This window comes from Tiliqua scincoides, chromosome 2 (genome assembly GCF_035046505.1).
Source record: "Tiliqua scincoides isolate rTilSci1 chromosome 2, rTilSci1.hap2, whole genome shotgun sequence".
NCBI lineage: Eukaryota > Metazoa > Chordata > Lepidosauria > Squamata > Scincidae > Tiliqua > Tiliqua scincoides.
In genome coordinates this window covers 187,982,078-188,054,166 of record NC_089822.1, presented here as the reverse complement: position 1 = coordinate 188,054,166, position 72,089 = coordinate 187,982,078, and the positions used below count along the sequence as shown (strand labels likewise).

Below are 72,089 nucleotides of genomic sequence, written 5' to 3'. Positions count from 1 at the left end.
TCACAAGAATAATATACCTCAAATTCATTTCTTCAGTGACCCATGGCAATCCCAGGATCAAAAGGATTACTCATGACTCATAACTTACCTTAACTAAATGTAAATACAAGGCTTTAGGTTAAATAAGCTAACCTTTAAACCAATAAAATTTGTAATGCGGCAGTCCCAAAATGGCTGGTAAGGCAGTATCTAAATTTGCTGTATACACCATTAATATTTGGTATCACTTATCTTGGTCTATTCCCCATTGATTCCTTTCTGCTTGTCAAAAAGAGATCTATGAAAGGCAAACAGCCCATTCACACCTCACCTGAACTTGCAAGTTATACACATTGGCTCACATACACTTATACAGTGTACACATAGGATCTAATGGTTACACACATCAATGTACAGGTGTTTTTGCTTTTGGAGAACTGGTGGGTGGGGAATCGGGACAGGGCTTTCTCTATTAAGGTTGCTAACTGTAGATCATCCTAGCTAAACATGGTCATTTGTCATTAATCTTTTCATTCCTTAACTTCATGTGAAAACTGTTCCTTTCCCCCTTCCAAACCTTTATTTACTGAGTGATGCTATGATGATCTGTAGTCCACAACTGTAGCTCGTCTCCATCTCTCTTGTGCATGAGTTCTTGGTACTTTTTTATCATGAACAATAAGCTGCCTGTATAATAAGGCAGGACACAAACATTTTAAACAAAGAAACAAAAACAGATAAACAAACAGACATAGAGACCCTGATTGCTCTATCCACCTCCTACACAGCCAGTCATATATAAACCAACAATTACTCTACTTTCTATGCTTAACACGTATTTCAGGAACTTTTCAGTATTATAGCCACTACATGTGGTCATTTCTGAGACGAAAGTAGACATTTGAGTACTTCAGTGGAACTTTGGCACATCTAATGTTCAACGTACCCTATCTGGCACACAAAGTCTTCTCCATTGCTCTGGGTCCTATGGTTTGTTAACATGAAAACAAAATCTTAAGAGGTACCTCTTTGGTCCATCCTTGGAAATGACACTTTCCTGCAAGATTGTCTTGCAGCCTTGCTTAAGTCCCTGGTTGTTAAAATATAAATGTGTTTTTGGGAGCTTATAGACTTGCATCACAATTATATAAAGTCTATTTGATGTGCGTATAATCCGGACTAAAAGTTATAATCTCTCAAATGTTGTTTCACAATTTCAGCTACCGAAAGAGCTTAATTTTAGGCTATTAGGAGCTTAGGAAGAAGTTTGAACGGTGCCTGAGGGGGTAAATTCATGGACTTCAAACACCTTTTACAAAACAGATTCTCAGTTTTTTAAATCATTTTGAAAAAGTAGTGATGGCCTAAAAAGTTTCCTAAGGCACTGTTCTATGTTTTTTGAAGTGTCAAAAAATCTCTTGTATAAACAGTTTTGTTTGCAATATTTACTTCATGTTGGAGTGGTATTAGCAATAAGTATACTGTTTGGCAGGGGGTCCAGTTACCTAATACTGTGTTTTCTACATCAGTGTCCAGAGAATAGTCTGAGGGCTAGCTGCTAAAGCAGTCTGGCCTGTGCATTTCCTGGACAGGAGATTGCCTGAGAACCAGAGGTGACATCTGAGCAAGGGAGGGTGAGTGGTTTATTTTGCTTTCTTTTTAAAAAATTTTTTGAGTCATCTGGACTTATTTGTTCTGCACTCACCTTTTTTGCTATTTGGCTCATCTCTGCATGTGTAATCTAGACCAGGGGTGTCCAAAGTTTTTGGCAGGAGGGCACATAATCTCTCTGACACTGTGTCAGGGGCCAGGGAAAAAGAATTAATTTACATTTAAAATTTGAATAAATTTACATACGTTTACACAAATGAATATATTAAAGATGAACTTATATGAATGAATGAAGGTGTTGCAATAGCTTAAGGCCTATAAAAGTCCTTGCACAAAACAAGGCTGGCCTTTCCTGGAGGGAGCCCTTACCCCACAGCTCACGTGAGAGGGCAAACTGTCACCCTCATACTGAGAGCAGTTGTGTTGGGCCAGTGTGGGCTTCAGCAGGTTTCCAGAGGGCCAGAGGCTCATTGGAGACTGGGGCTCCCTGAGGGCCACATTGGGAGTCCTCGAGGGCCACAAGTGGCCCCAGGGCCAGGGTTTGGGCACCCCTGATCTAGACCATACTGCTTGAACTGAGGGTGGGTAGCCCTGCCATTTAGCAGGCACCAAGGCCAAACTAGCTCTGAAGGTAGTAACCACAAGTTATGTTTATCCCATTCTCAAATGGGGGGGGGGCAAATTTGGGAACCAATTTGAGCTTGTTTCCAATATTAGGATAAAGAGAAAAGTGCCTGAAATGCCAGAGTGTGCACCCTAGTCCTCATTTAATACATGAATAGGGGTAGATCTGTGAAGAGCAAACATGGCTGCCTTTATCATGGATAGCTTGGTCCTCAGATGATGTGCCATTTTGGTTTCATATAATGCAATATTTTTGTTAACTGATGGCTTTAGAACTGATAATTTTGGAACTAGAATCCTTTGCCATGCTGAGATAAAGATCAGAATTCCAGAGGAAGTCTTGCCTTTTTTTTTTTTTTTTTTTTTTTTGCAGTCGCTCTATGAGATTTCACCAGTGTTCCCTCTAAGCTGTGTGACTGCACAACCTGAAACCTAACTCAGCACAGCTTGGAGGTTGGCTTTCCCAGAACTCCAGTAATGATGTATGACATCTGGTGTGGACCCCTTATAGGGAACACCGGATGTCACCCTTTGAGATTAGTAGATAGCTCTCATACCTCTCATATCTTTTATTCAGTCAGTGTGAAACTGAAACTCTGACTTACAAGTGCTTCATTTTAATATTCAAGATAAGGATGTGCTAGTGTGACTTGCAAAACAGAACTCCATTTGTGTTCGCTCCGCACTCTCAACCACCATAATGGGATTAACACTCTAATCCAGCCATTTTCAACCACTGTGCCGTGGCACACTGGTGTGCCGCGAGTGGTCCACAGGTATGCCATAGGAATTTGGGGGAAGGTCATTTATTAATAGGGCCAATGGGAGATGTGAGCACCCCACTAGCAGCATGGTGTGCCTTGTCAGTTGTCAAAAACCTGATGGTGTGCCTTGACGATTTAAGTGCCTTGTCAGTGTGCTATGAGATGAAAAAGGTTGAAAATCACTGCTGTGATCCTTTAGAAAAGCATGCCCCATTTTTGCTTGTTCTCTAATAAGAGAAATGGCATCACACACAGTGAACCCTCAATTTAAGAGGAGAAGACTGCACTAGTGAGAGATGACTTGGGCACCCACTAGCATTTTCACTGATGGAGCAGAAAGGGAGGCCCTCAGTTTATGGGATGCCCCTCAGAATGAAATAGTGTACCCTTACTTTGATGTGGGAGGGAGTTAATGCAAAAAGACAATTTAATTCAGGCACTCTTTCCCCCCCCCCCCGTTAGTTTGCTAAACGCCTTCCTTAGAAACCCTCCTTCAACGCTGCTGTGGTCCAGCAAGGTGCTTAAGACTGAATCTCCATTCCTAGAGTCATCTGACAGAGAGAGGAGGGGTGGCACCAACAGGTAAGGAAGTGTAGAAGGAGGCTCAGGAGCAGGCTTACCTATCTTCCAGGACTCCCTCAGCACTGGCACTCTCCTTTCTATCTTTGAGCAGGGTGCTCTAGGAATGGAGAGTTGACCAATTTATGGTCATTTACAGCTGCCTCTGGGAAAAGAACCATGTGGCCACTCTGGTTTGTGCTTTGGTAAAGCTCAGGCCGGAGTATGCATTATGTAGGGCTGCCTTCCATTCCTGCAAAATGTGCTGATGAAAAACTGTTCATATATTTTATACCTACTAAAACTATGGGAAAAAAACATTTCAAAAATAAACAGTATTTTTAAGCAGAAAGTATTTGTCATACGTCACGGCAGGTTTCCCTGACAAAGTTGGATTTTTTAACAGCACGATTTTAAGCCTTTGACACCATCATGGTCTTCTTACCCAGATATGATTAACTGTTGGATTATCCATCATAGTTTACTTTAGAAAATGAAGTAGCTAAAAATATGAAATTAAGGGCGCAATCCTAACCCCTTATGTCAGGGTTTAACCTAATCCTAACCCCTTTCCAGCACTGACTTAAGGGCAATGCAGCTCTGAAGTAAGGGAACAAACATTTCCTTACTTTGAGGAGGCCTCCGTGAGTGACACCCAACTGTAGGATGCAACACACGTCCCATTAGCACTGCTATGCTGGAAAGTACTGACATAAGGGGTTAAGGTTGCACCCTTAGTTCATTAACTTGCATTTTAATACTGTTTTGATGCAATCTTTCCTTATTTTTGAGGCAGAAAAACCACTGTGGAGTGACTTTAAAAATCAATATCCACACGGCTTAATGGGCTTATTTACACACATGATCGGCAGCCAAAATGGCACGTTTGTACATTACTGTGTTCTGACAAATATTTTATCTAGGATTTTTAATTTTGAAAATGTGAAATGTGTAGCAAATTCAGGGCTCATCTCCAGGATAAACAATTCTCTTCTAAGAACGGAAATAATTGAGAACTTTCACCGAAAGAGTTTTTGTACAATATGAGTGAAATTTCACAGGCCATTTCTGCACATTCCTGAAACAGAAGTTCATTTTCTGTGGATCAAAGTCAAGAGCACCCCCTCCACTTTCCTCCAGAAAGGGCATCAATGACAAATGCCCGGGGGAGGGGTGTGGGCGGGTCATAGGAATCATGGCTGCTGCAACTAAGGGAAAGGTGGCTCAGGTCTCCCATTGTGCTTGAATCTTTTTTATGCCCTTGAGATCTTGTATTAATTTTCAATGCAGGCATATTTTCTCAATTGTTTCTGATTAAGCTTCGTCTGGCCTGCAAGACTGCCAAACTCAAAGTATTAAATACGTGCAGAGCGTTCCCTCCAAACCTTTGCTCCGCACTCACAGCCCCATAATACAGTGTTTCTTCATGGAGTTAGAGGGTTCCTGTCCAAACCTGCTTGTGAGAATTTATGACACCTGCCCTTCTGTGCCTCCCTATGAACGTCTTTGAGAGCACGACTGTAGCACTAATAATTTCTTTGCAGTGAAACTCATGAGGGGCTGTAACACGATGCTTGGGCTAACCCATTATGCTCTTAATTGAAAAGTAGGTTTTATGTGTTGTTAGAGAAATGTTACTGTCCCTCTTATTATTCTTTAATGCTGTATGAATAGCTAAAGCCTTTTAATGACCTGGTAATTTATTTTCCCTATAGTTATAGCATTAAGCTACAAGTCACCTAATACTTACAAACATTGTAAACCTCAATTACAGCTACGCCCGTGATCCTTCTGTCAACTGAGCTCAAAATGACCAAATGATAAGCTTAAGAACTGCACCATAGTAACTGACTTATCTTGGGCTGTATACCTGAGCCACAGGGAAAAAAAAGCCCAAATAAAGCATGATTCCATTTTATTGCTCCTTTGCCTTCAAATGAAACTGCAGCTGATGTAATTAGATGCAAGAATGCTGGTGGGAGGCTATGATTTCACCTACATTTTGTGAAGTCATTACCTTGACTAATTACCCATGCGAGGTTGTACATTCTCAAGGAGCTAACAGATTGCATAACAAGCAAATTCCTTTCTATGTTCCATCACAGTCTCTAAAATAAATGAAGAATTCTCTCATCTTGATAATGCCTATGGAGAAGTGGTTGCCCAACAGCTACGAAAAGTCTTCATCCTAGGGGTCAACCATAGTTTGGCTAAGAACATTTGCTGAGTCAAGGTGAGGATGGTGAGCATTTGGCAGCACTTGTGTAGATTATCATGCAAAAATGCTTATATCGGCATGTCTTGCTTTCGATTATGCTTCTGCTAATCAAGTTGAAGTCAGTTTTCATGTATAAGCTGAAACATCCTTTTGCTAACTCACAGGAGTCCTAAGGCATTTTGTTATCAGAGATCTGGTACACTGAGTGGAGAAACAGTAGGAATCTACTGGCTACCCACACACGCATTCTTTTTTTAATGTCTACGCAGGGCAAAACTGCATAATGGGCCAGAAAATCTACGTATAATCCATCTCCCAATTGTGATAGTGTTGAGAGGGAGGGCCGAGTCAGGTGCATACCAAGAGTCTACAGCTTTTCAGGGGCCCCAGCAGGGATAATTCATCCCAACATTTGATGCCACTCAATTTGCAGCAGCCAAGCTGGTGAGTACGAAAATCTAGAGTGCCACAATCACCTGACAGAATAGATTAGTGCCCAAGACCTGGAGCACATTGGCACCACTCCTGTTCCAAAACCTTTTTTACTAAACAAAGATGAAGGACCACAAATCTGATCAGGAGAGGGTGCAGGAGATGTGTGTGAACCCTTTCCTCCACTTGGTTGTTCCAATCCAAAATATGCTTCTCAAGCAACAATTTTCTCTGTTTGGGGGGGGGGGGGAGTACAGGACTTGAAGCACTCTCTGAAGACTTTTTGTTCTGCTCCATTTTTAATGGCTTAACTTAGATTTTACTGCTGTGGTGTGTGGGTGTTTTGTTTTTTTAAACTGGCTACTGGTGTTTTTAGCTGTTGGTGTTTTGCTTAATCTTTCTCTTTTAAATGATTATTTAAATCATTATTATTTTGTTTGTATGTATTATGTATGTATTAATGTTTGCAATCCTGTTTACAACTTTGTGAAAATGTATTTTAAAAAGCAATCTAAAAATATGTTTTTAAAAGTAGAAACAGATTTTTTGCCAATGGAGCAAATCACTGCTTGAGAATAAAGACAATTGACAGGTCAATCCTGCACCGGTTCACAGTGTCACAAAAGTGCCATAAGGCATGTTTGAGGCTACATGAGAGCCACCTAGGCTGGCGCACACATTGGCTCAGCAGCACTGCATCCCATCCCTATGCCAGCCAGAACAAGTAAGATTATGCTGGGCAGCAAGGAGAAGGGAGAGGGTGGGTGGAGGACATGTTGAAAGCAGGGAAGGAATGTTTTTGGATGGGGGAGGGCAAAATGAAGGGAGGTTCGGGCACAGGAAGAGGATGGGATCAGCCACATCCAAACCGCCTGCCCGGGCTGGGGCTTCCCAGATCTGAGCCAGCGATATAGCTTGCTTGGATTTGGGAAGTCTCATAGGAATGGCTGGGATTTTCCCCTCGGAAAGGGGAAAATATATTCCCTCAATGCAAGGAGACATCTAGTTGCCTCCTGACCTGCACTGGCAACCTCTTGGGGTTAGCAAAACCAGAATCCTAATCATAGATCTCCAACGTCACTTCTAGTTTGGCCCCAAGTTCATTTACGTGAACATCCAAAAATGCCCTGCGATGGAATCCGGGATCTTCTGCATGCAAAGCAGTTTCTTTGCCTCTGAACCACAGCCTGTCCCCACATTTTACCATTCTTTGAAGTTCTCATAAGGCTAGAGTCAATTCGTCATAAACTAAAGAAGTGTCACAAATGGATGATCTTATACAGGAATTTGCAGATAGGACACAGAGGTTTTCGTGCTCACATGAGAAAAGAATAAAAAGTTTCACTCCAGATGAAACCAAAGTGATGAGTATCTTTGGCAGCACCCAGTTCTGGGTGGTTCTTAGAAACTGACAAACAACAGGAGGAGGAGCCAACAGAGGATGAAGAGACAAACTGCAGGTCTGAAAAGGATCTGAAGATCTTTATCAGGAGAGATAAGATCTTTCCATCGTGCAGGTACCAGAGATTTTGAAAGTCCAACCCGGGGAGGGGGTGCTTTTTTCTCAGAAACCTAACTGTCAGGGACAGTATTGGGGGAGGTGCAGTGTCTGCAATCAAGCTGCTGGCTCCGTGCTAAGATACCATATGGAAGAAAAAGCATGAAGCGTAAAGTTTAAGTTGGAAATTTAAAATAAGTATATGTTAATATTGTCCCCGGCTTTGATTGACTGATTTGGCTAAAAGCCCTGGATACACTGAAGGCATTAATGAGAAATTTTTTAAGGATGTTGAAAGTGCTCTTTATCTTTGTAGTGGAATAAATCGGTTGTGGATTATAACTATAAATATAATTTGGTGCGTGGACTAAAATCCAGAATTATTTGTGGACATAATTTTTATTAGACTTGAAAGAGTTTTGTCTCCTTGAGACTGTTTCTTTTGTTTTGTTTTTCTCCATTAATCACACTGTTATCTATAAGAAAAATTCAAAAAATGCCTGACTGAAAAAACATGTGGTGGAAGTAAGGAGAATAATATGCTGTGGACATCTTGTGGATCAGAGAGAAATTGCAAGATGGAGCCTGTTGCAGATATTTGGACTCAAATGATCCTCAAAAATTTGGAAAAATTGGTCACAATGAGAACACAGCAGTTGAGTTGGTCCTTGCAGTTTCATGCCAGTTTAAAGACTCTCTCTCAACAGATAGATGTGTGCAAGGAGCAATTGGAAGATGTGAAGAAAAGAGAAGATAAACAGAAGGAGAAAGCAGAAAAGATGATGGTGAGGGATGGATATAGAAATTAGAAGAGTGGAAGTTAGAAGAGTGGAAAATCAACAGGATCTAGAGGGGATGCTGATGGAGATTGAAATAGAGAAGACGGACAGAGTAACATGGGCGCACAAAATACAAAATTTGTTGGAACAAGAAGAAGAAAACATATCCCAGTTAATTGGAAGAATGAACATACCTTATACAAGAAGGTGTGGGCTTATTGGATTCTGTTATGAAGATAAATTATTAAAGATATTATAGGAGAAAAAATGGAAAGAAAGAAAGAAAGAAAGAAAAGGAAACCTGAGGGTTAACCTGAGGGTTAAAGAAAATTGGAGGATTTTATTTAGTTAATAACTGGTTTAAATTTACTTAAAAAATAAATATATACGAAATTGATATATATGAATTAGAAAAAATAGCGGGAAATGTTAGCGTGTGGATGAATTGTTTTATAAGTGGTTATTACTTTAAAGAAAAAAATGTAATCAGATTGGAGAATTAGATTGGAGAATGGTAAAGAACATATTATAAGAGATTGTTGGTTTTATTATAATTTGGAAATTAGATTATTTTTATTTGATATTAATGAGTAATTGAACTAGTTGAGATGATAAAAAGTGAATATTTAGAAAAGATATTATAGGGAATTAGGAAAAATCTATTATATTTGATATAAGAAATATATAAATGAGTAGAAGAGTTAGAAGTAGATGGAAGAATTGTTTTATATGTTGTTATACTTTGGTAATTAGATTATTTTGTTTTAATATTAATGAGTAATTGAAGTAAGTTTATGTTTGATAGAAAGTGAAAATTTAGAAAATATAGTACAGGGTATTAGGGAAAATTTAGTGTATATTATATAAATAAATGGATAAACTAATAAGAGGCAGAAGTAGATGAGTAGTAGATTAGGAGATATAGTATGATTAATGAGTAATGATATATGGTATTTAGCACTCCTAAATGTATGTTATATGTTTGTATGTCTGTGTGTGTTAATTCTAAATAAATAAATAAATAAACTGACAAACAACTGAAGATACTAAAATACCAACAGCCAAGGCTGTTGATCTAGCAGAAAGATATCTCTGAAGCACATCCTTGCCTTTCCACTGATTTCTGCCAATAGCTTTCAGCTCACAAAATGGCCATTCTCTAGTAAATAACAACCAAACAAATGTTGTCAAACATCAGGTCAGTGTTCCACTTTTCATATGCAGGCCGCTGCATCACTCTATACCAGGGGTGTCAAAATTACTTCATATAGCGGGCTGAATAGCATGCATGAGGCCTGCTGAGGCCAGAAGTGATATCACTAAGCAGGAAGTGACATTATTAAGCAGCTGATGACCAGAAATTAGCATCATTTTCTCACTTAGGAACTCATTAGCTGCAATGACAGAAGAGAAAATACACAAATCTTGATCATATTTTCAAGATATGGGAGAGCCAGTGGCAGTCCTGGGGAGGTCAGAAGGGGCAAAAGCACCAGGCACCACACCTTTGGGCCCTGTGGGGGTAGCACTGCTGCAGCAGCGCCACCGCCACCACCTGCTGTGCCACCATTGCTGCCACCACCCACCCTCCACAGCTATTCTGGAGGTAGGCAAAGCCCCGCGCTGCATCCATGGACATGCTGAAAGCCTTCTGAGGCCTCCAAAGCACCCTTAAACAGTACCGCTGGTTTTCATAGGAAAACCGGAAGTACTATTTAATGTTAGTACTATTTACTATTTCAGAGTGCCCAGGAACATCGTGCGAGGTTCCATATGGAACTGGGTAAGTATCCCCTGGAGGGGCGATGTGTTGCTAGGGGGGTGGCATGTTGCAGTCCTGTGCCCAGGGGCAGTACAGAGGCCAGGCCCGCAACTGGGGAGAGCCCAATTTTAATGCAGGCTGCCCTTTCAGCAGTGACACCTCAGCACAGCTCGGCAGCCGATGGTGGTGCTGGGAGAGACTGAGGGCCAAATAAATAGCTTCCGTGGGTCACATCTGGCTCCCAGTTCTTATATTTGACACCTCTGCTCTATATCATGGCATTTGTTCCTTTTATCTATCTACTTGGAGACAAAATTTATACTTATACATGTTCCCTCGCTAATGCATTTTTGAAACATTATTTGCACAGTGAGAAAGATCACATTTCTTAGGCTGGAGTTTAAGTCCTGGATGAGAATCCCAGCACCTTTGTGAAACATAAAGTGGGGATGAGGAGTCCTAGATAAGTTAGCCTAAATATGTCTCTTCTTTTCTTTTATTCTTGGAATGTTGTCAGACCTTATTTTGGTAGCCTAAACATGCTATAATTTTTAAAGAGCTTTAGCTGACTCCACAGTCCCTGTACCTTGATAAGGAACTTTCTTGAGCACCTCATAAACAGCACTATCAAAGACTCTCGAGACTCTGATATGTAATGACATATCGGTATTACAAGACTGGCCTTTCAAAGTTTTCTTTGGTCTTGCCTGCAATTGCCAGACCATGTTCTGCTTGATCACCATCTCATCTACTGTTGATGTGTTGGAGGGGGGTGGGGAGGTGTTCTTGGTAATGCAATTACCATTTATAAGAACTAAAGAAATTATAACATGAATAGCAGCAAAGCACTGTCAAAGGGAAAGTTGTATTAATTCAATAGCATTTTCTCCAGAATGACTATTGGGAAATAATATTTATCATAGTCTTTGTTGCCAACTATTCTTCCACCAATCAATATCCTGGATAAACCTTTTTAGGGCAATTGCTGACAGGCAGATGGGGCTAAAGCAATGATTTTGCCATAGGTTCATTTATACAGGCTAAACACAATCACTGGGAACTAAGTGCCAGGTAAGGCACAAGAGTTTAGCATCTGGGCGAGGAGAAGGCAAGGAGACCTCTGAGTTTTGGAGAAGGAGAGGAGGAGGAGCAGGAGGAGGAGGTAAGTGTACTCATTCTAACGCTTTGTCTTTCTAACTCCCTGTCTTCTAACCTTAATCTTACCTTTAAAGCAACCTTAAATCAAAATTGAAAGTTAGCACCTAAGGGAGGTACATAGGGCTACTCGTGAGCAGGAGCAGAGTCCTACTCGTGAGTAAGAGCCCAAGGGTCAGGCATTTAAATCAAAGTTGAAAGTTAGCTGCACCTAAGGTAGCACTTAATCGAAGGAAGGGAGGAGGATAAAGTGGAAAGCAGGTTTTTCTACTTGTTTAAATTAAACCTATACTTAACCCAGGTTAAACCTAATCTAAGTTAGAACATAACCTAAACAGGTCAGTAAATTGGGACACAGGATCTAGAGAGCAATAAATAATTAAACAAACCCAAATAAAAACTAGCTTGAGGTTACAAAAACAGTCCAGCCTAAGAGAACAGAACTAGGAGGGGAAGGGCCAATTCCCAACCCATTAAGAGCCCCATTAGGCTAATCCAAGCAGTCCATTCAGGAGCCTGCAGAGTAGGTCACGCCCATCAGCAGCCATTTGCCTTCCTGAGCTTTTGTAAACCCACCTGGGAAGGCCAGCCCCCTTTCAATCAGGAAGGAAGGAGGGGGGAGGAGCCAGCCAGGAGTATAAAGCTAGGCGGGCCATCGCGTGAGGCTCTCTGCAGACGCGTGTGGCCTCTGGGAACCCAGTGCCTCTGGGAACTAAGTGCCAGGTAAGGCACAAGAGTTTAGCATCTGGGCGAGTTCAGCAGCAGGGCGAGGAGGCCAGGGCCCCATACACTGTCCTTCCTCTTCCCTTGAGAAGACGGCTGCTATCCAGTGTACGGTTTTTAAAAGGACCCATAAATAAAACAACAACAACAACAACAACAACAAAAAAGCTATGCAGTCAGACAGCCAGCAGCAGGGTGGGGGCTATCCAGTGTTCTGCATCGAGTGCCACATGTATGATTATATGCCTCTTGGGCATAAGTCATGGGTGTGTCCTCGGCGCAAGGAGCTCCAGGCTCTCAGGGAACGCGTCCGCTCCCTTGAAGCCTTGGTGGCCAACCTGGAGAAGCGCAGGCAGCCAGAGGAGGACCGTGGGGAGACTTCCGGGGACGATCAGGCTTCGTCCCAACCTCAGGCGTGCAGCTCCTCGGCTGCCCGGGTGGGAAGTCTCGGGACTGGAGGACGTCATCCTGGAGAGGAGGGAAACAATCCCCTAGGGGGGACCCCTTCTCCAGGGGATGGGCCCGTATCCGAGCGCACTCGGGATACTCCTCGGTGGGAGGGGGGTCGGGGGCTTCTTGTAGTGGGGGATTCGATTATTAGAAACATAGAGAGGGGGGTTTGCGACGGATGTTAGGACCGCATGGTGACTTGCCTGCCTGGTGCGAAGGTTGCGGACATCACTTCTCGTCTAGACAGGCTAGTAGACAGTGCTGGGGGAGAGGTAGCGGCTGTGGTGCATGTCGGCACCAACAACGTGGGCAAGTGTAGCTGGGAGGTCCTGGAGGCCAAATTTAGGCTTTTAGGCAGGAAGCTGAAAGCCAGGACCTCAAAGGTAGCGTTCTCTGAAGTGCTACCTGTTCCACGCGCAGGGCCAGCTAGGCAGGCGGAGATCAGGGGTCTCAATGCGTGGATGAGACGGTGGTGTAGGGAGGAGGGGTTTAGATTCGTTAGGCACTGGGGAACGTTTTGGGACAAGCGGGGCCTGTACAAGAGGGACGGGCTCCATTTGAACCAGAATGGAACCAGACTGCTGGCGCATAACATTAAAAAGGTGGCAGAGCAGCTTTTAAACTGATCCCTGGGGGAAGGCCGACAGGAGCCGAGGGGCATCCGGTTCGGGACTCCTCATCCCTATGGGATGAGGATGGGGAGGTTAGAGAACAACAAGACAAAGGCAGGGTAGGAGAAGAAATTGGGAAAGGTAGGGTGATGGGATGTGATAAACGGTTTGGCACAATGAGAGGATGCGGGGACAAAGGAGCGAATAAGCAGCCCATCCTGGGGCATTCCGTGTATAAATGCTTTTATGCGAATGCCCGAAGTCTATGAGCAAAGGTGGGAGAACTGGAATGTCTGGTGACAAGGGAAAATATTGACATAGTGGGCATAACGGAAACCTGGTGGAATGCGGAGAATCAGTGGGATACCGCAATCCCGGGCTATAAACTCTACAGGAGGGACAGGCAGGGGCGTGTTGGAGGTGGGGTGGCCCTTTATGTTAAGGAAGGGATAGAATCCAGCAAAGTAGAGATTGAAGGTGGGTCCGACTCCACCGTAGAATCTCTGTGGGTTAAATTACCAGGCTTGTGCAGCGATGTAATACTGGGGGTGTGCTATCGTCCTCCAGACCAGAAATCTGATGGGGACCTTGAAATGAGGAAACAGATCAGGGAGGTGACAAGGAAGGACAGGGTTGTAATCATGGGGGACTTCAATTATCCTCATATTGACTGGGTCAATTTGTGTTCTGGTCACGATAAGGAAACCGGATTTCTTGACGTGCTAAATGACTGTGGCTTAGAGCAGCTAGTCACGGAGCCCACCAGAGGACAGGTGACTCTAGATTTAATATTGTGTGGTATGCAGGACCTGGTTAGAGATGTAAACGTTACTGAGCCATTGGGGAACAGTGATCATGCTGCGATCCGTTTTGACATGCACGTTGGGGGAAGAATACCAGGCAAATCTCTAACAAAAACCCTTGACTTCCGACGGGCAGACTTCCCCCAAATGAGGAAGCTGGTTAGAAGGAGGTTGAAAGGGAGGGTAAAAAGAGTCCAGTCTCTCCAGAGTGCATGGAGGCTGCTTAAAACAACAGTAATAGAGGCCCAGCAGAGGTGTATACCGCAAAGAAAGAAGGGTTCCACTAAATCCAGGAGAGTGCCCGCATGGCTAACCAGCCAAGTTAGAGAGGCTGTGAAGGGCAAGGAAGCTTCCTTCCATAAATGGAAGTCTTGCCCTAATGAGGAGAATAAAAAGGAACATAAACTGTGGCAAAAGAAATGTAAGAAGGTGATAGGGGAGGCCAAGCGAGACTATGAGGAATGCATGGCCAGCAACATTAAGGGGAATAATAAAAGCTTCTTCAAATATGTTAGAAGCAGGAAACCCGCCAGAGAAGCGGTTGGCCCTCTGGATGGTGAGGGAGGGAAAGGGGAGATAAAAGGAGACTTAGAGATGGCAGAGAAATTAAATGAGTTCTTTGCATCTGTCTTCACGGCAGAAGACCTCAGGCAGATACCGCTGCCCGAACGGCCCCTCCTAACCGAGGAGTTAAGTCAGATAGAGGTTAAAAGAGAAGATGTTTCAGACCTCATTGATAAATTAAAGATCAATAAGTCACCGGGCCCTGATGGCATCCACCCAAGGGTTATTAAAGAATTGAAGAATGAAGTTGCAGATCTCTTGACTAAGGTATGCAACTTGTCCCTCAAAACGGCCACAGTACCAGAAGATTGGAGGATAGCAAATGTCACGCCTATTTTTAAAAAGGGAAAGAGGGGGGACCCGGGAAACTATAGGCCGGTCAGCCTAACATCCATACCGGGTAAGATGGTGGAATGCCTCATCAAAGATAGGATCTCAAAACACATAGACGAACAGGCCTTGCTGAGGGAGAGTCAGCATGGCTTCTGTAAGGGTAAGTCTTGCCTCACCAACCTTATAGAATTCTTTGAAAAGGTCAACAGGCATGTGGATGCGGGAGAACCCGTGGACATTATATATCTGGACTTTCAGAAGGCATTTGACACGGTCCCTCACCAAAGGCTACTGAAAAAACTGCACAGTCAGGGAATTAGAGGACAGGTCCTCTCGTGGATTGAGAACTGGTTGGAGGCCAGGAAGCAGAGAGTGGGTGTCAATGGGCAATTTTCACAATGGAGAGAGGTGAAAAGCGGTGTGCCCCAAGGATCTGTCCTGGGACCGGTGCTTTTCAACCTCTTCATAAATGACCTGGAGACAGGGTTGAGCAGTGAAGTGGCTAAGTTTGCAGACGACACCAAACTTTTCCGAGTGGTAAAGACCAGAAGTGATTGTGAGGAGCTCCAGAAGGATCTCTCCAGACTGGCAGAATGGGCAGCAAAATGGAAGATGCGCTTCAACGTCAGTAAGTGTAAAGTCATGCACATTGGGGCAAAAAATCAAAACTTTAGATATAGGCTGATGGGTTCTGAGCTGTCTGTGACAGATCAGGAGAGAGATCTTGGGGTGGTGGTGAACAGGTCGATGAAAGTGTCGACCCAATGTGCGGCGGCAGTGAAGAAGGCCAATTCTATGCTTGGGATCATTAGGAAGGGTATTGAGAACAAAACGGCTAATATTATAATGCCGTTGTACAAATCGATGGTAAGGCCACACCTGGAGTATTGTGTCCAGTTCTGGTTGCCGCATCTCAAAAAAGACATAGTGGAAATGGAAAAGGTGCAAAAGAGAGCGACTAAGCTGATTACGGGGCTGGGGCACCTTCCTTATGAGGAAAGGCTACGGCGTTTGGGCCTCTTCAGCCTAGAAAAGAGACACTTGAGGGGGGACATGATTGAGACATACAAAATTATGCAGGGGATGGACAGAGTGGATAGGGAGATGCTCTTTACACTCTCACATAATACCAGAACCAGGGGACATCCACTAAAATTGAGTGTTGGGCGGGTTAGGACAGACAAAAGAAAATATTTCTTTACTCAGCGCGTGGTCAGTCTGTGGAACTCCTTGCCACAGGATGTGGTGCTGGCGTCTAGCCTAGACGCCTTTAAAAGGGGATTGGACGAGTTTCTGGAAGAAAAATCCATTATGGGGTACAAGCCATGATGTGTATGCGCAACCTCCTGATTTTAGGAATGGGTTAAGTCAGAATGCCAGATGTAGGGGAGAGCACCAGGACGAGGTCTCTTGTTATCTGGTGTGCTCCCTGGGGCATTTGGTGGGCCGCTGTGAGATACAGGAAGCTGGACTAGATGGGCCTATGGCCTGATCCAGTGGGGCTGTTCTTATGTTCTTATGTTCTTATTCCCGTTTCAAGTATGAGATCTGAAGGAAAACAGCCCATTCCAAAAGCAGCCCATTCCAAGGACAAGCAGTTCCTTGCAGATAACTGAATTTGACTGAGACCTTCTGCTCTTCAAGCACTCAGGCACACAGTAGCACTAGCTCTGCCATGGAAGCTCTCCAAGAGATTGAGTGACCCACAAGGCAAGTAATTTTTCAGTCATTACAGCCTCTGTTTTGAACGGCCGTTACCCAGAAGTATTTCCAATGGTTCCTGTTTGGCAATGAGAACATCCCTCACTTCCACTGAAACGCAGGATGCCACATGGGGAAACCCATTTCTGAATCTTGTGTAGGAAGCTCTTCTCTCTCCGCTGCCATATGCAATACCATGAGCCCTCCATACCTCAGTCATACTACAGGTTTTGACTGTCATTCACAGGAATAAAGGAGAATAAGCAGCTTTGACTGGTAGGATACAAATAACACATTCTTTACCACATGCCAGTGCTGTTCAGGTCTTTCTTTTACTGTTGTGTAGCAGCCTCACATCGCCACAATTCAGTCTGGGACTATGGCATGGAGGTAGAGGGGAATTGACCCTTTATCTCTGTGCCATTTCCTGCTGAATATCAAGCCTACAAAGAGGCAAGTCAACCCTTAAATTGGTGTTTGTTACCATTGTTAGGCAGCTGGTGACAAGCCTTCTTTTAGTCTACAAACAAGCTGGCATTACTATAACCTGATAAAATACAGTATATTATTTATACGGTGAGCTCCTTTCAAAACCTCCAGTCTTGTTCTAAGTAGTTGAATGAGTTTTTTAGTCACGTCAAGGAAACTGAATTTGTGAGGTCCCACTGAGTGAGTATACATTTTTAGCTTCCTTTCCACATAGCCTGCATTTCACTCAATATATGTCATGTATTTTGAGAAACATAAGCTAGATTTCCTTGCTTAAAAAGTAGTGTGGTTTTATGACTGAAAATACACTGGTGTGTGCTACAGTCATGGTGAGTGCCACAGTCATGGTGAAGGGGAGAAATAATTAGTGACCGCTTCTTAGAAAACCCACATTTTTGCAATGAGGAAGTGTCTCACAAAATGCTTACCATTTTACTTTCATGCAAAAGCCGCAAAAATAGCTGTATACTTTGAGCAAACAGTTTGGCCTCCAACATGGAAAATGCTTATAGGAAGAAAGCAAGAGAAATCCCTGAGAAGCTAGGAAAATATGATGGTTCTTTAAAAGAGACCCACAAGACAAAAGAAGCAATAGTCAATTTTAGTACCAGTTTTCCAAAGCGTTTTAGACTGTGTCAGAGACGAAAAATGTGCCTAAACTTTCATCCAGGTCTCATTGAGCCTCTTCTTTGAATGTCTAGAACTAATAACTTGCTTTTATTCCATTGTGTCCCAAAATGAATGAAGCACATACATATTTAAAAGCAATTAGATGTGATTCACACCAAGAGTCCTTCTGACACAGCCAAAGGTGCAACTGGAAATTGGAATTCTATAATTTAAAAAGCCTGAACCATTTGAAGAAAAACAACAAGTAAAACTAACATTACACTTGCGTACAATTGTTAAGTGAGCGCTGAGGGAGACCCGCAAGTTATTATAGGACAACAACTGAGCTGAAGAAGCGAAGTCCAAAAAAAAAGAAGACAGAAAAAAAACTTGCTTTCTTACTGAAGCATGTCCCCTGAATATATTGATTGTTTCCTTTCCAACAGGGATTAGAGGTGGAGTCTGTTCCGTTCCATCCTAAAGGTACTACCATGAAGATACTGATCTGTTTAGGTCTGTTAAGGCAAGGGAAGCCTTAAAATACCATGTTCAGGTATGAAAAAAATTCCCTTAGAGAAAAATAAACAGAATAAGATATAGGATCCAGGCATCCTAATTGTTGGCCCTATATGATTATTACACAGACTTTTTCATTTCTTATCACAAAGAGGTTGCTCATATATGGCAGTTTGAACAAATTATCACCTGCAATTACCCTATGGATAGGATGGTATTCTTTATTCCTTTACCACTGTAACCTGGGCATACTGCATTACTACTGCGCATGTAGTAACCACACAAATGCTTTTGAATATTCAGAAATACAAATGAGGTCTAAACAATGAGCCAAAGATTCAACTAAGATATTTTTAAGGCATTATTAGAAGCCTTTGCATGAGCTTGTGATGATCAGGTGAAGCTGCTGCAGCTCACTATGGGGGAAGGGGGAGACAAGGCACACAGTGCAAGTACCTGACCTTCCCACTTGTTCTCAGTTATCTTCTGGAGTGACAGAGATATGGTACCCTGACCCAGAGAGTGCCAGCCCAAGTAGCTGCTACAACCAGGAAGGGAAAGGTAAAAAAGCAGGGGCCCTCCCTCTTCTCTGGAGTGAGCTCAACTACAAGGCTTCATCCAGCACATAAACTAGGTGCAGCCCAAAGAAACCACCTCATCTGGCCAAACCCAACTCTTCTGCACCTATTCACACAACCTTGTAACGTCAGCCTGGAAACTGGAATTCAGGAGCTTCCGCCATGAATGATCTGCAAGACAGCAAGGGACACTGGCACTATAGTCTGGTCTGAATCAAACAGGTTGGTAAACGTCCAAAATTAGAAATAAGATAGAGCATATTCTGTATCTTTAGAGATATTTAGGAATTGGGTAACTTCACTGAGAAATCTAGTCCAGAGATATGTGTTAGATCTGATCTGCAACTGTGCTTGCTATACTAACATGGTAGATCTGAATTTGTATAGTATGGAAGAATATTCGGGTATCTGTACAGGGGCCCAATCCTAACCAACATTCCAGTGCTGTTGCAGTTGCAGTGCAGCCCCATGGTAATAGAACTAATGTTCCCTTACCTTGAAGAAGCCTCAGTGACTGCCCTCTGACCATAGGCTGCAGCACAGCTGCATCAGTGCTGAAACCTTGGATGGGTTTGGGCCCCCTGGGAGTGACTTGCCTGCAGCAAATAAAAGTGTACCCCAATTACTTTTGGGGTACTTAAGAAGGGAAATGGTATTGAGCAGTGCTGAGATGCAGCAGTGCAGACAAGACTGTTCATCTTGGACACTGGCTCTACTTGGAATCAGCAAAATTTATTAGAGGTTGAGTTCTCACTAGGGCCGGGGTGCCTAAACCCTGGCCTAGGGGCCATTTGCAGCCTTTGGGGACTTCCAATCTGGCCTGTGGGGAGTCCTCAGTCTCAGATGAGGTGCTGGCTTGACATGACTATTCTCAGCACGAGGGCCAACTGTTTAACTTCTTGCACGAGCTGCCGGCCAAGGGCTCCCTCTGCTGCTTGCTGTTTCATGTCTGTGAAGCAGCAGCAAAGGAAAAGTCAGCCTTGCTTTATGCAAGGTCTTTGATAGGCCTTGAGCTATTGCAAGATACAAGTTCCATCTCTAATATTTATTCATTTATTTATACAGGTATTTACAAGTCTCTCGTATATACCGCCTTTCTTGGTTGTCAGGATTCTCCTCAGACTTTAATTGGGTAAGAGGCACTTTTTCAAGTGGGTGCTCCTTTTTTTTTTAGCAGGGGGAGAGTAACTGGCCCACCTCACCCCAGCACTGTCTGTTCTAGTGGCTGTCTGCTGGTATTCATTTGCATTTTTTTAGATTGTGAGCCCTTGGGACAGGGAACCATTTAGTTATTTGATTTTTCTCTGTAAACCGCTTTGTGAACTTTTAGTTGAAAAGCGGTATATAAATACTGTTAATAATTAATAATAATAATTAATCCAAGGCGATTTACATAGGCAGGCTGTTCTAAACCCCCGTAGGGATTTTTACAATTGAATAGTTCTAGTCTTTCATAGAACTCCTCATTCCAGCGGGATTCCTTCCCAGTCTGGTCTCTCTCTGGCCCTTCACCTCCCACGCTCCACTTGATGGCAACTCCTCTCTGCCACCGAGGGTCTGCTCATCAGTATATCAGCGTGTTGTCAGTTCTCGGGTACTTCCGGTTGTTTCGAACTGGCAGCCTCAGATCTTCAGGCATACAAGGCGGCAGATCTACAACTGAGCCAGACCTCCTGCCCTAAATAAATGCCCTAAATATAAATAAATAATATATATATGTAAATTTATTCAAATTTATTCAAATTTTAAATGTGAAGTAATTTGTTTTTTCCTGGCCCCGAACACAGTGTCAGAGAGATGATGTGGCCCTCCTGTCAAAAAGTTTGGACACCCATGCACTAGGGCTATTCACACATTATGTTGTACAGGTGTCTCAATGTTTTTGTGTGAAAGATTACATGCACTGATCTAGAACAGTGATTTCCAACCTTTTCCACCTCATGGCACACTGACAAGGTGCTAAAACTGTCACAGCACACCATCAGTGTTTTGACAAATGAAAAGGCACACCGCACTGCTGGAGAGGGGCTCAAATCTCCAAATGGTTGACCAATAAATTATCTTCCCCCAAATTCCCATGGCACACCTGCAGACCATTTGCGGCACACCAGTGTGCCATGGCACAGTGGTTGAAAACGACTGATCTAGAAAGTGAACCTGGAGAATGGATCCCTAAATGTAGGATACATGTATTGTTAATCCATACACACATACAATATTCGCACATGTTCAATGAAGTGTATTCCACAAAGGAAGAAGGGCTCCACTAAGTCCAGGAGGCTGCCCGCATGGCTAACCAGCCAAGTTAGAGAGGCTGTAAAGGGCAAGGTAGCTTCCTTCCGTAAATGGCAGTCTTGCCCTAAGGAGGAGAATAAAAAGGAACATAAACTGTGGCAAAAGAAATGTAAGAAGATGATACGGGAGGCCAAGCGAGACTATGAGGAATGCATGGCCAGCAATATTAAGGGAAATAATAAATGCTCCTTCAAATGTTAGAAGCAGGAAACCCACCAGAGAAGCGGTTGGCCCTCTGGATGGTGAGGGAGGGAAAGGGGAGATAAAAGGAGACTTAGAGATGGCAGAGAAATTAAATGAGTTCTTTGCATCTGTCTTCACGGCAGAAGACCTCGGGCAGATACCGCTGCCCGAACGGCCCCTCCTGACCGAGGGAATAAGTCAGATACGGGTTAAAAGAGAAGATGTTTCAGACCTCATTGATAAATTAAAGAACAATAAGTCACCGGGCCCTGATGGCATCCACCCAAGAGTTATTAAGGAATTGAAGAATGAGGTTGCTGATCTCTTGACTAAGATATGCAACTTGTCCCTCAAAACGGCCATGGTGCCAGAAGATTGGAGGATAGCAAATGTCACGCCTATCTTCAAAAGGGAAAGAGGGGGACCCGGGAAACTATAGGCTGGTCAGCCTAACATCTATACTGGGTAAGATGGTGGAATGCCTCATCAAAGATAGAATCTAAAAACACACAGATGAACAGGCCTTGCTGAGGGAGAATCAGCATGGCTTCTGTAAGGGTAAGTCTTGCCTCACAAACCTTTAGAATTCTTTGAAAAGGTCCAGGCACATCTAGGCATGTGGATGCAGGAGAACCCATTATATATCTGGACATTCAGAAGGCGTTCGACATGGTCCCTCACTAAAAGCTACTGAAAAAACTCCACAGTCAGGGAATTAGAGGGCAGGTCCTCTCCTGGATTGAGACCTGGTTGAAGACCAGGAAACAGAGAGTGGGTGTCAGTGGGCAATTTTCACAGTGGAGAGAGGTGAAAAGCGGTGTGCCCCAAGGATCTGTCCTGGGACCGGTGCTTTTCAACCTCTTCATAAATGACCTGGAGACAAGGGTGAGCAGTGAGGTGGCAAAGTTTGCAGACAACACCAAACTTTTCCAAGTGGTGAAGACCAGATTGTGAGGAGCTCCAGAAGGATCTCTCCAAATTGGCAGAATGGGCAGCAAAATGGCAGATGCGTTTCAATGTCAGTAAGTGTAAAGTCATGCACATTGGGGCAAAAAATCAAAATTTCACATATAGGCTAATGGGTTCTGAGCTGTCTGTGACAGATCAGGAGAGAGATCTTGGGGTGGTGGTGGACAGGTCGATGAAAGTGTCAACCCAATATGCGGCGTAAAAGAATTTGGAAGAAGTATGACATTGCACAAGAAGAGTACAACAAATAACATTTTGAAAAATGTACCGTATGATGTCCATGTGATGCACATTGAGTTCAGTATGAATTGTAGCTGTAAATCCTGAAGAAAAGCAAATTGCTTGACCCACATGTATATATGTGTATCATGTTTAAATAGTCACTAATGGAGTATTTTGTCCAGTTCTGGTCGCCACATCTCAAAAAAGACATAGTGGAAATGGAAAAGGTGCAAAAGAGAGCGACTAAGATGATTACTGGGCTGGGGCACCTTCCTCATGAGGAAAGGCTACGGTGTTTGGGCCTCTTCAGCCTAGAAAAGAGACACCTGAGGGGGGACATGACTGAGACATACAAAATTATGCATGGGAAGCATAAACTGGATAGAGAGCTGCTCTTTACACTCTCACATAACACCAGAACCAGGGGACATCCACTAAAATTGAGTGTTGGGAGAATTAGACAAGAGAAAATATTTCTTTACTCAACATGTGGTCAGTCTGTGGAACTCCTTGCCGCAGGATGTGGTGATGGCATCTGGCCTGGATGCCTTTAAAAGGGGACTGGACAAGTTTCTGGAGGAAAAATCCATTATAGGTTACAAGCCATGATATGTATGCACAACCTCCTGATTTTAGAAATGGGCTATGTCAGAATGCCAATGCAAGGGAGGGCACAAGGATGCAGGTCTCTTGTTATCAGGTGTGCTCCCTGGGGCATTTGGTTATCTGTTATCTGGTGTGCTCCTGGGGCATTTGGTGGGCCACTGTGAAATACAGGAAGCTGGACTAGATGGGCCTATGGCCTGATCCAGTGGGGCTGTTCTTATGTTCTTATATGGCAAAATGCATGATCTGTGAATACAGTCCTATTGTGACACATCTTTTAGTTTTCCAGTATGGTAAACAAAAGCCTTTCAAGTAGAAAATGTAATAGTGGCATCCATATTTAATAACTTTTAAACCTTGCTCAACATGTGGCAATTGTTAGATTTGAACAGCAATTTGAGGAGGCGCCCTCCATTCTCATCGGCATCATTACAGGCATTTAATACAACTTAAAGCATCATATTTTAAGAACTGAGGTCATCTTGAAGAAGGGAGACCATCAAATTTATCATGGATCTGTTTTTCATAGGTATGTTTAAAACTTAAGTTCAGTCTTCTTAAAGTCTTACAATAAAGAGACTTCCACTATGAATGACTTCTTCAGGTACATATATACCATACAGCACAACATCTGGGGGACATTGGGGGAAGAATAATTATTGGAATTCTTTTGCAAAATCCCCCTATTTAGACTTTGACTCTAAATGGGAATGAGATGTTTATCAGAGATGAATGTGTGCACATTGGTTGCAGACTGTAGATCCAATGGAAGATTAAAGGATTGTTTGTGTGATTCCTCCCTTAGTAGCTCTAACAACTATGATTTGGATGACTGATAAAAATTATGAAAGACAGAAACAAATATGAATATAGAAACCACGTATGGTTGGCTTTGACCCAAACATATGTTGTTACAACCTGTGCAGTTCACTGGGAGGCACTTGGCTTTTTTTGCCAGTGTGGAAGTTAGTAATTGGAAGAGTTAAAGAAAATCTGAACCAGGGCTGGCCCAAGACCTCTTGGAGCCTGAGATGCTGCACCAAATACTGTCCTTCCTTTTAACACTGTCTAGCTGCACACAATACCATCCGCCTTTATCCAGCAGCCTGCCAGCCCTGTCTTCTATCACTCATGCTCTGTTCCACCATTCTTTTCCGCACTTCCTCTTCCACTCTATTCTCTTATCCATTGTTTTTAATTCAGCAGCTGGGAGGAGGAAGAGTGGTAGAGATTGGCTGTGGGTAACCCCTACCAATCTGCTTCTTGAGGGACTACCTCAGTTGTCCTCATGTTTGGTCAGCATTTGACTGAACTTTGTTCCTGGATTCATCTATTACAGTCCTCTGTTGCATTGCCTTCATTGATCATCTGTATGTTGCTTCAGAATTCAGTTTACCATATCCCCTTGAATTATATGAGGCATGTCAAAATCTTCCTAGCAACTTTTTATAAAGTCTAGTTTTTGTTCCACCAATATAAGGTCCTCCACTTTTAATTCTCTTTCTAAAGCTATATTTTATTACATTTATTTAAAGAGTACATGAGGCAGAAATCAAAGTAAAATCATATTTGTAGATAGCCTTGTCCACTTGGTGGCCATTAAACTAGTTACAAATGGTTATTTCTCTAGACAGTAAATTAGAATTAAATTAAAAACATTCAGAATCAGAATTCATGAATCTTTCACATGAATCATGATCAATGAACACATAAAACAATCAGTCACCCATATTGGCTTCGCATTGGGCCAGATGGGGTATAACATCCGAAGGCCCAAATCCTAACCAACTTTCCAGCACTGACATAGCTGTGAGAATGGTGCATGTGCTGCACTCTGCAGTTGGGTAGCAGTCATGGAGATCTCCCCAAGGTAGGGGAATGTTTGTTCCCTTACCTCGGTGTTGCATTGCCTTTACCTTGGTGCTGGAAAATTGGTTGGGATTGCATCCTACTGGACATATGGGGCAGAGCGTGCACGTGCATGCCTCCTCCTCACATAGTATCCAATCCCACTATCACATAGTCACGTAGAGGCAGAACCACTCCTCACCATGCAAGTGTACATACCACTTTATAGTATTCAGTGATATGTGTAATTGTAGGGTGGCAGGACAGCACACCAAGAGCTATGGATGGAATACATGCTTCTCTTCACACAATGCAGAGTCAGTTGGATACAACATTCAAAGCTTCACATGGCACTCATCCCTCCATCACTCATTCCTCCAACTCTTTATGAACATTTACACTTTTTACTATCCTCATGCTTTTTTTTTTTATAGCCAAAGGATCCTTTCCTTGCTGTTGGCATCCTTCAGTCTCTAAAGACTATGGTATCACGCTCTGACTGGTGGTTCTGGAACACAGTGTTCTCTCCAGTGCGTGAAGCCTGGGTAAAGTAGATATGGAGGATATACTGTTCCCCATGCAGCAAATCCCCCCTCTCCACGTCACTGAAATGGTCCAATGGAAAGGCAGAGGCCAATACAGTTGGTTCCAGCAGCGTCACAGGAGTTGCCAGAACGTGACTGTGTTCAGCCACGAACTGCCTCAGAGACTCCGGCTCCGGATTTTGCCTCAAGGTTGACTCCCGAAGCCTTTTGCATAACTGGATGTAGCCACAAGGCAGTGGAGGTTTGGGATCAGAGTTTTCCTTCTCTTAGATGAGCTGCCTTCCCAGGCTAACGAGTCCCATCTACTCGTACAGCCAAACTGAGGGCCTATTCTTATCCCCAGCCCCCAGGGGAATTTCTTGCTATCCTCCCTTAAATTCACCTGCAATAGAAGCTAATGGAATGTCAGCCCACAATCCATCTTGCCTACTATGCAGAGAGGACTTTGCTATGCAACATTCATTAATAGCAGCATAATGAATAATAGCAGAAATTCATTAATTTCAAGCAACATTCCTTGAAAAAGTTCCTGAATGAGAATTCAGAGGGGGTAAATTCATTTATAATATGGACAAGAACATGAACCACAAAATATCAAAATCTGTGGATGGTATGAAATTGGAGAAGTAGCAAATAACAAGAAACAAGGGATTTGAGCCTTCGAGGTACCTGGGCCAGCGAATGGAAAATTAAGTTTAATGTAGAGAAACATGAAATAATAAGTCTGGGGCCAGCAAACCAAAACAGGAGGATATTATACAGAATGGCAAGGCAGAATACTGACCAGGAAAGGGATTTACAGGTCACCGCAGAGAAATCCTTGAAGCTTTAAATTCAGTGTTGGCTAAGCTACAAATGACTCAAAGAAACCCAAGATTCATCAGTGAAAGCAAAGAATACCAATGGGAACAAGGGATATGGTGATTGTACAAGGGGCAGGTCTCTCAGGATAGGCCTTGCATTTGCAAAGCTGGATAATCAGGAGGACCCCTTTAGCCGACTTCATACATAGCATAGGTTCCAGAGGTCTTGGTACGACAGGCAACGCAACATGATTAGAGGAAAGATGGCTAAACTAATACCTTAATCACGTAAGGCAGAGAACAAGACTGAAGAGGGAAATCAAGGCAAACCATTTCAGGTGAAAGAGCAGCAACCCTGGTGTAAGAATTGCCATCTGCATTTCTTTAAGAGTTAACAGTGATCGTTGCACTTGTGGAACTGGGACTGTCAAAAGGTCAGAGGTTGGGAGCTGAATTGGAAACAACAGGGAAATCAGCAGTCTAACATAAGCCAAAACTGGAGAAAGGAAGTGGGGGAGATGTGTTGAGCTCATAGCCTTTTCCTGCCTGATGGTTCTTTATTATTACTACACATACATTTCTGAAACATACAGAAAACAAGAGAGCCCCACAAGAAAAATGTTGCATCTCTCAACCTTAAATTGTTCACCCCATTAAAGTCTCAAGCCACCAATTTCTCGGTTTGTTCCTCTTACATTCAGCTCTTCTCCCCCCCCCCCACTGCCAATTCAATTCTGTGCAGTTCCTCTGGACTCCAAGGAACTTTCTTCAAAATAAATATACCTGGACCACACTGTAAGACTGTAGAACTCACTGCATTTCTAATCTCCTTCCCATCCTCATCTGTTCACATAATCAGCCTTCAAATATACTGTACTACTCACTTGAAAAGTCCTTAATCCAGTGGCAACATTAAGGTTTTCGTCACTCCGTGTGGAAGGCCAGCATGTCACCCTGAAATGGACCTTTTCCCATGCAGTGGGTGGGACAACACCCCGGGTGGTGGCCATGGTAATATACCATTGCTCTGCCCCTACTGTTTTTTTTAGCTATAATGTTTGGTATATGTGGTTTGGTTAATTGCATTCTGCATGAAATTATGCATCAATCGAAATGATGGTATTATTCAAAAATATCAACATTTTAAAAATTTTGGTGAGTAGTTCTGTCATCCACCCATTTGCGGCACATGGTGTGGCCTGCTCCCTCCCCCCAGTGATGTCATTGCCTTCACCTGTTTTGATGTTACCCTGCGCATGCCAGATCTCATCTGATCTTGGAAGCTAAGCAGGGTCAGGCCTGGTTAGTACTTGGATGGGAGACCGCCTGGGAATCCTGGGTGCTATAGGCTTACACCATAGTCTTTCGAGACTGAAGGTTGCCAACCATTATTGTTTCTGGGCAGGAAATAAGGATTTCTCTAGGTATGAAGCCACTCTAAGAATACAGGCTCTCTCTCTCACCCACAAACTCATCAGTAAACAAAATGTTTTGGGGCTTTCTTGCCCCCTTTAGCTAGGGTTACCAGATACAGAGTGGAACAGAGGACCTACATCTTTAACCACTGTGTAAAAGAAGGAATTTTGGCAAGTGAAGCTCAACATAGAAGGGTTTAAAAAGCTGCACCTGCCAAAATTCCCTCTAAAATATGTAAAAGCAAAAAAATAAAAAACTGCACAGAATATATCTAACAGTATAGTAATTACTTGCTACCAAAAACTCCCTCTTCTAGACAATGGTTAAAGGAATAGGCACTCTGTCCACCTCAGTAGCTGGTAACTCTACCTCTAGGAGTTCTGTTTTTGAAAGCTTCTAGCCATACAATTCTATTCATATTTATTCTATTCATTTATTCTATTCTATTCATATTTATGCAGTAGTAAACTCCTTTCTGCTCAATGAGCTCAGTCCCAGAAAAGTGTGCAAAGGACTGCAGCCTATGCTCTGTAACCTCTGGAATACAGTAAATACCAGGAAATCTCCACCTGATCAAAGTGCTCTTGACGCAAGTCTGAAGCCTTCAAATCAGATTCAAAGGACAGCTACTAGAAGTCTGGTCTGAGACCCCTGCCCTCAAAGTCTGCATGCTCTTTCCACCTAAGGTGGCGTGTCTGAGAGTGACCCATTTATGCTATGTTAAGCACTCCATATCATCAGCAACTGGGGAATTGCGATGCCTCTCCCAATCACCCAGGACTGATAACCAGCTTCTCCCCTATCTGCTCTCCTCCTTTTTCCTCTGTCCTTAGCATCTGGAATCATGAAACATCAGCATCTGGAAGCATCAAACCCCTCCCTGTGAACCTTACCCTGGAAAAGTGCCCTTGACTTCCTTGCCTTGCTTCCCATTTCTCCCTTGTACAAACAGCCCATTCTAAGTTTCCCCCAGGAATGTGTGGATCCTATCTAACCATGAACCATATCACTTCGTGTCCACAGTAACTCAGAAGATACGGAAGTGGTACAAGTGTCTGCAAAGGCCTTCTCTGACTATCATCTCTCCTTTCTCCCCTCGCTCAGTCAAATTGTCAGAGCAATTTGATGTTTATTCCCTTGTCCTTTTAAGAAATCCATGCCCCTTTTCCAGCCCAGACCATGAGTTACTTCTGTGAGAGTGTGTTTTATTAGATCTATTTTCCATGAGAAAAAGACAGAGAAAGGGAATCTTTTCTTCAGGCTCCCTTTTCTACAAACACCTGAACGTATCCAACAAAGACACTAATCACCTTAGAACAGTGGTTCCCAAATGTTTTAGCATCAGGACCTATCTTAAAAAAATTCCACTTTACCAGTTGCTCAAGCCTCTGTAGCTATAATGATGGGCAGCAGTGCTCCCCATAAGTAGCAAGTTTTTTTTTTACCCTAATCTTGATGCACATAGCCTAATCTGCCCTGACAGTTTCACAGCCCACTAAAAACTGACCATGGATCCACAATTTGGGAACCGCTACCTTAGAATATATCAACCATGTACGCCCTTATATTATTATTATTATACAGTATTTATATACTGCTTTTCAACAAAAGAGTTCATATAGCAGTTTACAGACAAAATCTAATAACAAAATGGCTCCCTATTCCAAAAGGGCTCACAATCTAAAAAGATGCAGAAGAACACCAGCAAACAACCACTAGAAAAGACACTGTGCTTGGGGGAAGAGGGGCAATTACTCTCACCTGCTAAATATAAGAGGAGCACCACTTGAAAAAGTGCCTGGTTAACAGGGGATTGCACCTGCAGGGGGATATCATCTGAGAGCCCAATCCTATCCAATTTTCCAGGGCCAGTGCAGCAATACCAATGGGGTGTGTGTGGCATCCTGGGGGGGGGGGCAGTCACATAGGCTTCCTCAAGGTATGGGAACGTTTGTTCCCTTACCTCAGACCTACATTGCGGCTGCACCAGAGCTGGAAAGTTGGATAGGATTGGGCCCTAAATGTGTTATATTGTAGCAAGAAGCAAGCTCCAAGTCGTGGATAATTTTTGGCTAAACAAAACAGGGTTAGGTTACTCTGTATGACCACATTCACATTACAGAGAACCAAATCCCTGGTTTGGTATCTTCTTGCCTTGGCTAAGACTCCTTTGTCTTTTAAATTTAGTTTCCTGCTTTTCCTGTCTCTCCCTTCTGCACTTGGAAATAAACTTCTCCTGTCTAGCCTTCTAGCCCCCTGAGCTGTCACCTAAATCTCTGATAATGTCCCACCAGGAACAACTTGCCTTCCCCCTTGTTTCTTTCCTCTCTTTCATTTATATCTCTGATCTGTTTCTCTTTAAGCAAGTTAGGTTTTCTCCCAAAGATGACCTATTTATAAATATTTTCTGAAAATGACTGGACATAGATCATTAAAACTCGCTCTGCAGATTAATAAAAGTTGCACTAAAGAGGCTCCAGGTACTTGCAGAGAGCGTTTATCCAGAATCGCAGTGTGGATTCCGAGCCAACAGGTCCACCACTGATATGGTATTCTCCCTTAGACAACTGCAGGAGAAATGCAGGGAACAATGACAGCCACTCTTTATAGCCTTCATAGATCTCACAAAGGCTTTCAACCTGGTCAGCAGGGATGGCCTCTTCAAGATTCTCCCCAAGATTGGATGTCCACCCAGGCTCCTCAGCATCATCAGATCCTTCCACAAGGACATGAAGGGCACTGTTGTCTTTGATGGCTCCACATCAGACCCCTTTGACATCCGAAGCGGCGTGAAGCAGGGCTGTGTTCTTGCACCAACCTTGTTTGGGATCTTCTTTGCTGTCCTGCTGAAGCAGGCCTTTGGAACTGCAACAGAAGGCAACTATCTCCGGACCAGATCAGATGGAAAGCTCTTCAACCTCTCCAGACTGAGAGCAAAGTCCAAAGTCCAGCTGAAATGTCTGCGTGACTTCCTCTTTGCCGACGATGCAGCTATCACTACCCACTCTGCCAAAGATCTCCAGCAGCTCATGGATCGTTTTAGCAAGGCCTGCAAAGATTTTGGACTGACAATCAGCCTGAAGAAAACACAGGTCATGGTTCAGGATGTGGACTCACCTCCCTGCATTACAATCTCTGTGCATTAACTGGAGGTTGTCCATGACTTTGTGTACCTTGGCTCAACGATCTCCAACACTCTTTCTCTCGATACCGAGCTAAACAAACGCATCGGTAAAGCAGCTACCACGTTTTCCAGACTCACAAAGAGAGTCTGGTCCAACAAGAAGCTGACGGAACATACCAAGATCCAGGTCTACAGAGCTTGCGTCCTGAGTACACTTCTGTACTGCAGCGAGTCATGGACTCTTCACTCACAACAGGAGAGGAAACTGAATGCTTTCCACATGCGCTGCCTCCGACGTATTCTTGGCATCACCTGGCAGGACAAAGTTCCAAACAACACAGTCCTGGAACGTGCTGGAATCCCTAGCATGTATGCACTACTGAAACAGAGACGCCTGCGTTGGCTCGGTCATGTTGTGAGAATGGATGATGGCCGGATCCCAAAGGATCTCCTCTATGGAGAACTCGTGCAAGGAAAGCGCCCTACAGGTAGACCACAGCTGCGATACAAGGACATCTGCAAGAGGGATCTGAAGGCCTTAGGAGTGGACCTCAACAGGTGGGAAACCCTGGCCTCTGAGCGTCCCGCTTGGAGGCAGGCTGTGCAGCATGGCCTTTCCCAGTTTGAAGAGACACTTGGCCAACAGTCTGAGGCTAAGAGGCAAAGAAGGAAGGCCCATAGCCAGGGAGACAGGCCAGGGACAGACTGCACTTGCTCCCAGTGTGGAAGGGATTGTCACTCCCGAATCGGCCTTTTCAGCCACACTAGACATTGTTCCAGAACCACCTTTCAGAGCGCGATACCATAGTCTCTCAAGACTGAAGGTTGCCAACTAACTGTATATACCAGGGGTCTCCAAACTTTTTGTCCAGAGGGCCGCTTCAAATATCTGGCGTGGTGTGGAGGGCCAGAAAAAAATTTAAATATAAAATTTAAATAAATAGAGATGGAACTTAGATGAGTGAATAAATGAATGAATGGGCTCATTCATTCAACCTGTCTGGCCCTCAGAACACCCTCCAGACACAATCAGAGCACAGTTCTGGTCATGTTCAGTTGAGTAGGCCAGAGGCTTTCAAGGGACAAGAGGTTGGCTGCGGGCCGGAAAGAGGCTTGCTGCAGGTCGCATCTGGCTCCCGGGTCGGGGTTTGGAGACCCCTGGTATATACAATAGTGGTTGTTTATAGCTCTCTTCAGGCGTAGCTCCTTCCATGTTCATAGAACAAGAACCACATCAACTAACAACACATCCCACACTGAAATGTCCCTGGAAATGCCAACACAACCAAATGTCCATTGTTTGACTCCTTCACGTGATGTGAAACCTCTGGGAATTCTGGCCAAATGCACTCATGGCCAGTGAGTGTGCAGTTACAGGGGATTGTAGCTAACAAGCATGCTCCCTTTTCCCCCACTCTTGTAAGAAGGCATATTACTTTAAAAGGAGCATTCTCCAAATAGGCCTTCTTCAAATAGATCTTCTCCAAATAGGTCCAGGACAGCTTACTAAAAATAATCACAGACTATATATATTATAGCAATGGCTTTTAAATTTCAAGCTTCAGTGACTGCCCCCTTTCCCCCATTACTCTGACTGCTAAGATCCTCTGCAGGTCTGCCATGGGACCTCTGTGTGTTAACAAAGGTTTCTGGCCAGTGTTAGAGGATGCATGTTCAATTCACAAAAGCTAATGGTCAAGTTTGTTGGGCCTCACCACCACTGCTTCATATCCACCGAGTGTGCATCTCATCCAGAGCATACCCTCCAATACTCTGTGGCTGTGTTTGGTATCAGTGGCTCAGTCCTTTTAAGTAAACTTTATCAGCTATTACTGAAGCCTTAATGCACTCTCAAAGGAATCCTAGATTACTCTCCCTTTAACAAGTGCTATACTAGGATGCATAAAGTACACAATAATACTTAACATTTCAATAGCCCTTTCTGAGTGTGTCAAGCACTTCATGTGTATTGATGGAGCTCTTACAACAACCCTTTAAGATCAGCAAATACTCTCATAACTGGATTGTTTGCTAAAGCCACCTTGTAAATGATAGCAGAGGCAAGAAAGCCATGGTTTGCAATTCAGGTGTGCTCTGTCTTTTAGCCAGGAGACACCACAAGCCAACGGCCTTTGGAGCTCCTTACAAGTGTTTACAAAAGAACCCACACTATAATTCTGGAGTGGGCTTGAAAGATGACTCATAAAGCATAGCAGGCAACACAAGAACTGCAACATATTTTTCATAGCTTGGCTACTTCTCCAAGTTGTTTACTCTTGACTTTCTCCCATCCCCTGATTTTCATTGCACAGTAGATTTCAAATACTTACTGTACACTGCAATGCAAACTTGGTACTCTTGTTCACTTGGTAGTATCTGAAAGATGAACAGCATGACACCAAAGAGCAGGCTGGTCACTTGAATCTTTTCCCTACTCCATTGTGGATATGTGGCCAGTTACCAGCTAGAGAAGAAGGCAGCAGCCACTGGAGTCAGGCGTGTTCGATGTTCACACTGATCCTAGCACACCTGTAACTGCAGTGTGAGCAACATTACAGAAAGTTGCATCCAGTCACCAGAAATAAAAATGATGGGGTGTTTCCGTTGGAGGTGGTATTTGGTTTACAATCAGGTTACCCATCTGGCAGTTTTGCAGCCCTTTGAATGCACAAAAGCAGTCAACTGGCAATCTGGCTTTTATAAACTGTCTGCTATGCCTGGGCTTCCTGGACTGGTTAGTTGGTAAATGGCCCAGCCTGATATCTAGCTCAGTTGATTTCCTTTTCCTTTACAACCTCATTCTGCAAGATGTTACTACATGAAGTTGGTTTTTAATTGTTGCTATGATTTAACATTGATGCAGCATTTTGGGCTCATTTATACGAATGATACCTCTGAGCTGATCTTGAGTGAATGCAACATAAAAAGAAGTGAAATCAAGAAACACACCACGTAAAGTAACTGGGTACAAAAGAGGACATTTATATTATCCACTATATGTCTCTATTAAAGATACAGGAGCTTGTCATCCCCATAATTCCACAAGCATTAGAAACTTCACCAGTCTTATTTTATATTAATGAGGGAAGTTGGGGGTAGCAAAATGTATTTTGGATCCATATCCATAGATTTTTGGATTCACAGGCATGTTTGCAAATTTGCCAATTGAATAAAATGTATGGGGAAAGGAATAAGATATTTGCCTTTATAATATAGTACTCTAGGGGTGCAATCTTAACCCCTTGTGTCAGTGCTTTCCAGACTGGCATAGCGGTGCCAATGGGACGTGTGCTGCATTGTGCAGTTGGGTGTCACTCACGGAGGCCTCTTCAAAGTAAGGGAATGTTTGTTCCCTTACCTCAGAGCTGCATTGCCCTTATGTCAGTGCTGGAAAGGACTGACATAAGGGGTTAGGATTGCGCCCTAGGATAATTAAGAGCCCTATTAAACTGTATCCTGTGGTACAGCTCTTCCCAGACATTATCATTTCATTTCATACCATTAGTTTTGTATATTTAAATAATGCACTCACAATTTTGTACACATTTTGTACATTTCAGTTGTTAATACTACAGGTGTTTATGGATATCTTCTCTTTGGGAATGGATGGAACTTTTACTGAAAGGGTTGTAGGTCCTTTTCCTCAGCAGGTGGGCCTTCTAAAGGACCTCCCATCCCTCCAAATGTGCATTGTAGTGACAGAGGGTTGGATTAAATGGAGGAACTTGGGAGCAAGAACCCCCATTCAGCAATGAAGCTTACAAAGTAGCCTTGGGCCAGTCACAATCTTGCAACCTAATCCATCCTAACATGACTATGGGGGGGGGGGGGAGGGGAGGCAAAATGTGATAGTCCCATTTATGCCACTTTGAACTTCTTAGAAGAAAGGTGGACAGCCAAATCCTAACTTGTACTGATACAGTCAGGCCGTATAGCTTGGTTGTTTCTCGAACGAAGGGAATATTTTTCCCCTTACCCCAAATAATACCCCAGTCTGCCCTATGGGGCTACTTGGATCTGCACCAGCTATTTAGCTGGCTCAAATCTGAGCAGCCCATGTAAGTCTGTCTGGGCTGGGGCTGGGGGTTTAGGATTTGGCATGTGCTGCTATCACTAACCCCACCCCTTCTCGGTCTGATCCTCACCCTTTCTACCTTCCCTCCCCCAAACACCCTCCTGACACCCTCACACTTCTCCCTGCACCACCTGGCACAAGCCTACCTTGCTCAGCTGGCACAAGAATGGCTTATGGTGGGGGCATGCCAGCACACATCCTTATGGCAGTGCAGCCTGCTCCCAAGTTGCTGCAAGTGTGCTTTATGGCACGTATGCAGCACTCGGAAGCTGGCACAGGGAGGCCTGCGCCAGTACAAGTTCGAGGTAGGATGTTGTAATGGAATGGTGCTGAGAAGCTGCTTATACCATGGCACCATATGGGTGGGAGCTGCCCCTATATTTCTTCTAAGTATTTATGTGTGCACCAAGCCTCCCCAACCTGGCCATTATGCACTATTGGTAGCAGCCCGGATCTTGAGAAATGAATTGCTTTGTAATACCTAAATTGCAGAGTTGCTTATTTGGGAAGGAGAGAAATGCTAATAAACTGGGACCCCAGAAAACTTACTAAGCAATTCCTCATTTGTCCACAGAGCAGGGGGGATTAGCAATCACCGAGGTGAAAATAAAATGAAAAGTACTTTCCTGCCTTCACCAATAGGAATTTCTAATCTCTCTCTAGGAATCCAAGTGTGTACAGTCTGATTAAACTTTAAACTCCCAGGAAGCACTGTGTTTGGGGGCTTTTGTGACCCCTTTGGGGTTTTTGTTTGTGAATGATTCTAGCTTCTGCAGACCTGTGAAGTTCAATAAGTAGCTCAGAACATCAGAAAGGACTTTTTCGGAATTTATTCAAATGTTATCACATCTCTACTTCCTAACACTGTTCTGTTTCTGCTTCCGCTTGTCAATGGCAGAATATCTGGAGTGAATTCTTGACTTAATTTAAGCAACCCCAAGCACCAGTCTCATTGTATGATAACAAAGTGTACTAGTTTCATGTTTCACAAACTACGGTCTGCCAACAGGTGGCAGGGCAGACTATTAGTTCTTTCCAGAAGTAGAAGAAAAGACTTACCTGAATCCAGCCACATTTTCATATCATGATATACTTGTATTATGTGACTTTCCTTTAAATCCAAATCATTCTTCTGGTTCTTGGAAATGATTGTTTTGTTTTACACAAAATAGTGATATACGGTGTAATATGCATTTTGCATTTTCATACATTTTTCTAGGAAAGTGAGAGTCCTCAACTGGTGTAAGAAATACTATATGTACACATATGTACATGTATGGACACCCCAAAACCCTGAATTTGGAAGTTCTGAAACAAGGGTGCCCAAGCAACAGGCATAAGACCAAATTTACACATTATGTTGAGGTATACACATTAAATAACTGTGCATCTAAGCCAATTGTGAATGTGGCAAATCCATGCACTACACAAGCACACTTATCAGGAAGCCTGACTGGCTGCAACTCAACAGCATCCAAGGTTTCTTCTGTGCAATGTCTAAAGTTGTCCCTACGAATTTGTTGGCACTACAAATGGCAACTACAAATGTTGGTACTACAAATGGCACTTATCCATAAATAGCCCAATATTACATTAAATGAAATCCAAGGGATTTTATTCAAATTTATTACTACATATGTACCAGTTCTATTCTGGAGGTCTGAACAGCAGTTGAAATGCACATAGGTCAAAACAGCTGGCTCTTACCAATTCAGCATTATTGCGCCTTTGCAAAAGCACACAAAGGATGTACTGTCCCTGCACAAAAGTGCCGACATGCTCATCCTAACTTGAACACCGTAACTTGGGGATCCAATTAACCAGTGAAATATTAATGGTGATAGTGGAAGGTGATATACAGATCATACAAGTAACACAGTTCCTGCACAGAGAGTCTATAATCTACAGTAGACCAAGAGAGAGATGGGGGAGAGATCAAGGATTGATTATAGCCCTATTCTCACTCTATACTGAGTGAACACATAGAGGGGTAGGGAGATCACACCTACTTGCTTCTGCTCATGACATTCATATATTCAACAGAAGGTGGCTATTTTCACTCCATGTGAGCCTCCACACATCATCATCATCATCATCATTATTTATTTATTTTATTCACATCAACATGACAACACAGCTGATAATGATCGTACGCACACAAAAAACACAACATTTATCAGCTGGTAAATCCTCATCCACACGGACATCTGCCTGACGTCTAGGTGTAGATGAGGTACCGACAAAGGATGGATGCTGTGCTAATTATGGTGGTCTTCTGTAATTTGACTGGTGTTATTGCCGGGGCATCCAGTTGTGCAAAGTAGTGATGTTAAATTGTGTTGACATTTTTCCTAGTGTGCCAATTACTATTGGCAGCACTTTTACATGCTTCATCCAGATTTGTGTCAGTTCTATGCACAGGTTGCAGTATTTGGTTACTTTCTCCTGTTCTTTCTCCAAAATTTGCAAGTCGCCAGGATTGGCGACATCTATGTTTAACACACGCCTGGCTTCTATGATGGTAATATCTGGAGTATTGCCTTCCATGCATCTGTCAGTCTGTATCCGAAAGTCCCACAGGATTTTGACCTCTTCATTTTCTACTATTCTTTCTACCTGGTGTTGCCACGGCTTTTCTGAAATAGGTATGTTGTACCATTTACATAAGGCCCAGTGAACTAATTTAACCACATTATTGTGCCGTTCTTTGTAATCGTTGTTGGCTATTTTGGGACAGTTGCAAATGAAATTATTGATTGTTTCATCCCATTTTTTGCATAAACTACATTTACTATCATCACTGGTGCCTTGTATTTTTGTCTTCATTACATTCATTTGCAGAGCCTGATCTTGTGCTGCTAGAATTTATCATCATCATCATCATCATCATCATCATCATCATCATCATCATCATCATCCAAACAACATGAAACATTGTTGTTAACTGGTGTTGAACAATTGATACAAATCTCAGCCTGAGACATAAGTATCCACCAGGTCAGCGATTTTCAACCTTTTCATTGGCACATTGACAAGGCACTAAAATTGTCAAGGCACATCATCAGGTTTTTGACAATTGACAAGGCACACCATGCTGCCAGTGGGAGGCTCACATCCCCCACTGGCCCTACTAATAAATGACCTTTCTCCAGATTCCTCAGGCACACCTGTGGACCACTCATGGCACACCACGGCACAGTGGCTGAACTAGGTATTGGCGCAGTATGTACGATGTTCCTAAAAGTGCAGTTTTTTGCAGTTCTGATGGTGTTATTTCAGTAAGCTGCAGTTGTTTAAAGTAATTTCCAAAACTTTTTGAGATTATTTCAAGCGCCCCAATGACATTAGGGATCACTTTGATATGCTTTGTTCATTGCTGTGCGATTTCAATGACCAGGTCTCGGTATTTGTCATTTTTTCAAGTTCTTTTTCATCAACTCCGGCATCTCCAGGAATTGCAATATGAACCAGCCAGACATTTCTATTTCCTATTATTGTTATATCAGGTGTATTATATTTGAGGGGTTGGTCCGGTATTATTTATATACCATATTTATATGTGTGTGTTCTGGACATGTGATCAGTAGCCCTGGGATGATATGAATTTCCAATCATGGGTACACAGACCTGTTCACATGCAGTTGTACAGTTGTGGAGCACTCTCACTTTCTGTTAATATGAGTAGAGGTTGGGGCTAGTGAGAGTGGTAGTGTCCAATGTGCCATTGGTTAGTAGCTGGAGGGGCACCATGGGGGCTCAGCGCAGGGTTTGCTGGTGCTGGCATTGAGATTGATGGCACCATATCAGGAAGAGCTCTCTTTTACCAGCTGGAGAGTAACTTCCCCTTTTAATCTCAGTATTGTGTCCTTCCCAGCATTTCTTCTGCATCTTTGGTTAAATTGAGAGCCCCTTTGGGACAGAGTGGCATTTACTTTGCTATGTAAACTACTTTGTGAACATTTTTGTTGCTGTTGAAAACTGATATATAAATATTCTTATGATCCAATCCTAATGGGCCTGGCCATCAGTAGAACTTGTATTCTGCTGATGCTATCTGCTGTAAAGCAATCAGTGCCAGCCATGAAAGGTACTCCAGCAGCTCACTGAGTAGTGTGCTGCGAGGATGCTGACAGGAAGGTCGGAGCCTTCCCACCTGTGCCAGCAGATCCAAAGCTGCCCAAGGAAGGTAAAGTTGTGGGGAGGAGGAATGCAGAATGGGGGGGGGGTCAGAAAGGGGGTGAAAATGGTCAGGGAGAGGCATAACGGGGGTAGGGAGGCCACGGGAAGGGATGGATCTGGTGGTGATCGGTGAAAATCCGATTCCTCTTTTCTGCAACCTCTCTGCCCCCTTTCTCTCCTTGGACATGTTACCAAAATAGCTAGTGCAGTTCCAAGGAAACCCATAGCGAAGCAGGAGGCTTACAGAGGTGTAACAGGATTGAAATTCCCTTTTGCCTCTGAAGCTTCCTATCTAAAATCATGACAAAATGGAATAAGATGAGGTTGGGGTAATTCAAGAACAGCTTTGCTAAAGTAGCAGAACTAGTGAAATGATGAAGGCAGGAAGGGAAGCATTGTATTGAACAGAGACATAAGAACATAAGAACAGCCCCACTGGATCAGGCCATAGGCCCATCTAGTCCAGCTTCCTGTATCTCACAGCGGCCCACCAAATGCCCCAGGGAGCACACCAGATAACAAGAGACCTCATCCTGGTGCCCTCCCTTATATGCCTGGAGACATATATGCCTGGAACAGACATGGAGGCTGTTCCAGGCATATATACATAGTTGTGTATGAATTATAACTGTTGATTCTCTGATATGTGTTTTCTTTTAAATATGTGAAATTACGTCTCTTCAGATGTCATCTCTTTATTTGAGATGCTTATTTTAATCACTTGAATGAGTGAATGAATACAAAACAAAAAGCCTGTAATTGACTGACAACAGACCAAATCAGCTGGACAATCAATCAATGCCTCAGGGTCTGTACTCTATAAAAGAAAGTAGTTGAGAAAGGGTTGAAATGCTGCAGTTTGAAAAGGTGGTGATTTTTACCTACAGAAAGATCTCAAAATCTATAGCCATTTTCTGATTGTGTTTTTTTAAAACAACATTCCCGAAATTTCCTTATGTTTGAAAATGCGGATTCTGTAGTGAGACCCATAAACTTATCATCTGACAGAAGGGCCTATACCAGTTAAGGGATATTTGACAAAGGAGATAAGGGATCTTAAGATTAAACAGAATATTTGTTCCTGGGTTTGGGAAACAGTACAAAACGTGGTTCTACATACAGTGTATTCAGTCAATTTTATCATGAACACGTTTAGATTGTATTAACCTTTCTGGGAACAAAGGTCTGTTCTAACCAAGATTTTATGTACATGTAGCATAGGACCACATGTATGCGCTGAGTTGAATGAAACGTGTTATGTTATGCAGGGCAGATCTAATCATAAGTACCATATATTGGAAGAAACTGTTGATGAACCAAATAATGAGCAAGGAAGGATAATTGTTAGAAAATCCATGTATATCTTCTTCTGAATTACTATTTAGCTAATAGCGCAAACCTATGCGTATCTACTCAGAAACAACTTCCAATGAATTTAATGAAACTTATTCCCAGGTAAATATGTATATGATGCTTAAATATGATTGCAGCTCAAGACTATGGTTTTAGCACTTGATCCATGTAGGCCCAAATTCTAACCAACTTTCCAGCATTGGCATAGCTGTACCAATGGGGCATGTGCTGCTTTCTGCAGTTGGGAGGCAGGCATGGAGGCCTCCTCAAGGTAAGGGAATGTTTGTTCCCTTACCTCAGAGCTGCATTGCCCTGATGTCAGTGCTGGAAAGTGGGTTAGGAATGCACCCGTAGTAAGACATCCAGCTACAAGTCTTCAGCTGCAAGCTACAATGTCAAGTCTCGATTTCTGTGGTTGTATTAGAGAACAAAAATTTAAAAATTATCTTATAGCATAGATTGGCTAACTGGGAACAGAGGAAAGAAGACCTTTATGGAAATCTTTATGGATAAACTCTTAATTTATCTAAGAAAGTCTGCTCCATTGTTCTAATATCTTTAAAATATCCCTCTTCATTTTGCCTTGACTCCCATTAAGTCTGCAGCCACTGAATACCCAATTATCACAACATTGTGTGCATTGAGGATAGTGTTCTGTACAGTCTAGATTTGGTGACAATAGAATCCAGTATGTATATTGAAATTGGTTGTTGCTGGGCTTGTAAGCATATTTCTTATTTTAAAATTGCATTGCAACATGATATCATTCCAAAATTTCCAAAACAAACAGAGGGTATTCTATAGTTGCCATGAGCTTCTTTGTGTTCTTAAAGAAGAAGAAAGAAAGCATTGCTTATTCATTTAAAATAGTAATCTAACATGTTTAACCAGTTTACCCTACATGGAGCTTACATTCAACAAAGTGCTATTTTAAAAGGAAGAAAAGCATTATGGAAAGGAAGACTGGGACTGAAATTTGCTCGTTATAGTAAATGTCAGACTTCAGAGAAATTAGCTTACAAATAACTATGCTTAAGATTGGAGTATAACAGTACAATACAAAAACCTGCTGTGCCAGATTAAAATAATTTGAGATGAATAAATTATCTTATTATATCAGCAGAATTTCAGAAACTCTTGGGTCAAATCCTCTCCCCACCCAATTGTGCCCCTTACTCATCACGGAGGAAATCAGTGCTGATTTTGAACAATACGTATAAACTTCACAGAAGCCTCTACAGAAGTATGTGTAAACTTACCTCAAGTTCTCAATAAGAGAATATGCTACAGATTTTATTAGAAAAAATAAAGTTCTGCACCCAACTGCAGAACTTCCTGTACTTCCTGATTTTAGAAATGGGCTATGTCAGATGTAAGGGAGCGCACAAGAATGAGGTCTCTTGTTATCCGGTGTGCTCCCTGGGGCATTTGGTGGGCCTCTGTGAGATATGGGAAGCTGGACTAGATGGGCCTATGGCCTGATCCAGTGGGGCTGTTCTTATGTTCTTATGTTCTTATGAAGTCTTTAATTTCTTATAATATCATTTTTTTTTCTCTTATTCAGTATAATGCCATTTGTGTGTTTTATTGTGCTTGGTGGAACTTACAAACCTTTGAATCCAACCCCTAGTCCATTGAGAGAAACATAAATATTCTCATAATTGATGAAATTACTTTTTATTTGATTGAATATCTTTGATTGGATCTATTTTTTCTCTTAAAAGCAGCTAAGATTGTATCAACATCAAGGAATCAAATTAAGAAAAAAAAAACTCAATATGCCTTCGTAGTTAGTTGTATTCACTTCTTGATAATTCAATACCTTTAAGAGATAGGTACTCATATAAAATGAAGTTAAAAGTTAATAAATATAGCACAATCCTATCTGCCATTTAACGGCCCAATCCTATACATGTCTACTCAGAAGTAAGTCTCATTAAAGTCAATAGGGCTTACTCCCAGGAAAGTGTGGATAGGATTGGGCTTTAAGATGGCAAAACCTGCATTCTGCTGTCATAAACAGCACAGTGCCTGAGCAAGTAATACAGTGGTATGGACTGGCTGTAGGCAGTTTTCAGGTGGTTCAGGATGGGAAGTGGGCTGAACCGAGTGGTGGTTTGAGGGCAGGGAGAGGATTCTGGCAATGGTCACACAGATCCTATCCACCTTTCCTAACCTTGTCTTGCCTTTTTCTTCTTCTCAGACATATTCCAGGAAAATAGCAGGTGTGTGTCCGAGGAGACCCATGAGAACCCATAAGGCCTACTGAGATGTATGTAAACAAGTTTTTACTTACCTCTCATTAGCCTTCTGGAGACACACCCCCCCCCCCCACCATCAGATGCAACATGCACTCCATTGGCACAGATGTACAGTATGTCAGCAGCGGACCTCCCCAGCCCCATGCAAAGATCCACGATGGCACCCCCCGTGGGTTGTTGCCACATACCCCCGCATGAACATCCGCCTCCTCCCACTCATCTGAGGCCCATGGAGACTTGCGCTACCCAGGAATGCATCGGGGAAGCCTCTCGAGGTTCTCCGATGCTCTAAACTGTGCTTCCGGAAAACCGGAAGCATAGTTTCTGACCCCGTCAGAGTCCTAGCAACTTGCGCCTGGGGCTTTTGCCCCATCAAACCCAATGGCAGGTCCACAACTGATGTATGCTATGGTGTGGCAGGGGATAAGATTGGGCTGATATTTGCTTAATATACTCTCACAGATTCTGTTCACTTCAGAGCAGCAGAAACCATTATAGAAGTAATAGGGATTATCTGTTGGTAAAATGCACAATAGTATCTTTATCATGATTCTATCTTAAAATGCACAACAGCATCTTGATTTAAAATATAACTATGGTATCACTCTGACCTTAAGCAAATTAAGAGGAATCAAGCCCCCCCCCCATCCATTTCAAAAGAACTTCATTGCACTAAATGTGCTTGAGGTTGAGGCACTAATGGCAATCTTGCAAACACAGTGCATTCCAAGCAGGAAAAGGCATCCATTATTAGTTCAGCAACATATCTTCAAATTAAAAATAAGGAGAAAAGTAGCATTTTAAGGCTTTCAATGAAATGAGTATTCGAAGAGATCTGCACAACAGAGCTTTATTTGTACTGGAGGAGGTGGAGTACACATGTGCGTGTATAAATTCAATGAGAAACTTAAAAAAACACCCCCACACACAGTTGTATCTTGAAAGCCGTCACGGAATGTAATGCATTCTTCTTTCATGAAAAGTAACTGAACCCAAGGAAGGTATTATTCTAACATTTGTCCTTGTGTATAGTTTCAAAAATAGACTGTTGCACTTTGAAATACTCCTGATTTCCTGATTGCTTTTTGATCTCCTGGTAATCTTTTTCCTTGCAGAAAATCTATGAAGGCCCCGTTTTTGAATGACAGGCTAACATAACAATTCAAGTCATGCAATTTAATGTTTTGAAAGAGGAGCCTTAACAACGGTAAAATGCACCCCCTCCCCCCCAAAAAAATCCAGTTCTCGCTGTTGAATGAAATTATGCTGTTTCTGTCAAATTTTACTTGTTATACTAAACACTTTGTCTTCAATCAATAATGGGTGGCCTTTGAATCGAAGCAATCCACATTCAGACTGCTTGCTTTCTGTGTGCAAGAAATTAGAGTAGATCGCAAAATCTCCTGCATCTAGGGGCCATGTAGAAGGAGCCCCAACTATGGATCCACACTCATTGCACTGTTTGTGAACCTTGTGTTTCTGTTTGTGGATTGTTTGTTTCTCCCCTACTGGGGAGGGGAGCACAGGAAGCCTGCTCTTGCCAAAGGGACAGAGAATCTATAGATTTGATTCCTCGAATAACATGCCATCTAGAGCTAAACCACCTAGACCCCAGTTCAAAAAAAGATGGCGATATGCAACTCCCATTGAAATCAATAACAAAAAGGCTTCTGTGTGCACCACCCACTGGTGGCATGCCTCCTGCGCTGGCCCTGACCGCCATAGTTGTAAAAGGCATTCCAACAGCGAGCCATTTGGTGTGCTGCCAGCAGTACTGGCAGGAAGGTCTGTGCCTTCCCACCTGCTCCTGCACGTCTCCTGCCACTCATTGAAGCAGGTGAGTTGGGGGGTGGGTGGGTGGGAGAGGGTAGGAAGGGGACAAAACAGGATGGGGAGGGTGGCCACGTGTGTGGGGATGAGTGGATAGATCGCAGAATGGGGCACACTTTTTAAATATATATTTAAAATTCAGCCTCAAAAATTATTTTCCATAAGCCTGATCTTTTGAACTTTGCTGTGCCCATGAAGATGTTCTGAGGATGAAGGCGCCTAATTTGGCACAAGACAGGAACAACAATGCTTAATAAGTGTTACTGTTGTTGCTTGTAGATGTTTAGGACTGGGATGTCCTAGCTGTGCTGTGGCCTTCAAATCTTGATGGAAAAAATTGCACATCACTTCAAAGAGCAAAGCATGATTGTATACATAAATGATTGGAGGCTTAATCTGTATATTTCAATTAAAGTGCATGGTGCATGACTGCTTTTGTTTGGGCTTGATGATTGCGGAGATAAGTAAGGGGTGATCAGAATTAGCTGGCATTTTAACTTAGTGAATTTCTGGAGCGTGATCTGCTATTTTGTCAGAAGTTTTGGTTTTCATTTTTAAAAAATATTTAAATCGCTCTTTCTTTTCAATACACTTACTCAACCCAAAAAAGACATTTAATGTAAAATTATATAAAGCTTTTCTGTAACTTATGATACTCTGTAATACATGTAGATAAAGTTAGAAAAAAAAATTTCAAAAGAATTTTAAAAAAAGAGACTAGTGCCCCAAATCAGATATAGATATAGAGGATTGAAGCAGTGGGTTGTAAGATTCTGTTTGTTCAATGAACCATTCCTTCTAGAATCTAGATTGAGGTAACATAAATGCATATGCACACGAATCCAGATTTATTGATTTTGCTATGTAACCTGTGTTGCGAACTACTTTTTGTTGAAAAGCGGTATACTGTATTTATATACAGTATACCGCTTTTCAACAAAAAGTAGTTCGCAACACAGGTTATTTGTAATAATCCTACCAAAACAAACCCAACACAATTCTGGACTTTGTGGGCTTCAGCTACCCCACTGCATTAATGAAAAAAGGTCAGCTCCATGCACACATTACTTAGACGCACAGAGCTGACCCCTTTATTGAATGAAAAGCCTTGGGAGCAGAAGCGCTTTGCGTGTATATTGAAGCCCACACTTGCTACCAACTGCTATAACAATCTCATTTTGTAACAGTATCACTGAAATTAATGGAACTTAACTCCATATAATGGTTGTGATCCCCATCACAGAATTTATCCAGTTTTGCCATCCAGTTTTCCCTTCATCAGCCCCATTGCTAAGCCATCAAAAAATTTTTTAATTGGGGTATTAGAATTATAATTGGATATTAAAACAGTTGTACCATTGGAAGTTCTACTTTCTTTATATATTTCAGAAGGACAATAATGCATTAACTTCAACCACAGAATCTTGAACTTCAATCAACTCTGAAACCAATGAAATTAAAATTGAAACAGGGGACATGTAAAGCAATAGTATTTTTCGCCCCGAAGTACTAACAAAATATTTCTCTGAGTGGTATCATGTTTTAAGAAAAGGGCCCAGATGTGAGTGTTTAAAATACTGTATAGCTATAAAATTTCCTTCAAATATATTGCAACCATTTTTAAATATTTACATTTAATATGTGCCAGTTTTTATTGCACCAATAGGTGTAATTACACTTATCATTCATAGAAAAATGTTCTTTTAATAGCCTACGCACTGATTTGCAAGGGTGAATGACCTAAAACAGTGTTGCCTTTTCCTTCCATACATATATATTTACAAATGCAAAATAAATGACACGGAGGAGGTTTGAGCAAAAGGGGAGAGTGAGGATGGAGCGTTGTACAATTGAACTGCATCAGGGTTAGTATTATATTGAACAGAAAGCATGATTGCTCAATGGAAGAGATTGTATTACAAATCTTGCAAGTAATATTTTAGAGACACTGGCCAAGGCTATCAGCTTGCCTCCAGCACAGCTGTAATCAGTAGAACACAATCAGTTCCTGCACAATGTAGAGTTTGAACGTTGACATGGAAATCGGTACTAGAGACGTTTGTAAATGGTGTTATTTATTTTACTCACTGCATTCAGTAAGACTTAGGTTGTAGTCCTATTTTATTCACCAGAAACAAACACCTCTAGTAGTATGTGCATGGGGAGGGTGTGCAAAATGCAATCTTGATTCAACAACTCTTGCTGCAGGACTAATCCTATTTTTCATCTGCATTAAAATTGGAGGTGATGAGAGTGGCAGTGGCCACTCAGAAGCTGAGTGCAGAGGCTCAGATGGAAAGAAGCTCTCTGGAGCCAGTGACCATCAGCTAACAGCAGAGCATGAAAGAGGTGTGGTGGTGAGATCAAGTAGGTGCCTGCTAGAGGAGAGAGGACTTCCCAAAGAATTCACAGAAGTGGAGTGAGTGGTCATTGCCCCACTGCAACCTCCAGGGCAACACCCTGAGACCTCCTGGTGCCTGAGGTACCGCCTTACCAGGTGATGCCCCAACCTCTGCTCCTCCCAGTGGAGGAGCAGTGGTGGGTGCTCCTGCCAATCTGCTACTGAGGCAATTGCTTCAGTTGGCCTCATGCAGGAGCCAGCCCTGGCAACATCCCAGAAGCTGCATCCCTGTACTTGTGCAAAGTATCCCTCTCAGAAAAGTGTCTCCTCCCCCATCATCATGAGTCAGCTGTGTTGGGCCATTGATGTGATACTGCAGGACAATGGGTGGTCACAGGTGGGGAGGAAGAGAAAAAAGAAAGAAAAAATATTTCTGCTTGCAGTATTACTCTAGCTGTCAGTTGTCATTTCTCAAGTGCAATTCCCCATCCTGCCACAAGAGGGCCAAATCAGAAATCTGACATTTAGTTAGGCAGCGTTCTCAGCCCAGGTCTAAAGAACTAACCTCTGGGCAATATTCCAGCTGGGGTTAGCAGAAGCCCTTACTTCAGTCAGCAAGCCCTTGCTCGTCACTCAGTTGGGAATTGTATTAGGTTTTGTGTTGCTTCTGTTTTTAACCTGAATATGCTTTAGGGTGCAATCTTATCTTGCGCTGGCTGTATCCAACACAGGATAGGTGCCCAAAGTGGCTCTTCTCCTTACTTCCAGGTAAGCCACTGCAGCCCCTATGGGTCTCCTCGGACTTGCGCCACCTCCTGAGACTTGAAGCTGCTCCGTGCTGCTCGGGAACAGGGGTTGGGATTTGACATAACTGCCTGGTCCCAGCCCTGCCTCGCGCTCCCTGCCCGCCTGCCCCCAGGACCACCCACCCTCCCCCCACCCCAGAACACATCACCTCATGATGGACCTCCTCCCACCCAGTGGGTGGGGTCCACCATCACCCCATCTGTGCTGGCTTTTTGGCTATAACATTTCACAGAATAGAGATATTTCAGTGTAGATTGTTTCATTGCATTTGGCATGAAAGTATGCTTCGAATAACATATAATATGATGATATTATTCGAAAATACCAAGTTTTTAAAAATTCTAGCCAGTAGTGGTGTCAGTGCCCCATTCTATCCGATTTTCCAGTGGTGGTGCAGCCATGCCAATGGGGTGTGCGCTGCATCCTGTGTTGGGGAGGCAGTCACAGAGGCCTGCTTAAGGTTTGGGAACTTTTCTTCCCTTACCTTGGGGCTTCACTGTGGCTGCACTGGTGCTGGAAATTTGGATAGTATTGGGCCCTCAGGCCCCTCTGGGCATTACCTGGTGTGGCCTACACCCCCTAGTGATGCTACTGTTCATTTTATCTAGAGGCCCACCTTGGTGGTGGAAATGGGCATTATCATTTTCCCAATACATCCCAGTCTGATTGGTAGGAAGAGTGGAGCTGAAAGCAAGGGAGAAAGGACTGTCACTAACCACTAGGCATTGCTGATTTTCATGAAGATGCAAAGCCCAAAAAATATACAGCAGGAGATGCCAAGCACTCCAAGGTTATAGACTTACAAAGAGTTACCTGAAACATCAAACTACACAACTGAAAGCGTTGAATGCAATGTTGATGACATTGTATAGTACTGTAACAGGCTTTGACCACAGCATAAGAACTTAAGAAGGGCAGTGGCATTCCTGGCCACTTCCCTGTCCAGGGCACACCCTCAGGATTGGTGCCCCCATGCCCGCTGCCTCCCCCCCCCCAGGCATTCTGAGGGCCAGGAAGGCCACCTTGTAATGTCTTCTGGAGGCTGAAAATGGTCACTTCTGGTTTTTGGCATGGCCTCCCTGGCCCTCAAAAGGCTTCGTAAGACCTTCTGGAGGCTGAAAATTGACTCTTGCAGTTTTCGGCCTAAGGACTTCTGAGGGCTAGGGAGGCTGCATGTGTCTTCCCCAGCCCTCAGAACACTTCTGGGGGACCACCCACAGATCAGTGCACTGATATAGACACACTTTCTGAGTGCTGTGGGGGTGCTGCTGGATGGAGTGGATGGCAGCGTGATGGGGAGCAGGGAGGCTACAGGAGGGGTGTGAATCCAGCACCAAATACACTCACTGGATCCTATTCCCTCCAACAGCAGTCTCCCTTTCTCTCCTCCCACTTGCACTAGTGAAATTGCTAGTGCAGGTCCAAGGAGACCCATTTTGGATTGGGATGCTTACGTGAGAATGAGGGGATTTAAATCTCCTTTCCATGCTGAAGCCTTCCAATATGCTCCCCCACTGGATAGAGTGTGCCCATTTTCAGCATGACTGCACCAGCAGGGGAGGGTTGGATAGTATTGGACTGTAAAGGTCCATCTAGTCCAGCATCTTGTTTTCCTGCAGAGGCCAACCAGCTGCTTCTGAGAAGCCTACAAGCAGTAGCAAAAGGTGTACTTTTTCCCCACTATCACTCCCCTGCCATTTATTTTAAGGATTAAAGAAGTAACTAAGATGAAAGACATTCACTTGCCTTGCATCCATATGGCCACAATCCAAGCATGTGTATGCACATGCTGGGGGAAACCACATACATAGCCACAACTCCTCACACTGTTGAAGAGCAAGTTTGTTTAATATATTTACAATTCTGATCTAAAATAAGGCTGCAATCCTAACCACACTTTCCTGAGAGTAAGCCCCATTGAACAAAATAGGACTTACTTCTGAGGAGACCTGGTTAGGCTTGTGCCCTAAGTGAAATAAATGAGCATTGTTGTTTAAACCAAGTCTGCAATAATGTGTGCATGTAGGATATGAAGACCCACACCAAGCATTCAGCCAGTGGATTCTGTGCCTGTCTTAATACTCCATCGTTAGAAAATGAAGCAGAGTAGAGCTTACCTCAATACTCAGGTTAATTATCCTATGGCAGTCATTTACATGTGCTAACAATTATGACATTGCCTGGTCCGTACTCCTGTAGGGGTTGGTTGTGATGAAATGAAGAACTGTTGCTAGGAAATATACTTTTTTCCCCTTCAATTACATAATTACGGTATAGAGGATGCAGCCTAAGCAGATTAGGGGCATCACTGCTATTTGGTCTTGATGCAAGTAGTCAGTCAGGGAACACATAAGCAAACATTTAACCTCTCTGGGTGATTTAATATTGATTATACTAAGAGATGCAAGACTGTACTACAAGGAGAGCACACTTACTGGGATATTGGGGAAAAAGTGAGTGCATGTTTTGCATAGAATATATATATATAACAATCAGATTACCCATTACTAAGAACTGGAATAATCATCCCTAATTAAATCTATTGTACTGTTTAATTAAAATTGTAGAGGTGCACAATCAGTTGTAATGAAAGATGATCCAGCAAATTGTTAGCATGATGGATCACATTCCAAAACCATAATTATTTAGCAAGTTTCATGTTGATTTTAGTTACACATTTCTGAAGAAGTAAAAGTAATAATCTTATGAGGTCACTCTTGCTCCTAGTGTTGATGTCTGTCCTGAGGTCTGCTTCATTCATACGAATGAGAGGGTTTGGGAGTTGCTGGCAAAGTAAAAAATTTACAGCGCAGTCCTATGCAGAACTACTCAAAAGTGAATTCAGTGGAACTTATTCTCCCAGTAAGTTGTGTTCAGGATTGCAGCCTGAATCTGTCTGGGGATATACTGCATGCGACATCCAATTTCAAGTAAGAAAGCTGTGGATTTTTTTTTTAAATTGTTTGTGTGTTGTTTTTTTTTAAATGAAAAGCAGCCACAAAAGGCTACAAAACTGAGCTGAAAAGAAGCAGAGGTATTTAGTCTTTTCCCACTAGCTATTTTTTCCACTCAAAAATCTTTTTAACACATAAAGATTTCAGCTGAGGGAAACAACTTTGCTGCTCTGTCCTGATCAACATTGCGGATTCCTAAGACTGCTTCCCTTAACAAAGGCTGAAATCCTATCCATGCTTACCTGGGAGTAAGCCCCATTGACTATAATGTGATTTGCTTCTGAGTTGACATGCATAGGATTGGGTTCACAGACCCATTTAGTCTTCATTTCATAAGAACAGCCCCACTGGATCAGGCCATAGGCCCATCTAGTCCAGCTTCCTGTATTTCACAGCGGCCCACCAAATGCCCCAGGGAGCACACCAGATAACAAGAGACCTGCATCCTGGTGCCCTCCCTTGCATCTGACAGCCCATTTCTAAAATCAGGAGGTTGCACACACACACATCATGTCTTGTAATCCGTAATTTGCATTTCACGTGTTTGCATTTCATGCATAGCTTGCTCCAAAGACACCGTGACTGTAGAAGAGGGAAGTTATAGCCATGCTGGCCTAGGAGAGGAGAGCAAGGACCTGTTTGGATCAGAACAAGGCCAGTGATTGTATCAAGGACTAGGCAAGGGGGGTTGAAGATGGCTAACTGCAAGTTTAATGGATTTGGAGTTTCAGGACCAGGAGCTGTGTGTACGCCAATTTGTTACAGGCTGACTGAACTTGAGGTAGGTGAAGCTAATTATACTTGTAGGCAGTGCTGGGAAATAGAGTTAGGTGACTCGAACTGGAGTCACGAAAATGTGTGGTTTGGGGTGATTTGGCGACTCATGAGTCACACGCAGAGAGGACTCTGAAAAAGACTCGAATCAGGGCCCCCTGACTCAGCCCTCGTCCCCACGCATGCTGACTCAAGTCTGCCTGTGCCTGGGGGTACTTGCTTACTGTTTTTGTGGCATGGAAAACCTTGTGGGGCCATAATTTTGACCAGTGAGCAGCAGGGAGTTCCAACCAGGAGGTAGGAAAGGGTTAATGTGAGCAGGAGCAGAGAGGCGGGACTGGGCTCTCTTTTCCCATCTCTGATAGGAAGGAAGGAACAGATGATCATTGGATGGGTATTCTCATATTTCCATTGGCTGAGTGATGGCAGGAGGAAGAGCCAGCATGGCTAGTGGGGAGAGGAAAGACTCACTGAATGACTGGCTACAGTGGAACTACTTCTGAGTAGAGCTGCAAAGGGTTGGGTCATCTCGCAGCTGCTGCTTGTGACCCTACTTCTCCCTATTGCCACGTCTCTACCGCACTCCCTCCCTGTTTACAGATGGGCAGGGACAGCAGGGGAGTGTTCAAAGAGAGCTCCAACACACACACAACCCGGTAGTAACCCTGTTTTTCCATGGTGGGCTTTTGAAAGGGGAGGGCGACTTGACTTGAGTCCATTAGAGTCACTAAAGGGTGACTTAAAGACTTGAAAAGTCTCCCAGTTATGACTCTTTTTCGAGTCGAATCACAAGGGGCAGTGACTTGGCAACTTGACTCGAGTCAAGTCATGCTGGGTTTTCCCATCCCTGGTTGTAGGGCTGCTGGACAGCTTATTTTGCAAGAAATTTGGAGAACCAACTGTCATTGGCTCACATTTATTGTACTAACAAGTGTTGACGAGATCCATATTGCTGCACAAAGGTGCCCAAAATGAAAAACAAATGTGTATTCCTTCTAAATACAGAAATGGACCCAGACCAAATCCTGAAGCATCAAATGATACCCCAGGAGTCACTTGAATGAAAGCATGTAAGAAACTATTGTTTAAGCAAGACATGTTTAAAAGTTCATGAAATGTAGTTGTTTAACCATCTTAGGCATAGTAATACCCACCCTAAATGCCATGACTGAATTCACTTTTGTCAAACCAGTCACAATGCAAGCTGGCAAGGAACAGGGTGTTCCTGTAGGTGACTATACCTTGCCTGAACACTGAATAATACATTGTTCCTGGTCCATATGTGCTGAGTCACTTAAAAAAAACAAAAGTACAAGAGCACATACTGCCAGCTCCTTTCTACTTTGTGGGAAGAGCTCTGTGTCCCATATATTTCTGGTTCTTCAGCATTTATTCTGAATCCAAAGGGACAATTCCACTGGTGCCAACAGAAGCTTTGCTTCTGGAGTTTACAGCAGCTTTGGAAAATTTGGTTTTTGGCAAGACCATGGCACAGCTGGAATGTGTTAAAATGTTAAAGTCTCCCATATGCCATGGTCCTCGTTCTGATTAGGTGCCCCATGGCTGCTGTTTAACTGAAACACGCACACACAAGCAGTCAAGTTACATGTGTAACATAATGTGTACATGTGCTTGGCTCTGACTAACTTCAGAAGAAATAGTTCACTTTTGATTATGCACATGAAGCTGTTTATGGCTTTATTCACACAGTGACCCATGTGGGTGGTCGTGTGCAGAGCAACCACGAGGACAGTGCGCACTGCCTAAGAAGCTGTCCTGTGTCAAGTTGCTTCCAGTTTATTTCAACTGTGTACTTGAAGAATTGGCTGAGCTTATCGCTGAAGTATTTGAAGAAAGCATCCAAGTTACATACATTCATTATTCCGAGGCTGAGCTTTCTTTCTCATAATTCAAATGGAAATCGGCTGGCTCATTTACAAATTCAATAAATATAATGTTCACAGTGGAAATTCACAAACGTGAACACATTTGTTCCCAGCTCTGAAACACAAATGTGAAAACCCAATTGATGTCCCAATTTGTCATTTTATGTCCAAATTTGAATTTGCTCTAGTGTATATTATCACCTGACATGAAGATGAGTCACAAACCTTCCCTTTGCATCACAACCAAACATCTCTTGTGTCGATGAACAGTATACACAAAGATGCTCTTGGGCAGCCCAATCCTGGGCTTCCTGAAGCACTGGGCTGCTGTGGGGCTAAAATGGTGGCCGCGACATCCAACTCACCCTGGGCAGCCACTGCTGACTCCTCAGGAGAAGGGGACTTTTGTCCCCTTCCCCCGCATAATGAAAAATAACAATAACAATAACAATAACAATAACAATAACAATAATAATAAAGCTATTTATATACCGCTTTTCTTGGTCTTTATTCAAGACTTTATTCAAGACGGTTTACATAGGCAGGCTATTTAAATCCCCGTAGGGATTTTTACAATTGAAAGAAGGTTCTATCTTTCAGGAACCACAACATTCAGATGTTTCTTTCTTGATCTGGTCACACATTCTGGCCTCCATCCTTCCACGCTCAGAGCAGATGGAATAACTCTGCTCAGCTTGTCAGCTGCTTCAAGGTCGCATGGTGCCGGTGGCCTCGAACTGGCGACCTGCGAATGTTATCTTCAGGCAAATGGAGGCTCTACCCTCTAGACCAGACCTCCTTCATAATGAAAGTAGTCCCACAATGGGGCTACTCGATTCTGCACCCACTATCAAGTAGGTGCAGAGTAACCGAGTTCAATTTTGAGCCAAGAGGCTCGATAGAGGGCTCTGGATCCGGTGGAGCTGAGCAGACATCCATTTCTGCTATTTCATAAATCTTATCTATTAATTTTTCTCTAATTGGAGCACCTATAGATTTCCACATTTGAGCATATAATATTCTTGCTGCTGTACTAATATGTACAATAAGGTATTTCTTGTGTTATTTAATTTCTGATGTCACGTTTAGGAGGAATATTTCCGGTTTGAATGGTATTACACAATTCAATATCATTTTCCAATATTTCTTTGCTTTTTCACATGTCCACCACATACGATAAAAAGTCCCCTCAATCTCTTTACTTTTCCAACACTTGTTTGATGAACCTGAATACATTTGTTGCTATTTTCTCTGGAGTCAAATGCCATCTATAAAACATTTTATATAAATTCTCTTTAAAAGATACCTCTTTGGTTATTTTAATATTTGTATTTCAAATTTGTTTCTGATCATAAATCGATATGTTATATCTAAAACATTTTGCCCAGAGCGCCATTGAGTCTTTAACTATCTCATCCTACCATAAATTATGCAGTTGAGTTTCCTGCATTTGGGGAAATCGCAGGGGTCAGCACACCCAAAGTGCAATGGATGAGCTTCACCCTGGGAAAACCACCAAAACCACCTGATGGTTGTTTGGTATTTGCCAAAACCACCTGATCATGGTGTCTCCCCTGCCAGGTAAATATAGGAAGCAATTTTTTTTAGTCCACCATCATTTTTCCCAGAATGCCCCAGGCATCATGTTGCTTCAATCAACTGCAAGGAGAGAAACAAAAATGAATGGGAATGCCAAGAATGTGTAAAGTCGTAATGAAATTGAATGTGTTAATAAAAAAATTAAATGAGTTTTTTTTTTTAAAGGAACAGCAAAACAAAAAGTCTTGCGTATGTCTAGTAAATTGTATTCTTCCCAGGTAATACATTTATAAAATTATAATCAATAGAACAGAAAATGTAGCAACAGTCAGTCATGTATGATTGAAAGTAATAACCATAATCATTTTAACAATACAGACTAATGGCAGCATCTAATTATTGTACACAGAATCTGTTACAATAATACATTCATGGTGGGAACATCAGAGGCAAATTTAATTGGTTTACTTTGGCATGAGCTTTCATGGACAACATTCAGCTTCATTAGATCACCAAAGAAAACTCATGGCGTAGTGAGACTAATAGTGAGTCTCATGGCATAGTGAGCCATGACATTTTCCCCCTCTCTTATTACCGCTACATTGAGGTTTTCACGCATGACACTAGCACCTTTAAGCCCCTCTTGTGCTATTTGTGCACATGAATCCCATGTTGTTAACATATGACAAAGAGCAGAAGACAGACATTGTAATGTTTTCTAATTAGAATTGAATGTACACTGAATTCAATTTAGGCTTTACATTCACACTACAGAGGGTAATCACTGGGTGTAAAGCAGGATAGAAGTGCTGACAATTAAAAATTAATAAATCAACACAAGAAGCATTTGTGGTATAGTGTGAAAATGTTGCAAGGAAGATATGATTGTGGCATTTCTCTTACAAGGAAGTTGCACACTGTGGACAAATTGCATTGAAGAGGCCAAAGTAGTGGTGGTGGTGGTGGTGATTACAGTGATAGGGGCCCTAATTGGTAATCATTTGTAAAAGACATTAAATACTTCCTGGGCTTGATTTGAAATTCTTTTTTCTATGTTGAGCAGCACTTGATCGAACAGTATCATAATGTTTAATTTTTGTATGCCACCCTGCACAGGTTGGGTGATCTTTAGGAGCATTTGTGTTGACAATTGACAATTCTTACCGGCAGCAGTTGTTGGTTGCCAAGGTATAGCCGTTTCACTTCACTGCACACAGTTCGGTATAGACTAGAGAAATGGGATGAAGACAATTCCTGGTGCTTTTCTTTTGTGCTTTTTTTTTTTTTTTTTTTACAGAAAGCCTTTTTATTAGATTGCTGTTCAGCCAACCCTTCAAATATATGTGTGTACAAACATATGACATACAACTGCCATTCTAAATGTAGAAGTGAGAAGGGGCTGTAGTATAACTATTGCATAAAGAGGCTGGAAACTCTCCTTTTTAATTTCTTGCTTACTTATTTCAATACAACTGTGTTTCAGAGACATAATCAAATTATATTTGTGTATATCTGTGCCTGAAAGCTTCATATATCATTCTGAAGCAACACATGTACTAGATCTGCACACTAAGACCCAATCATAACTTTGGGCAACAAAGCAAAATCTTAATAAAGGAGCCCAAATTCCTTTTATAGCATTATTAGAAGAATGCCATTGTTTATTCAACAGGAAAAGACCTCCCAAAATGACAGTGGTAATCTAAGTGAGAAGTGGGGGACTTGCCAAAGGGTTCAGCATTCAGCTATGGACTAACAAGTTGGGGGGTGGGAGATTAAACCACATTTTTGAAACTGCCAAGAAAAATATTTTCATTCATGAGTTCACCCAGCCTAAACATGTATCTAATCCTCTAAAACTGACAGTTCAAAAAGGCGACCATGGTCGAGACAGACAAAGTGTTCACTTCAAAGGCAGCAAGGACTCTGGGATTATTAGTATTATCACTTATCATCAAATGGCCATCAGGTTTAGGACCCACTAGCTCCACCCAATCCACTTAGCAAATCAAGGAATTGCCTCTGTAACAATGTTAAAAGGAGCAAAAATCCTACCCATCTTCTCCTTTCAGCTTCAAGGATTCCACAAAAAATTGACAAGAAACCATCAGTGAATGCGAGAGAGCTGGGGATGTGTTCAGAATTTAGATTTTCAAGTCATTCACAATTAAGTGGCAGGAAAGATACATATTAAAAATATGTTGCTTTTCCAAACCAATGGCAGTGCTCAAAACAAAGTAAATATACAGAAAGTAAAATTAAAATCACATAAAAATACAGACTTCTCCGGTATCTTGATGCCTGCTAATATAACGCCTTCTAATGAGATTGCACCTTTTACCCCAGCAAGCATCTTTTGTAGTGGCTGTGTCTTTGTGTGTACTTTGTGGGGAATGAAAACCATAGCTGCCTTGGATGCCCTTCAGGGAGAAAGGTGGATTACAAATCCAATAAATAAAAAGTATTTTGTCATCCTTTTCGCTATCTAAACTGCTTTTAGAACTTTTTATTGTGCTCCAGTCATGTCCAAGCCATTCTGAGTCCTGTTTTTGGACGACTTCAATTTTACCAGGAGTCATCAGAAAACCACTCCAGGCGCCATTCTGAGTCTTGGATAGGCCTCAGGCAATGGCTCAGAAGGCCTCCCAGATGCAACCAGAATGAGGTTCCAGTTGTGTCTGGGAGGTCTGCAGGTGGGCGATCTGGGGATTCGGCATTCACAGCGGGGCAAATCTGTAGATGCTGAATCTGCAGATAAAGAGGCCCCACCTGTATTGCAAATAATAATGCTACTAATATACACACGTACGTGTAGATACATGCAAGTGCATTTCCTAGGTTTGTCTTTTCCAAAACCATGGCAATGACAGAAGCCCAGATGTCTTCCAACATCTGGCTGATAAAATATATATTTTTATGGCCAATACCAGGATATCCATTCTTCTATCAATTTTGTTCTGACTGACTTTTTAAGGCTGAAAAGACTGAGAGAAAATTGGTTTCACTCAGATTTGTACATGTAGAATTTTGCAGTCCTATCCATATCTATGGGTTTTGTAAACAATGTAGATACATTTTATTGTCCTTAGTCATATAGCATGTTTTCACATAGCTGTAATAACCTGTTTTCTTGATATGTTACAATATATGAACCTGTAACTACTAGTGCTTTATAAAATGCAACTTTTATACTGTGGCAATCAATTATTGTTAATAAAAATAAAACCTTGTCTTACAACAAGCCTAGATTTTTTATTATAATTATTTGCATCTGTTGAAATGTGAGGTAAAGTCAGTAGGCATTTATGAAATGGATAGGCTTTGCTACTTATTTCTAAGTAACACTTGGAGCTTAGATACAATTTTTTGGAAGTTTGTCTTGTTGACTTCAACCTTAAAGAAAAGTGTTTACAAGTGAAATCTTAATTTCTTCCAATGGCCAGTATACTCATACTTTTTGCTCACGGAAAACCAACAACTGACATGGATGGAACCCCAGAGCCTATGAAAAGGTGAGGTTGGATTCACATGCATGATGAAGAGCAGTGTTAACTATAAACCCACAATAAATGTGTATATCTTCAAGGTGTCCCTTGCATTTTCTCACAAGAACAGCTACTCTTCTGGAAATTAGCTCTTTCTCATAAACCTAAGAATGTTCTTTCCTCATATAATTAAAATTGAATGCTATCATTCCACTGGTCTCTGTATTCTTCAAAGCACATATTGCAAAAAGCATTTTACTTCGTGGCAGGAGCATCTTGGTGCACATTATAAGAATGTGTGCACCTGAAACTCTCCTGGCACTGAAGTCAATTGGGAACACTTTATGTGCCTGAAAGTTTCATATGTGAATCAGCTATTCCTGATTAAGAGCCCAATCCTGAGCTCAGCACTCCGGCTTTCCACTGGAGCGCACTGTTGCAAATGTGCCGTAAGGCACGTCTGCGAGGCTTACCGCCAGGCCAGTGCCTGTGAGACTGCTGAGCCATGGCATGGTAAGCGGGGGGCGAGGAGGGGGCGTTCCAGGGAGGGGGAAGGCGTGGGGAGGGCGGAGAGAGGGCGAGCCGGTGGGAGGGAGGGAGGCGTGTCCTATGGAGCTCCACTCCACTGGTTCCAAGTTGTTCGTGTGGGGCTTGGCGCTCGTGTGGGGCTCGGTAAAGTGAGTAGCCCCATCGCGGGGCTGCTTCCCTTACCCCTTACTTTCGTCCCCTTCTCTCAAGGCACCTCCCGCAGCAGGCTGAAGTGCGCAGGATGCGGCGGCAGCCGTTCTCAGCACCGCTGCAGCCACTCGCCCCGGCCAGCTCAGGCTTGGGCTGTAAGCTTGGCTGACTGAACATAATAATTGCAATTAGTGTTTGTGTCAATTAAGTTGCAATATAGACCCTACAAATTTATTCAAATACTTTTTTTTCAGATCTTGGGTTTCAAAAAAACAAATTCAAGTTTTTTAAATATTTTAATAAGGACATAAGAACAGTCTCACTGGATCAGTCCATAGGCCCATCTAGTCCAGCTTCCCATATCTCACAGCAGCCCACCAAATGACCCAATGTATGTTAATGTACGTTTTGGTTTGCGTGACACAAGTTTTTTTTAATTTGCCCAATAAATACATTTCTATTAATGCTTAACAGAGGGAATTCTCTTTCCATCCACCCTCTGCCTTTACCTTAGATTCATGATATCAGTTAATTGATTGTCAAACCTGACAAGGGCAATTGCAATTCCCTTCAATAAAACCTGGTTTTTGACTTATGCAGACAATTAATGATTGTTTAAAGACAAGACTAAACACTAGTTAGAGAACTGCAAATGTTTAATCATATCATTGTGTCTCTTTCTCTCCTCTTATGGCAGAAACCTAGTTGAGTGAGCTGGTGTGTTCTACTGATGAAGAGGATGACCTGTAGCAAACAACTTCCTAGTTCAAATGTAACCAGTCTGATATTTAGAAAATTTTCAGTCAAGTCATTGTTTCCTCAGCCTCAGCAATCCACTGCCACCCAAATGCATCTCCAATAATTGTACGGGATTGTAAATGGTTACCATGTTATTGATAATGTATATGAAATGCTTTGAAAACTCATAACATGCAACATAATTGTGAAATATCTTTTTTGCTTGCAATTGGTTGACCAAGCATGTTCAATTCATGTCCGGGATAGTGGGACCTTTTTACTAGATGATTCACAATTAAAACTCTATGATCCACAATTTAGCAAAGGTCATTATGATTAAAGTTGTAACAGAATGTAACGATAATGATTGTATAACTCGTTCAAATGAAAAACGGATGACTAATTACTGTAACTGCCAAATAACATGAGAACTAAGAAATTGATTTTTATTTTCTAAAGTATGCATATCTATAAGGAAATACATTTCCTTGTGTGCGAACTGGTTTTTTTATGTTTTCCCTTTGGAAAGGTTTAGAAATGAACTAAGGATTTTTCTCTTTGATATTACTGAGAATTTACACAGTTGGGAAAAAATGGAAAAAAACACTACCGGATATTGCAGTTATGAAAAACGCTTGATAAAATAAATTGTAACTCTAGAAAACACGAATAGCTGAATTTATATTTTTATGGGTGTGTCCAGTGCAAAGGGCTGGGTATGAAGTCATTCCGAAAGGGGGAGCTCTGGGTCCGCATTGTAGATCTTATTCATACATCAGTTTGGGAGGAAAGGTACAGATTTGATCCAGCCTACTAAGCTTACCATTTATGAGTTCATTGGCCAAATTCCCTTTCAATATATATAGTTCTTAAAAATTTTCACTCTTGACAGAAAAATGCACACAGATGTAAACGCCCAAGAGTCCTTTGCCCAGTTTATTCCCCATTACTGGCTTACCTGCCTGACAAACCAACAAATATCACTCCCCTATCTTGATGCCATTTTAAAGAAATCCACCCACCTGCGAAAATAGTAAGGGAAGCTATCCAGCAATAATCAGCTTATTGTTACTTTGCCAAAGAATGGCATCTTTTACAATGCAGCCTTGATGAGTCATTGTGTTTGGATGAAACAGATGTCAACTGTAAAGCATACACTTCAGAAAAATGCCATACACAGTTATTAGTGCCAATGTCATTTTAAGATATTAGATTGGCATTAAAATGATCATTGCTAACAGGGCACCTGAGATTGCAGAAACTTGATGAGATCCTTCACTCCAGTCAGAAACCTTGCCTGACATAAATGGGTCTGTCAGATGTTTGACTGTTTGCCAAATGATGAACACCAATCAAAAGCAAGTCAGAAGCTTCTACAGTACCTGTCAGTGCTTCTGACCCATGAGAATTACAGGCATGTGAATGAAGGAAGGCTTTCCTAAGAACTGTGGGAGGCACTGTGCTTCATCATTCTGATTGGAGATTATCTCAGAGAATGGATTAAAACTGTTCCCATTAAGTCAAAAGCTATTGCAAGTACATCTGGTTGGAAATGTCATAAAATAATTCATGGTATTTTTAAAAAGCAGGACAGAAAAGCAGAATATCAAAAATAGTGCTACAAGTATGGAGCATTTCATTTCATTTTTGTTCTGCTGAAATTTGGCACAGAGTGTAATTTTCGAATCTCAGATTTTTTCCTTCTTGTTACTGGCATTGTGAAGATACTAGTCCTCATTGTTTTATTATCCTTTCACATTTTTTCTGTATGATTTGCAATTCCTGTTGTACTATTCTCATAGCAACTATATTTGAGGATGTGGCTATATTTGAGCCAAGAGGTTATGGCTTGCCTGAGTGCACTCGTGGAGTAGCTTGTATCCTGTTTGCTATCTTCTCAACATGAATCAAATTCTGTTAACTTGAGCAATACCAAGCATTGTATGATGCGAGCAGCAACAAAACAGTAGCAAATATTTGAAAACAAAAATGAAGCTATTTTCACTTTGATTACTTGTTCATGCCCACACTATTTTCTAACCTCCTTTTTATACTCCTCTCACAGGAGATATATAAACATAGAGGTAGATCTAGAGTGATTTACAGCAAACCCCTTTCACAATCCTGACAATGGGTAATTACTCCAAATTATCAGATTTGACAGAAGTCTGAAGAAACAGCACTTAACTCACATATAGCATTAGGCCAGGTTTTTGTTTTGTTTTTTTTAAATCCTTTCTTTAAAGAAGAAAAATGAGAGGGCATTCCAGAACGCAGTGAAGGACTGAAAAAACTTAACTCCAAAAAATGAAAGCATAGCTGTCAATATCATCTTACTTGGTTCACTAACAGGATTAAAATTATGTCTATATGGGATTTTCCAGTGCCCCCTTGTTTCCAGCGCCCTCTAGTACTTACCTTCTCAGATCTCATGTTTCAAAAATATTTTGGTAATTGAAGGGAATCTATATTATCAGAGATCTTGAAGGAGCCAATATCTCCTTGCAATTACTTGAGTAATTGTTAGCAATCCTATGCATGTCTATCCACTTCTGATTAGACTTCTACTCACTTCTAAGTTCCCTTGTGTTCATTTGGGTTCACTCCCAGGAAAGTGTGTATAGGATTGCAGCCTGTATCTATATGCACTAACACCAAACTGGAATATTTAAATGAATTCCATTGCAAGTAGAAGTTACATACCTTGAGGATGTGAACCTCCCTACACTGCCTACCAAGAATGCCTGCCCCACTTCCAAGGCACACCAGATGGACATGGAGATGTCCCAACTCCAAGGAGAGATGGAAATGAGGAGATGGAGATGTCCCACCTCCATGACACACCAGATGTCTGCCTATTTGTATATGGCTTATTTGCTTAAAATACCCCTACACACATGGGCCAGGCCCATAGTCAGTTCCCAAGCACTTGAGGTGAGACAGCATACATGCAGGTTAGGCCTTTACACGTTGCCTTTACTGTGCTGACCCTATGCAGACATGACACCTGCATATGGGTATCCAGCAAGGCATACCATCATGACTTAGGGCCTAATCCTGTCCAACCTTCCAACACTGATGCAACCAAGACAGCAGGGCATGCACTGCATCCTAAGTTGGAACAGTCACAGAGGTGTCCTCGTGGTAAGGGAAAAAAATTTTCTTTACCTTGGGGCTGCACTGTGACTGCATCAGTGCTGGAAAGTTGGATAGGACTGGGAGACTGTATAGTCTCATCAGTGTACTTTGTACCCTGATACCAGCAAAACAGACACATTGCTTCCAGTATCACACATACCTTCTCTTTGCAGAGACATTCATCTGAAGCAGCCCACAGTTAAGTTCCGGAACTCTTATACCTATCCAAGTGAACACTAGTGAACCATAAATGTGACCACTGATAGCAAAGCTTGACAGTACCAAGAAGAAAGTGGGGTTGAATCTGTCACATGGTGAAATCATCATAATGATTCCAGTTATGGAAGATCCATAATGATAAGAACAGCAGTTCAGTCATGCCATGACTGCAGTGCAGGGTTGAGAGGGCAGCAGGCAACTGCAGAACCAGGAAAGGTAAAAGGGGAAGCCTGCTAAATCTGCCATGTAGAAGCAACACTGAAATTCTGCAGGGGACTGCAGGTGGAAGAGCAAGGACTGGCTGGCACTACAAAGAGCCAGTTTGCAAGGGCCCCATGACACAGGCTGTTTGTTTTCAGCTAGAAAATAGCCGGAAGTGAAGTAACTAGCTCTAGAAGTGCAATTAATTAAAAAATGGAACTAAAATGGCGTGGAACATACTTCAGGGTGTTTTCGCAATGTTTACTAATTAAAGTTACCTTATTAAAGTTTTTGAAATTATCTTAAGTTATTAACTTCTGTACAATTCTTTTAAAATCTTAAGAATGGATGTCTCCTTTTTCAAAGTTCAACGCCCCCCCCCCCATCGCCTCCCCTATTTTCTGTACAAGATAGCTGTGCTCAGTTGTCTCCTTGGAACAGAGCAATTAGGATATTATTTCATGGAGGAGGCCATGTTTTCTAGCACCAAGTTCACCGGAATGATAGCTAGCATGGCTAGTATGCTAGAAGGTAAAAAGCAAACATGACCTTAGCGTGCTGGAAGGTGGAAAAGAAAACAGTTCTTCAGCGCTTCTAGTAGTAGAAGCTGAAAAAGGAACACCACAGTATTTAGCAGATGTCAACCTGCATACTGACTGAGCTGAATAAGCTTTTCGTTCTATTAAAAATCTACTGCATAAATACAGAGAGGTGCTGTGCAGCTCTAAATGCATATACCCCAGTGGTTCTCACACATTTAGCACCGGGACCCACTTTTTAGAATGAGAATCTGTCAGGACTCAAAGGAAGTGATGTCACGACTGGAGGTGACATTGTTAAGCAGGAAGAGTTTAACAATCCTAGGCTGCAATCCTACCCACACTTACCCAGGAGTAAGTCCCATTTCCCCAAATGCAGTCACATACCATGGTAGCATCAAGTCTAATATATTAAAAATAAAATATTGAAATGAAAGGGGACCCACCTGAAATGGGCTCACGACCCACCTAATGGGTCCCAACCCACAGTTTGAGAAATTATATCTGTCATAATTCTGACCATCTTGATATTAAGTGTGTGTAACTCTGAAATTGTTCTACTACTACACCATCCAGTTATTCTCCTGCTTCATATCACCTGCCTTATTGTCATTGTCCTACTTTATGCCCATTATCCCCAACACTCTGTCCACCACTGGGAAATCCAACCCATCAAAGTTCCACCCTTTCTGGTGGGACATCTACCTCTTTTGCCTGCCATCTGTTCCCATCTCCTTCCAAATATATAATGAACCTATTATTTTGGAAGATGTTTTTAAAAGACACAAAAGAGTTGACAAATATATCCTTGTAAGGACTTTTTCTGTAAATTCTATGTTCTACCACAGGGTCCACTGCAACTATTGTACTATTACCAATTGAAATAATATTGGTTGAAAAGCCATATATAAATATCCCTAAACTCTTAATAATAATAATTATTATTATTATTTTAATAATATTTAAATAAATATATAAGTATACAAATATTCTTAATAACTTAATAATTCTTATCATACTTTTAAAGAATATTTATATTTAGCAAAAAAAAAAAAATTAAATTCACAAAGCCATTTTAAGTAGCTAAACAAATACATGGTTCCCTGGCCTTACAATGTAATCACGTGCAGGAGAAAACGCCAGCAAAACAGCTACTGGAAAGGGCACGATGCTGGGGCAAACAAGACAGTTGTTCCTCCCCCCCCCCAGCTAAATGTAAGAGTAGCACCACTTTAGAAAGGGCCTGTTGCCCAGTTTGCAGGCACATGCTCTGTTTAAGAAGATGAGTGTGACGATTTGGACCTCACACTTAGCTGTAAAGTACTGCTTGAAAATACTGACAAGCCCCAGCTCAGCAGTTTGATAACATGGGCTTTTCAAGTGTAGTTGACATTCCATTGAATGGCTATGGCTGGAGGTGTGGATTCCAAAATACACAGCTTTGGGGCTGGAGAGCCACAACAGTGGGGTACAATTACAGCAGCAAATTGGCCCATTAGACCTTGGGAAAAATGACTGCTGCTGGTAATTGCTGCTAATACACTAATGAGCTATTGTTTGCTGCAAGGTCTTAAAGGTAAGCCTAATAATATGAGCACAGTACAATGCAGTTGCCCCCAAAAAACCCTTCTGTTAAATCAACTTAATTGTATAGATGCTTACTTAGCACATGAATTGTGATGGTGATTCATACAAACCTGCTTTAATTGCAACATGATCTTCTGTAGTTCAGGTTTCTTTCACCTTAGGGCAGCTCTGAAAGTTGGGAATCGAGAACTGATTGATTTGTTATTTTAGGTTTATTGTCGGTATTGTGAGTTTACCCCTCCCAGGGTGCCTGGAACTGTAATGAAATTGTTCAACAGATATGAAAGTGCTCAGGCTGAAGCAGATGGACACCATGGTAGAAACGACAGCCAAAATCTGGTCACATTTTATTTCAGTTGTGTAACTACACGTGTATCTGCTAAACAACCAAAATGACTTTGTACGCCATATAGTTACAGCACTCCACTTCACACTGCTGCACTAAACTTTGGACTCAGTTTGAATAAGAAATGTTTGGCTTACATAATTGTCTTGATTCCCGTTGACTATGATATGAAGCAAGAAAGACCAATGGTCTGATCTGGAAGTATAGAATTTATACCAAGCTACCTGCAATCATGGCTGCCCTGGCTCAACCCCCTTCCCCTGGTAACTGCAATGGGGAGTGTCCTCAAGCTTGGTCTTGTATGTGTGTGTGTGTGGGGGGGGGGGGTTTTGCCACATCTTGCATATGCATATCTAGGAAACCTGGTCCAATGTCTCCTGAATACATTATACATGTGTTTAAGGGCCTATCTGCTGTCTCGCTAGCACGCTTGATATGTTTGCTGTGGAAAAGATGAGGGCAACACAGATGCGCAGGCTGCAGCAATTGCAATGTGTAGCACTGTAGTCACAGCTTAAGTACCATTTTCGTCATCAGAGTGTGCTGAAGTCTCATAGGAAATGCAACATTCTCCTCTGTGTATATTTTCTCTTCTACATCTCACATTTTAAAACTTGCATAAATTAATTCCTATTTCTGTATTAAAGAGAAGGGAAAGAAAAAAACTTTTAAGTCAGTCAACTTTTCCTCCCCTCCAAATGGCCCTGTATTCAGCTCCTTACCCTGAAGCAGTTTACACACACAGTTGTTTAATAAGAATCATTCATGAAAACCTACATCTCGGTGTACTTTTTCACTTTTTTGCCACATCTTCTGGAACTTGCAATGAATGTCAAATGCCCAACAGAGCCTACTTAATTCACATAAGCATAATAAAGATTCATATTCTCTAACAGAGCTTGTATTTAGTCCATATAGAGGAGCAGTGCTGGTAGTATTTTGTCATAGTGGGCCTTTTCTAACCATTGGAGCTGGACGCCTATGTGAAAAGAGTGTTTCAAATTCCCAGCTGTTGTGATTTTCCCAGCACGCTTTTTAGCAACAAGAGGAAATAGAGTTGCCACCTTTTTTCTGACTGAGCGTCTGGGCCATAAGAAGTCAAAAATGAACAGGTGATGCTTTTTCAGAACAGAGAGACAGTGGTGCGTGGCTTATTTAATACCTGCCTTCAATATCCTTTTGTGGCAAAAGGCACAGGAACTTTTGACCATAGTACCATTTCCAAGGGGACCTAAGGCAGCTTACAACAGTTGACATACAGTGGAGATACATGGAGATACGACGATGGGGAATGCTGCAGCTATTGATTCTTGCTTGCAGCGGGATTGTCAATTAAAAAAAAGAGTCCACAATAGTGGACCTGCCCTCAAGGCGCCCCAGGGCAAAGGTCTGCAATGGCACCCTCCATGCAAAGCCACCCCCACCCACTCACCCACAGCACAACAGAGCTTCAAACATCTCCAGGACCAACCAGGGAAGCCATCTGAGGCTTCCCAATGATCTTAAACTGTACTTCTGGTAAGGCTTCCCACGTGGTCTTAGAGACGTGCACTTGGGGCATTTGTCCTGCTCGCTTAATGGTAGGTTCGCTGCTGAGAGACTATTCTCTTATGGTCTGTAGTGCAGTGGTAGCATGCGTGCTTTGAATGAAGATGGTGTCAGGATCAATCCCCAGATGGGGCAAGGAAAGACTCTTGTCTGAGCACCACTGCTATTCAGTGCTGAGCTAGATGGGCAAATGGCCTGATTCAGCATCATGACAATTCTCATGTTCTCTTACAATAGTGTTGGCTGGCAGCTGATGTCATGCAGGTGTACGGTACAAGCAGGTTCAGCTTTTGTCAATTCCAGCAAATAATTCCAGGCTCCCTCCTATAAAAACCATCTTAGCAAGCAGAGATCTTGTGCAATATTTGCAGCTGTGAAAGCAAAATCAAGCCTACCATTTTTTTATATTGAGGTTCAAAATCTAAGGCCCTTTTGGGCCTTGCCAAACAGTGGTGGGAATGGCAATGGTGAGCGAGTGCCATGCATGTTTCATGCATTTCTGGTCGGCGTGAAAAGTGGGTGAGGCAGAGCCCTAAAGCAAGAGCTCATTTGTCTATTTATTCAAGGAGCACTTTAAAACAAATACATTGATAAATCCAAAATTCCTAAGAGTTTTCATCAGGGGAGCAGTGTGGCATGTTTGAGGCTGCTTCCAACTGCTCTCATACTATGATTTACTTATTATCTCCCTGGCAGCTCTTGGTATGTGGTTTTTAGTTTTTCTCTTTTCATGCACTGTCCCTGTCAAAGAAAGCTTTCATTTCTTAAGCACACCCAGACCACATGGGGAGACTCAAAGTATTAAACCGCAAGAGAAAGTTGTGAAAAGGCTAATAAGCGGCTGCTGCTGAAGAAGAAAGCTGCCTGACTCTCAGCACAGACAAAATGAACCGAACGCATCATGCCACCCAAAGTTTTAATGGCTTTAAAAGGTCTTTTAAAACACAGCAACCAGCATCACTAAACTAGATAGGAATCTGTTTACAGGCACACACTTAGGCTGCAATCCTAACCACAATTTCCTGAGAGTAAGCGCCATTGAAAAAAATAGGACTTGCTTCTAAGTAGACCTGGTTAGGATTGTGCCCTTAGACTCACAACAAATGAGATGATGGGGTGAGGTGACTCCTACGTTTTCAGTGCTTTATTGAAGTGCAAAGAAATTAAAAGATTGGTAAGAGGAAGAACAGAGGTGGGTTTGAACTGTGCCGGCTGCTTTAACTCAGAACTGTACAGCTTTCCCTCTTCCCTTCAAATAGATCAGACAAAGGCTCCTTTGCGTAAGCCTGACGTCAGGTTGGAATGTAACTAAGAGACCAATTTACACATCCCTGGTCTTTAAAATTCCTCTCAAATCCCCCAGATAAGTACTAAACGTTTAAGGAATAAAAAGGAGGTCGTCCATATTTACAGTCCAAACATTTTCATGCCAACTGTAGCCTGTGATTGTGACATTCTCTCTTCTCCTTAAAACATTCCAAATGTAGCAATAAATCTGTCTAGCCAAGGCTAATGTATGTTTAAGCAAATTATTTCCCATTTCGATAATATAAATGTTTAGATTGTGACATCCCATGCCCCAGAGATCCTGATTCCACAAGGTTGGGGGCTGTAACCTCCTGGAAATATTTTGGTTCATATACTGTGCTTACTATACCTTGATCACTCAGAGGCAAATACTTTCCAGGTTGTGTGTGTTTCACTCAGGAATAAATTTTTCATTTACTCGTGTTACAAAATAAAGCAAACTTCCATAACCACTGTTCACTGGAGAAACCAAAACCAGGGTTTCAGATATGCCAAGAAACATGGAAAAGTTTTCCAAAAGCTCCCACATCACTGTTATATAATAATAGAACTAACTTGTGCAACTACTCTGTTTATGTGCACGGTCAGCTTTTTCAGGGCAGATAAGAGTATCAACACTTGAATCTGGCATTGGGGCCTAAATCTGGATTTGCATTGTGATGAATAATTGAGGGCCCAATCCCATCATCTACCAAACCATGCAATTCTTCCAACGGAGCACATGCTGCATTCCATTGATTAGGGCACACCTAGCAGCCCAGGAGAAATAAAAATATTTTTTACTTACCTCTCTGTAGGCAGCCTGGTCTCCAATGGATCTACACATTGGTCCATACAGGCACAGGTGTCCTTGAACCTAAGCCTGCTCTTTCGCTGGCATAGGTCCGAAGAGGCTCCTGAGAATTGGTCCAGGCTGGGGATAAGAGCTTGGATTATGAGGGCTAGGTGGTTTGACTCTGCTGGACCACTACTTTAGTAGCTACACTAGCTGCCCATTGGTTTCCGGTCAAGAACTGAATTTGTTTCAATTCAAGATGCTGGTGTTGATCTTTAAGGCCCTTCACCATACGGGTCCAGACTATCTGAGGGACTGCTTTCTCCCATACATTCCAGCCCACACTCTTGGATCATCTGAGAGGGCTCTCCTTCAAGTTTCACCTCTGTCCAGAGTTAGAAGGACAGTGGTATTAGGGTGAGCCTTCTCTACAGTGGCGCCACAATTATGGAATTCCCTTCCAGGGGAATTTACTTTCTCCCTCATGGCTTTTTGATGAAACCTACCTGTTTTGTTTAGCATTTAGTTGATGAGTGGGTGTTTGCCCTCTGCACCTCTGCAGTGGCTTGACTGTTCCTTCTGGACCAAATTGTTACACCCCCCCTCCCCCAAATGGCTCTACAGTGTTTGTTGTTGAGTTTTCTGATTGGTTATCACCGAGATACATTGAACTTTTTATTACAGAGCTTTGAAGCCGCCTTGGGCATTTGATTCAGCATGGGAAAGACAGGATATAATTTTTTCAAATAAATGAATAAACTGTACCTGCTACTAACTTACTGGCCATGAAGTGGGATGGCAACTTACCAGGTAAAGAGGAGGTTCAGTGGACCACAATCACCAGCTCGATTGTGAAACTGGAAGTGGTTTTCTATCATTATTTTTACTCATTTGGAGGCTTGGGGAACCCTGCAGCAGCATCAGTGGGGCTTCCCACACCCCCTGGAAGCCAATATGGACACCCACGAGTAAAACAAAACCCCTTCTGACCCTGGCAGCAGCACAATCCTGGGGATCATATTGCTGCCACTGCAATGTCCCACCCCTTAAGGGGTCAGAGAGGAGTTCTTTCCTGGTGGGTGGGTTTCAACTCACCAGCTTGGAAACCACTGCACTAGGAAAAACAAAAAGGCAGGTACACAATCCAGTCAAAGCTAAGAACCTTTAAATGGGAAAAATTTAAGCACACATTCAACTCTCCCACTGAAATCAATGGGACTTAAAAGGGCTTAACTTTTGCCTGGTATGACAAAAATTAGCAGCAATTGTTGTGGAGTAGACTGGGTGTCCTTCAACCACAATCACTGAGAGCTTAGTCAAGTAATCACATTGGCTTCAGTGCAACAGCTCACTGCTTTCACAAGCCTCAGTGGGGACTGCTCTGTTGAAACATTGTATATAGCATACAAGACAGTGGCAATCACAGTGTGTTATGAGTTAGATTCACTCCCTTTTTTGTAACGGGATGATTAAACTAAACACTAATAAATAATAAGGGACAGCATTATTATGGTTCTATATTCCAGCTGGTCAGTTTATCGCTAACAGACAAAGATGCAACATGTAAACTATGGTTTTAAAAAGAAGTAAAAATTACATACTGTGAAATGCAACAGAAATAGCAAGAAAACAAATCTGGAATGCTGAGGATTTGATTTTTCAAGTTCCGAATCTTCCGTTTTGCTTCAGGTTCTCTTTTCTGGATTTCTGGAGTTTTGACAAGGAACTGAAGTTTCGAAATCTCAAAATGTGAAAATCTTTCCTGAAATCCCAGTGCAGTGTCTGAAGATACCTGATGAAGTTCCATCTTTGAAGCCAAGGAGGTCTTAGTTTGGCTAGTTCATGTGTAGGTGCTGCTTGTTGATCCCTAGAAGAGGTGGTAGAAATGGGACAAATAAAAATGATCTGAAATGAGATGTGCCCTTATTTCCCCTCATAACTGGGCAAAGAGGCACCCTTTGAAGTAGTGGCAATCTTATAAGAAGGGGAGATCAGTGGTCTCTCTTTATCCTAGCATAGTGACAACATTCCCAGTAGCTGTTGCTGGTGTCTCCCTTGTGTTTGAGTTTTAGATTTAGAAGAAGAAATTATTTTCTCATTCCTCCTGTTGTATAAATTGCTTTGTGAACATTTTGTTGAAAAGTAGTATATAAATACTCAAAAAACTACTACTATCACCACCACACCAACAACAACAACTTCAGCCTTCATTCTTTAGACAGGGCAGTATACAAATTCAATAAAGAGTTTATGTAATAATTTATGTAATCAATATTCCCTATTGCTCTGGTAATGTGATAATACTTGATTTTGATTTTGCAATTTAAACCCTAACTTACTTTTACAAAAATATCAGAAATAATACCAACCATTATAGTAGAAGTCAGGCTATAGAACAGAGGCTCACTTGTCTTCTCTTCAGAAGTTTCCCAATCCAGCCGTAGTTGGTCATGATCACAAAATGGTGTGGGATTATCAAGGATTTTTCCTCCAACAATCTGGATACGTTTTATGTGCTGAGTCACCACGGTTCAAACAAACTTGAGGCAGAACCATACAAATATTACTCAGTGCCTTGTTAATGCCAGCAAAGCCCCTTTTATTGCATAATTCTGCAGCCTGTCTGTACTTTTTTATGTCATTAATTTTCATCCTGATAATTGGAAGCAGCTTCTCTCTTTGTTTTATTAAGGTTTAATGAGCTACATAACTCCATCCCTCCCACTGAGGAAGGCTTAAGGTTGCTTTGCACCCCAGAGT

General features: G+C 42.3%; 2 pseudogenes; one reads left to right on the top strand and one right to left on the bottom strand.

The window, feature by feature from the left end:
* The first annotated feature begins 27,460 nt into the window (after window positions 1-27,460).
* LOC136642660 (5S ribosomal RNA) lies at window positions 27,461-27,579 on the top strand (annotated as a pseudogene).
* Window positions 27,580-54,622: 27,043 nt separating this feature from the next.
* Window positions 54,623-54,817, bottom strand: LOC136643376 (U1 spliceosomal RNA; annotated as a pseudogene).
* Window positions 54,818-72,089: the final 17,272 nt, after the last annotated feature.